The 70,240-nt window shown below is 46.6% G+C and overlaps 5 protein-coding genes and 1 long non-coding RNA gene across 8 annotated transcripts in view; 4 read left to right on the top strand and 2 right to left on the bottom strand.

Moving 5' to 3' along the window:
* Positions 1-1,659, bottom strand: part of LOC116751315 (histone H2B type 3-B) — a 2,731-nt gene extending 1,072 nt beyond the window's left edge. Inside the window, exon 1 of the mRNA XM_032627057.1 lies at positions 491-1,659. Within this exon, the coding sequence (XP_032482948.1) occupies positions 1,247-1,627 (381 nt within the window). The 5' untranslated portion in view covers positions 1,628-1,659 and the 3' untranslated portion in view covers positions 491-1,246. The remainder of the gene's footprint in view (positions 1-490) is intronic.
* A 233-nt stretch (positions 1,660-1,892) lies between these two features.
* On the top strand, positions 1,893-5,627 carry LOC116750423 (histone H2A type 3). Its single transcript, XM_032625067.1, has one exon. The coding sequence runs from the start codon at positions 1,941-1,943 to the stop codon at positions 2,331-2,333; it is 393 nt and encodes a 130-aa protein (XP_032480958.1). The 5' UTR covers positions 1,893-1,940; the 3' UTR covers positions 2,334-5,627.
* Positions 5,628-24,623: 18,996 nt separating this feature from the next.
* LOC116752127 (histone H3.1) lies at positions 24,624-25,034 on the top strand. The gene has a single exon (XM_032628807.1). The coding sequence runs from the start codon at positions 24,624-24,626 to the stop codon at positions 25,032-25,034; it is 411 nt and encodes a 136-aa protein (XP_032484698.1).
* Positions 25,035-40,745: 15,711 nt separating this feature from the next.
* On the top strand, positions 40,746-45,925 carry TRIM17 (tripartite motif containing 17). The gene is given in 7 exon segments (XM_032627637.1): positions 40,746-41,174; positions 42,359-42,454; positions 42,967-43,170; positions 44,758-44,780; positions 44,872-44,936; positions 44,939-44,971; positions 45,299-45,925. Coding segments are annotated over 7 exon segments (1,395 nt in total). The 3' UTR covers positions 45,844-45,925.
* An 85-nt stretch (positions 45,926-46,010) lies between these two features.
* Positions 46,011-46,777, bottom strand: LOC116751569. Its single transcript, XR_004349296.1, has 2 exons — positions 46,563-46,777; positions 46,011-46,249 (listed from the first exon to the last, which is right to left on the bottom strand). It is a non-coding gene; the product is annotated as an uncharacterized LOC116751569 (long non-coding RNA).
* Positions 46,778-46,946: 169 nt separating this feature from the next.
* TRIM11 (tripartite motif containing 11) lies at positions 46,947-56,145 on the top strand. 3 transcript variants are annotated; one of them, XM_032627634.1, is made up of 6 exons: positions 46,947-47,624; positions 50,128-50,223; positions 50,479-50,706; positions 51,430-51,452; positions 51,539-51,639; positions 52,211-56,145. In XM_032627634.1, exons 1-6 carry the CDS (start codon positions 47,217-47,219, stop codon positions 52,756-52,758), a joined length of 1,404 nt encoding a protein of 467 aa, XP_032483525.1. In that variant the 5' UTR covers positions 46,947-47,216; the 3' UTR covers positions 52,759-56,145. The 3 variants fall into 3 exon arrangements, with proteins under 3 accessions (XP_032483525.1, XP_032483527.1, XP_032483524.1); XM_032627633.1 differs by having other exon boundaries at positions 46,949-47,624; positions 50,476-50,706; XM_032627636.1 differs by lacking the exon at positions 50,128-50,223 and having other exon boundaries at positions 50,476-50,706.
* Positions 56,146-70,240: the final 14,095 nt, after the last annotated feature.

Raw genomic sequence — 70,240 nt, 5'->3', positions numbered from 1 at the left:
CAGCCGAGGCTGAAGACACTCGGTGGGGGTGGCGACGTTTCCTCCCCAGCTCCGCCCGCCCAGCCGGACCAGGCATGCAACCCGCTTCCTTTGGAGATGATTCACAAAACACATGATTATTAGCCTTTAACTGAACGTCTGTTCCTTGCCTGAGATGATGACACGACTTTTCAATCGAATTCTCAAAACGACTCAAGGAAGTGATTATTTGAAATCTCCTTCTTACAAATGAGAAAAAACAAGGCAAGAAAAAAGGTAGGCGATGTCTTCTTCAGAGTGAAGACTCTTCATGCCAAAGCGCTTTCCCTTGAACTAAGATGACACTTTCCAAATGAATGCCATGAAATCAGAGAATAGGGAAAGTTCTGCGTCACTAGTGCGTCACAGAAAATAACGTGGCTTAAGTGGGAAAACTACATTTGCTTCAAAAAACGTTATTTTTCCTCTTAAATTGCCCTCCTCCCCACTCCCCTACCCCCCTTAAAGCTACCTGCAGCAGGGGTCGGCTTTTTACATCCGGCTCCTGCGCAAGGAGCGCTGCGTTCCACCACGCTTCCGTTTTTCTTTCCGTTGTCAAACATCCTGCGGTTGAAGGATGCAGACATGCAAACATCCTCCCGGAAAGGTTCATTGCCTTAGGATAAAGGTGTCTGGTTTAGGCAGGGATGCAGCGCCAGGTGCCACCGCCAGAGCTGCGCGACAACCCCCAGGGCCTCACCAAGTGCGTCCTTCGGGTTCACCCATCGGGGACACGGAGGTGGAGAGACTGGCACGAGGTCCCACTGGGGGCAGGTGACCTGCGTTCCTCACCCACAGGCTCACACCACACAAACACAAAAAACTAGACATGGAGTCCATGCCCGCAAGCCCCGGGAATGGCACTCTCCACACACTAAGGACACTTGAGTTCAGGGCTCCTACTTTGTTTAGTGAAGCGTCAATAACCTTGAGCGAAGGCGAGGGTGGACACCCAATTTCTGAATGCCTCCCACATTGTTATTTGGGGTCGCCATTCCATACCCGATCTCCGTAAAAAGCAGATATTCTCCCATTCCGCTCCCATACACACGCGCACACACGTCTACAGGGAGCGGGGAGAACGAGAACGTCCTCCCAGTAACCAAAGAACCGCTAAGGAGCACACATCGGATGCGTTTACATAACCCTTCACGTGTTCGAAACCCTTTATCGATCTTGTGGGTGGCTCTGAAAAGAGCCTTTGGGTTCCCGGGAACCGGGGCGTGCCTCACTTGGAGCTGGTATACTTCGTGACGGCTTTGGTACCTTCGGACACGGCGTGTTTGGCTAGCTCACCGGGCAACAGCAGGCGCACGGCCGTCTGCACTTCCCGGGACGTGATGGTAGACCGCTTGTTGTAGTGCGCCAAACGAGAGGCCTCGCTAGCAATACGCTCGAAGATGTCGTTGACGAACGAGTTCATGATACCCATAGCCTTGGAAGAAATACCGGTGTCCGGGTGCACCTGCTTTAACACCTTGTACACGTAGATGGAATAACTCTCCTTCCGACTGCGCTTTCGCTTTTTGCCATCCTTTTTCTGCGCCTTCGTGACGGCCTTCTTAGAACCCTTCTTGGGTGCCGGAGCTGATTTGGACGGATCAGGCATTACGGCAGATCCTTCCAAACAGAAAAACCGATACACCTCCAGCAACTCAACTTATACGTCCTGTATTCAAATGAGGAATCAAGAGCTTCTAGTTTCTGATAGGATCAAGCTCAGCGCAACGTCATCACTGGAAAAGGCGCATGCAAATTAGGGGATGGAGGTTTCCTTTTCTGATTGGCCACTATCGCTACCCAATTGGGAGGCTCCGGCTCCACTACCTCAAGACCATATATAAGGACTCCCTGAGTATTACGGCTTCGTTGCCTGGGGTTCTGTTTCTCGGCTTTCTTCTTTCCCCGCGCCTGATTGGGAGATGTCCGGCCGAGGCAAACAGGGAGGCAAGGCGCGCGCGAAAGCGAAGTCGCGCTCGTCGCGCGCGGGCCTGCAGTTTCCTGTCGGCCGAGTGCACCGGCTGCTCCGGAAAGGTAACTACTCTGAGCGTGTGGGTGCTGGTGCGCCTGTGTATCTAGCAGCCGTGCTGGAGTACCTGACGGCTGAGATCCTGGAGCTGGCGGGTAACGCGGCGCGCGACAACAAGAAGACTCGCATTATCCCGCGCCACCTGCAGTTGGCTATCCGCAACGACGAAGAGCTCAACAAGCTGTTGGGCCGCGTGACCATCGCGCAGGGCGGCGTCCTGCCCAACATCCAGGCCGTGTTGCTGCCCAAGAAGACGGAGAGCCACCACAAGGCCAAGGGCAAGTGAGGCCGCGGAGGCGGGCCGGAAACGGCTGTGCGCCCCGGGGGCCCCGTGACACCAAAGGCTCTTTTCAGAGCCACCCATATCTTCTAGAAAAGAGCCGCACTGGTCTAGGGCTGTGTCCTTTTGAGCGCTTTCCTGTGGGAATCTGCGCAAGGCAGGGCTCGCGGGAAACCGACCCCGAGGCATGATTTGGGTGCGCCTAGGCGCACAGTGGGCTCAGTGTTAATTTTGTGCGGGGAATGCCGTCTGACACGCGGCCGTTTTGAGTTTTGCCACCATCAAGTTCATGGGGTTTCAATCCCACTGATCCTGAAGGTGTCTTTGTTATTACTGGTGACAAGCTACTTTGGTTCCGGAAAGTGTCATCACTCTGAGATTTAGACACCAAATACGTAGTTGTTTTATCCCAGGGAAAATCTGGTAGATTGATCTGGTATTGAAAGTGTTTAACCTTGAAAGAAACTTTACCATTTGAGGTTCTGATAGGTAAACATGATTTCCATTTTAAAATGTATGAGTGCATGACTTAGTTTTTTAGAGAACATGCGATCAGAATTGTATAACGTACTGGGAATTCTAAGGTCTTGGGAAGGGTTTGTCAGCATTTGAAAATGTCAAATTATATTTCGAAAGTAGGTGTAAGTTTTTAAAGGAAATCTCATGGTAAATAGAATAATCATTTAAAAGAATTTCAATTGTTAAATTTGGGTTGGTCAAACGTTAATCAGAGATCCCCTTAAACTGATCGCTAAAGTCAATGAAATAATTTGTACCTTGAGTTTGATGAGGAAAATTACGTTTGTGAATATAGTAAATTTAAAGTGAACATTGTTAGGACCAGATTAAGTAATATATATGTGGATATTTCAGAAGATGACTTCCTGAATTCCACATTCTGTTATAAATAGGGGTTGTAGTGTCCCAGAGATGCTCCTGCAAAATCAACCGAGAAATGAGAATGTTAATGGCACCTACTTCATGGGGTGAAGGGATTAAATGAGTTCATCTGTACTAATCCCCTTGTTTAAAAATCTCTAGCACAGTATAAGAGCTCAGTAAATGTCTATTCCTGCTGTCATTATCCTTAGTGATTCCATTAATTTTTTTATTATAACAATAAATACAGGCCAGTAAAATAATTTGGGAATATTATACAATAGATAGTTATCTTACTAAAATTAGATGTACTCAAACCAGGGCTCCCTAGACATTATCTGGAGCTAACCACATATCTGCTAGTCTTTAGAAAATATCCTAGCCCTATGAGACTATTCGCACCAAAACTTGATAGGAACTGTCAGTGTGGATGGAGAAAACACCAAACTCCCCTGCAGTGTAGGTAGAGATAGCAGGACCCACATTACCCAGTGGGACCCATTTCAGTGAAACAAATTGCAAGGAATTATGGAAGAGATCATAGAGCCTTCTGGAGAGGTATACATTATGTTTCCAGTGACAGCCTTCAATTCTAGCTTAAGTTTGATTTTTGCGTTGATATTCATGTAGGTCATTGTGTATCTTCAACCCCTTCCGCGGTATTTAAGAAAGAAAAGTTTCTCAGGAGCAGGGAGCTTGGGTTTTCCAAGTATCATCATGGAGCTCCAGATTTTCAATTCCTAAAGCGGAGTGTTAAGATGGAGGCATGAGGACCTCCCTGGCGGCACGGTGGTTAAGAATCCGCCTGCCAAGGCAGGGAACACGGGTTCAAGCCCAGGTCCGGGAACGTCCCACGTGCCGCGGGACAACTAAGCCCGTGCGCTACAACTACTGAGCCTGCCTGCACACCGCAATGAAGAGCAGCCCCTGCTCACTGCAACTAGAAAAAGCCCGCGAGCAGCAAGGAAGACCCAATGCAGCCAATAAATAAATAAATAAAATTTTAAAAGCGTGAGGTGGGAGGTGCTCTAAGGGGTAGTCAGTCCTTCTTTTGTCACTTCTAAGGCTGAGCTAATACAGCCACAGGGCCTATTTAATTTTCAGTTAATTAAAATTAAATACAAAGGTGCAGTTTCTCAGTCACCCTAGCCACACATGGCTAGTGGCTACCACATTGGACAAAACAGATATAGAAGGTCTCCATCATTACAGAAAGTTCTGTTGGGTAGCTCTGGTCTAAAATCTGATCATCTCTCAGGGTTATCAGGTTCCGAAACATAAAGTATGCAGAGCTGCCTGCCTTGGTAGAGAAAGCTCATCAGACTCATGCTTAAAGAAGAAAGCACCACATGGCCCAGCAATTCCACCCCCAGATACACACAAGGACTCAGATACCCATGCACCCACGTCACATCCAGAGCAGCATTATTTGTAACATCGCAAAGGTGGAAATAGCCCAAATTTCCATAACAGATGAATGCATAAACAAAAATGTGGTCTATCCATACAGTGGAATACTGTTCAGCCATAAAAAATGAATGGCACGTACAACATGGATGAGCCTCAAAAAACACTGTGCTAAGTTAAAGAAGCCAGACACCAAAAGTCACATATTGCGTGATCCCATTTATATGAAACATCCGTAACAGGCAAATCCATAGAGACAGAAAGTAGATAGTGGTTGCCAGTGGCTAGGGGGTAGAGGGAGGAATACAGAGTGTTCACTTTTGGGGTGATGAAAATGTTTCAGAGCTAGAAAGAGGTGATTGTGAATGTACTAAATGTCACTGAATTGCTCACTTTAGAATGGTTTATGTTTGTGTGAATTTCACCTTGATTTAAAAAGAAATGTGAAACTAATACATGGATATGCACTAAAAAGAAGAGGAGGAGACTGGGTGTCTCCATCAATTCTATCCAGTAGGTGGGGTGTGGGATGGACAGGGGCTGGCCTGGCTGCACGGCAGCATCCCTTAGAGACCATGTGGGAAGAGGGGCATGGTGTCCCTTTGGGTGGCCACAGCCTTTCCGTCTGCCTGCCTCGATGGAACTTCAAGCCCTTTCTCCAGCCCACTGCCACATGTCACACATTCCCTTCACCAGAATTATCTTGGTCATTCTCCCCATGTCCCTATGAAGGTTGAAGAAAGGAGGTGGGAGATCCCAGAGGAAGAATGCAGGCTGGGAAGCCTCAGAAACATCCATGCCCACTGCAGATAAAGTGTCCTCAGTTTCGGGAATTCTCAGCTTAGCCTGGCCCAAGTCAAATAGCCCACGGCACCTCTCTCCTGGGCGTGGCCTGCAACCAGCCCCTACTGCACATCTAGTCTCTCCTCCCTACTGTCTCAGTTCCCATATGTTCACCAACATATTCAAGAATCTCCCAAGTGAAAAAGCAAATGGACTCCTGCCCCCTCTCTGAGTTTCTGTGCTCCCCCAGACCCTGGATTAGAACTTGGAGAACTGGGTCACCCGGCTCCCAGTGCCATTGGATCTGGGCTGAACTGAGTGAGCTCTTCTCCCGCTGTGTCACCCTGTTACAAGACTGCCCCAGCCCTGGTCATCAGAATCTGCCTAGTGCCCCCCCACTCCCCTACCCCCAGCCAGGGTCTTGTTTCCATGCATTGCTCACAAAACTTCCTGAAGGCTTTGATTTTCTCCAACGCATGCCCAGCAAAAGCTCTAAAACTTCATCCGTTTCTCTGTCCATTCCCCTCCCTCCCACCTCCTGGTCAGCTCAGTGCTACTGCCTCCTGCACAGGTCTCTGGGGACACCAGGTCCCAGTGCTTCTCACCTCCCTCTCAACTTTGGACACAGCAGCCCCTCCTGTGAGCACTGCCGGTGGGCCTCCAGGCCACCTCTATCTCCCGCTGCCTTGTCTTCAGCTCACTCCCAGTCACCTGCAGCCCTCTTTGGGTCATGTCCTTCCTGTTCTCTCCTACAGGATGGCAGATCAACCCCAAATGTCCTAGAGGGCCTGTAGGTCAGCAGTTTGAGCTGGACCCCCAAGAAAGCTGGTAGGTAGTGAACATGCTGAAGGCTGGCTCATAGGCATTTGGGGCTAGCTGGGGGGTCAGTTGGTCGATCAGTCATGGGTCATTGAAGGGGGGGGTCGTTGGGAAGGTGCTGGTCTGGCAGCCTCTCTCGCATATCTGAACACTTTGGTTCTTCTCACCATCTCTCCCCATGGCTAATTCAAGCTTCCTTACACAGTCCCAAGAAGACAGAAAGTGCTCAGGACCCCTGAGGCTTGGCCTGCACACTGCACTCAGGCCCCAAACTGGGATTCAGCGAATCACAAGGCCCACTGGACCCTATGTGTGGACCGGTAGCCTCCACTCTCAATGCTAGGAGTGGCAATTGGCCATGTTGCCATCCACCACAGGTTCTGTGGTTTGACCAGAGCCTTCCTCTTTCTCACAGTCTCATCCAGGTCATGGATGAGATGGGCTTCAGTGATGCCCAAACATCATCGATGGCAGATGTCTTCCCAGAGTGCCAGGTTTAATGCTCCTGCTGGGGATTTCCACCCACTCGTTATGGCTGGACTGCACTCTGAGCCTGACACCCGCCCCACACTACCACCTCCCCATCATTCCCCAGTTAGGTAGATGGTCCTGCCATTCTCCAGCGACTCAGGTAAACTAAATACACTAACAGATCTGCCTTTCATTTGTTCTTTTCCATGGTTGCTCACATGGAGACCAAGTTGGTCAACATCAGGAAGACAGATCTGTCTATGTCAGCTGCTACCACCCTAGTCCTGGATCCCACCTGTAGTGGGCTGAAGGTTGTTTCCCCCCCTCCCCCCCAAAAAATAGATATGTCCACATCCTAAGGCCTGGAGCTGGCAACTGTGACCTTATTTGGAAAAAGTCTTTGCAGGTGTAATTAAATCAAGGCTCTTGAGATGAGAAGGTCATCCTGGATTAGGATGAGCCCTAAATTCAACGACAACTATTCTTACAAGGGACAGAAGAGGAAAAGACACAGAGATACAAGGAGATGGCCATATGACTACAGAGGAAGAGATTGGGGTGAAGTGGCCACAAGCCAAGGGGCACCTGGAGTGCCAGGAGCTGGAAGAAGCAGGAAGGATCCTCCCCTTTCTGCCTCTTCCAGAGGGAGCACAGCCCTGCCCACACCTTGACCTCTGGCCTGCAGAACTGGGAGGAAAAATATTTCTGTTGTTTTAGCACCCCTTCCCCACCTCAGCTTGTGGTAGTTTGTTACAGCAGCCACAGGAAACTTGTACACCATCATTTCTTACCTGAACTACTTCAGTTGCCTCTGTACTAATCTCCTGCTACCAACACTACAGCATAAGTGAGATTCTCAAAAATTCAGTTTCCCTCCTTGGGAATAAAATCTACCAAAAGTCACTCAAGGGAATCCGCCACATCAACAGGTAGGGAAAAAAGAAGAAGGAGGAGAAAAATCATGTAATCATCTCCACTGATGCAGAAAAAGCACAGAAAAAGTATTGACAGATAACAATATAGTTAATGGTGAAAGACTAGATGCTTTCCCTCTAAGATCAGGAACAAGGAAAGGATGTCCACCTAACCACTCATTCAGTATAGTGTTGGAAGTTCTAGCTGGTGCAATAAGCCAGAAAGAAAAGAAAGAGAAAAAGAGAGAGAGGAGGGAGGAAGGAAGGAAGAAAGAGAAAGAGAAAGGAGAGAAAAGACCAGAAGAGAAAAGGAAAGAAAAAGAAGAAATAGAGAAGGGGGGAGGGAGGGAGGAATGGAAGGAAGATGAGGCATACAGATTGGAACAGAAAAAATAAAACTATTTGCAGATGACATGATTGTCTACACAGAAAATCCCAAGAAATCTACGAAACCACCCCCAAAACTGACAGCTGAATTCAGTAAAGTCTCAGGATGCAAGATCAACACAAAGATCAATTTCATTTCTGTATATAAACACTGAGCATGTGTAAACCAAAATTAAAAACACATTGCCAGGGGCTTCCCTGGTGGCCCAGTGGTTGAGAGTCCACCTGCCGATGCGGGGGACGCTGGTTCGTGCCCCGGTCCGGGAAGATCCCACATGCCACGGAGCGGCTGGGCCCGTGCACCATGGCTGCTGAGCCTGGGTGTCCGGAGCCTGTGCTCCGCAACGGGAGAGGCCACAACAGTGAGAGGCCTGCATACTGCAAAAAAAAAACACATTGCCACGTAAAATCACTCCAAAAAAAATGAAACACAGGTATAAATCTAACAAAACATGTACAGGACTTGCTGCTGAAAATTACAAAATGATGATGAAAGAAATGAAAGATGATCTAAATAAATGACATACAGTGTTCGTGAATTGGAAGACTCAACATAGCAAAGATGCCAATAATCCACAAATTGATGGATGGGATGGAAACACCGAGACAAAGGTAAGTAACTGTGAGGCATCTGGTCACTAAATATTTGTGATCATTAAGTATACAAGAGGCATTAAAGATTCATGATCACTAAGTATACAATAGCTACTAAGCATTCAGAACCCCTGAGGCATTCAGTTTTCACAGATCTTAAGCAACCACTGCTGGGACTCTCCACAGGAGAGCCTGTCCCTGTGTGGCTGCACCTGTATGCATTGGCCCAGGACCCCTGGTGTCTCCTGGACCCTGTTCCTCATAACCTCACCATCAGCAGGGAGGCTAGGTGGCAGGGAGAACAGGACACACACATGTCCACGTATGCCCAGGAACAGGTGGTGCGGCTTTCCTCCTCACTGACACCTATGTTTGTCAGCTCACCCCATGTCTTCCCCCTTACTTCTTGTTGCCTGTTTTAAATTAATTTAATAAACCACGTAGTTTGAGCTTTCTAATGTGGCCTGTAAGCCCTTCTGCACCATAACCTGTAGTGACCTTGGAGGGTATGTCCTCTAATACCTCCACCTGAGAGCTGTAGGAGGCTACCCCCAGGCAGGTGAGACAGACAGGTTACCTTCCACGGAACAGCTCGGTTGCTTCCTCTCACTGCTGGGTATTGGGGGGTGACATTCAAGCTGAGCTCCTGGAGGGCAGGAAAACCGTGGCTGGCCTGATTCCCAAGGACACGTGCACACTTGGAATGGAGCAGCCTAGCCAGCGCCCATACAGGTGTGCTGGACACCAAGTCTGATGACGAATGAACGCTGTGTGTGATAACACTCACCACCCTCCTATTTGTAGAAATTACACTTTAAAACGTCACATGTATGGCCTGAGAGGCCTTAATTAAAGGGACGCAAAGCCCTTGAAGGCAGTCACTTCGAGCAGGCCCTGCAGCGGCTGCGCGGTGCCCTCCAAGTAACAGTCCCAATCTTTCAGGGCACAGCAGGAGCCGCTCTTCCATTTACCTCTGACCACGCCTCCTTCTCCGTGCCAGCTTCTCCTTCCCTCAGCTAGTCTCTGTCCCTCCAAACCCAGGCATCCCACCATCCCCAGAGCAGCGGGTTCCCACTCTGAAGGCTTCCAAGTTTCCTCTCAAAAGTCTTCACGGTCCTGGGCAACACGCCCCAAGCCAATGGTGCTCTATTTCTGTTCAGCGTGTAAACCTCTACGACACTGTCTCCCCTCTACTGGTCATCACCTCCCCAACTAGATATAACTCCAGGAAGGCACTTTACTCCCAAGTTCTCAGGGCTATGCCAGGCACATAGTAGGTGCTAAATGAATATATGATGAATGAAAGGAAAAAAGAAAGCCAAAGGAGTGCTTCTCCCTCTATCAGAGAAAGAATGAAATTGAGCTCCAAAAGCCACACAGCCAAAGAGCAGGGAGAAAGTGTGCCATCCCACCTCTGGGCTCCACCCGCTGCCGGGTGTCCTTTTCCACAACAGTCATTGAGCCGACTTCGGGTTTGGCTGGGTGGAAGTTACCAAGAAAAGAAAATTAGGAACCCAAGGATGAGGGGTCACACTCCCTCAGGGACTTTGAAGCCGCGGCTTCTTCAGAGACCATCCCGCGAGAGAGCTGTTTTTGTTGAAACGTAAAAAGGGACGTGGACTTGATGTCTTTGGGGAGCTCGGGTCGCCATTCCCGGCCAGTTCCCGGAGGATGCGGCGCGTGAGCTGTGAGTCCTTGGGCGCAAAGTGGACGCGCCGGGCAGGTTGGCGTACAAGCCAGGTTTCTGCAGAGCCTCTCCAGCGGCGCCATTGCAGCGGGGCTTGGTCTTTGGGTCCTAGGTGATGGGATGCTGCCGGCCCTGGGAGAGTAGAGCGCGAGAGGGAGATTCGGCCGACTCCGGGTGTGTGTGCGCGAGATGGGGGGCGGGGCCGGGGAGAGGATCGGTGGAGATAAAAAGGTGCGTGTGCGCACGAGTTCAGAGGTGAGGGTGCAGGGGTACAGGGATGCAAGAGTGCCGGGGATACTGGCGCGCAGAAGTGCAGAGGTACAGAGATAAAGGAGTGCGGGATACTGGAGCATGGGGGTGCAGGGATGCGGCGGTACGGGGCGGAGGGCGGGGATTACCTGGGCGCGGGGATGCAGGAGTGCAGGTTACGGGGGGCGGGGATACAGGGGTGCAAAAGTATGAGGGAGGAGGGGTGGAGATACCGCGGTGCGTTAAGTGGAGGGTGCTGGGAACAGTCGCTGGCGGCTTCCGGTGCCCGCGGTGAGGAGAATGGTGGGTTTGGAGGCTATGGCTCCTGCGTGCTGTGGTCAGGACTCGCTACATAAAACAGCAAAGCCTTTGCTGCCCTTGTTTGCACTTGGGAACGTTTTCCGGTTGGTCAGTTCAAAGACCGCCTGCCTGACGGCATTGGTCACGCATCCAACCTCTCGTCCTCCGGCTGCGGCCACTGACCTGCGCCCCGAGACCCCCGCCTCTCCAATCCTTCCCCGGGCTCAGAATCTCGGACACTCTACGGATTTTGCACACTTGATGTCACCGATTTCTCGCAGGGTCTCTCATTCCCGAGACAGAAAGGCTACGGCCTCTTCTCCCTTGTCTGGTGACGGTTTACTTGACGCCGCTGTTCCTGTGCGCGCTGGAGTGGAGCACCCCAAGTACCCCCTCAACAGCATCAGCAAAGCCTGCTCTCCTCTCGCGCTACCCCAAGGGCATTTGTCTCCGCCTCCCCGCAGTTCGGCCCCTAATCGGTCTCTGTTCTAGATCGTGTCTTCGATTTCTGTTCGCTCTTTCCTGCTTAAAGGGATACACACACGTCCACATCTAGACGTTACTAACAGAAATATGCCTAAGACCAAACACCCGTATATGTCAACGGCTTTCTTCTTTAACCAAAATCCATAAAAATTCAACACATTATTGTTTACGTCTTTTAATTTTCGTATGCTTGTAACTGCATATATTAACTTTTCTTCTTTTATAAACTAAACATAATCTAATTAACCTCTATTATCATTGTGTGATTCTCAAATTCTCAACTGTGGCCCAGGGGAGACTCTTTCAAATAAAACGGCTATTTTGTCTTTAAGGGTAGCCCCTGATATTGTTGAAAGCATCTTTGCTCTCTGACAGCAGCGAGTTATTTCAGATCCATCAAGGAATTCTGATTTGTTTTGTTTTGTGTGATATCGTGACATAAGAAATTACATATTTGGTCTTTGTCCCCTGTTCCTGGCACAGAGCTCCTAAAATACTTAGAATTTCCTGTGATGAAAACCATACAGGTGTCTTTGGTTACATTAATGTGGTGAATTTTGGAAACTCGTTGAAGATGGGGGCTGGTTGCCAGTAGAACAAAGCAAGTGATTAGAGGGTTGGAATTTTCAGTCCCCCCACCACACCCCCACCTCCAGGAGGGGAGAGGGCCTGGAGGTTGACTCAATTTCCAGTGGCCAAGGAGTTACTCAATCATGACTAGTATTGGAGCCTCCATAAAAACACAAGATGATGAGTTCAGAGAGCTTCCAGGTTGGTAAATAGACGGAGGCTTGGGGACAGTGGTGTGCCCAGAGAAGGCATGGAAGCTCAGGGCTTCTTTCCACATGCCTTGCCCTGTGCATCTCTTCCATCTGGCTGTTCTCAGTTACATCCTTTAATAATAAACCAGTAATCTAGTAAGTAAGGTGTTTCTCTGAGTTCTGTGAGCTGCTCTTGCAAATTAATCAAACCCCCAAAGAGGGATCTTGGAACCTCTGATCTATAACCAGTCAGTCAGGAGCACAGGTGACATCCTGGACTTGCGACTGGCTTCTGAAGGGAGGGCAGTGATGAAACAAAATTATTTTGAGAGAGGACAAGAAAAATTTAACATAAAAATTTCTCTGCCATTTGAGCCACTGTTCTCTCCCCTTTAGTGTGCGTTATACATCTGCATTATACATTAACTAGATCCCCTTAACACAGGAATGCTTACTCACCAAAACAAACGAACACACAACAGCAACAAAAACAATTTCCTCCTGGTGCCAGCAAGGTAACTCTTTTTTTTGGTATGCGGGCCTCTCACTGTTGTGGCCTCTCCCGTTGCGGAGCACAGACTCTGGACGCACAGGCTCAGCTGCCATGGCTCACGGGCCCAGCCGCTCCGCGGCATGTGGGATCTTCCCGGACCGGGGCACGAACCCGTGTCTCCTGCATCGGCAGGCGGACTCTCAACCACTGTGCCACCAGGGAAGCCCAGGAAGGTAATTCTTTAGGAGGTAACATTCCTTCCTTAATCCTGTAAGAGGTCACAATGACCCACCACTTGCCTTGTTGAACTGTGTAAACTGTCAATGTATTACTTTGATGCATAACTCTTTAATGTATAACACTTTGTCTCAAAAACTTATATAATTGTGCTTTGACCTCTAATGGGTGGCACAGTCCTCAGAGCTTTCTGAGAGACTGTCTTCTGGGTTATAATCCTCAGGTTGGTTCAAATAAAATTCTCTATTTCTTTCTTACATTGACTGTTGATTAATTTTTTTTTTTATCTGAGTCCTTAATCTGTGAGGTCTGACACTATCTCCAGGTAGATGATGTTAGAATTGAGTTAAATTTGTGGGACACTCAGTGTCCGCTGAGAACTGGAGAACTGCTTGGTGACCTTAGCAAACACAAATTGGATTTTGTTTTTTTTTTGACTTAAGACATGAATTCAACTATTCTGTTTTTGTTCTTTGCACTCAAGCCATAGATAATTTGTTTTGCTTTTCATGAAAATTAGTATTACGGTCAGAATTGAAGAGCTGGGCACACACATGGTGTTGGCTGTAGGGGAAGGGGAGTAAATGCTGCTTCTATTTTGTCTGGGATATCTGTCTGTGTGTGGAGAACTGGGACTCAGCCATCTTGTTTCTCTTGTTCACTGTTCTTTCTTTTAGTGGTTATGTAGGTGTCCATCCTGTGGAGATAGATTGATCTTCAGAGTCGTTGTGATCACTGGCAGTCCTCCATAATTTCCAGGCCTCTGATTGTCTCAGTGAGAACATTGTAGAAACAAAGGAGAAATATTTCTAAAAGCATGAGCTTGACTCCGCCTAGTGGTTCTGGCGACTGTTCCACACGTGAATAATAAAAGATTCAAGGGAGAGAATATATTAGCATTATTTCATGAAAACCACTGCAACTTTGGCAGTTTTTCTACCATCCATGCGGTTTTACCCAACATGAACTGACAGTGGGTTTTGGTGTCACCATTGATGATAAGAACATTCTTTTCTTCCACATAGCTCTTATTTATTTATTTATGGCTGCGTTGGGTCCTGGTTGCTGCAAGCAGGTTTTCTCAAGTTGCAGCGAGCGGGGGCTACTCTTTGTCGTGGTGCGCGGGTTTCTTATTGCGGTGGCTTCTCTTGTTGCGGAGCACCAGCTCTAGGTGTGCGGGCTTCAGTAGTTATGGCTCGCGGGCTCTAGAGCGCAGGCTCAGTAGTTGTGGCACACGGGCTCAGTTGCTCCGCGGCATGTGGGATCTTCCCGGACCAGGGCTCGAACCTGTGTGCCCTGCATTGGCAGGCGGATTCTTAACCACTGCACCACCAGAGAAGTTCCTTCCACATAACTCTTATATGGTCTTTCTCTTTGGCATAGCCAGCTGGGTTACATGCATTTTTTTTTTTTCCATCCAAAGTACTCCATTTAGCAACACAAATTTAAGAAGGGACACCAATGTACTTTTTCCTTCTTTTAGTTTCTGGTCATGATAGTAGGTGGGTTTGCTTTGCACTAAATCTGCTTGTGCTAGTTTGAGTTCAGCAAGTGTTCCCCAATCCTGTGCCCCACTCCTCACTCCCAGGGGTGAACTGCCCTGTCCCATGACCTTGGGTGCAGCCACATGTGGCTCAGAAACTGGCCACTCAATGAAATATTCTCTTTCTCATCCTAGAACCTGTAAATATGACCTTGTGTGGAAAAGATATGAGTAAATCAAGGATCTTGAGAGGAGGAGCTTATCCTGGATTATCCAAGTGGGCCCTAAATGTCTCTTTATAGGAGAGAAGCGGAGGGAGCACTGACACACACAAGGAGAAGATGGCGATGGTGGCAGAAACTTGAGTGATTCAGCCACAAGCCAAGGGATTCCTAGAGCCACCAGGAGCTGAGAGAGGCAGGAAGACCCACACTTAGAGTTTCTGGAGGGAGTGAGGCCCTGCCGAAACCTTGATCTCAGACTTCTGGCCTCCAGAACTGGGAGAGTAAATTCCTGTGGTAAGCTCCCCATTTGTGGTAGTTTGTCAGGGTAGCCTCAGGAAGTTAGCACATCATGGGCCCTCATTGGGCGATGGCAGGTTAGAAGGGATGGTGCCCACTTCCAGAGCAAGGGCCTCTGGTGCAATGAGCTGCACTTCTGTCCTGCACCCCGAGACCTGCACGTCCCAGAGAGGAGCTGCTTCCTGAGCCCAGAAAGAGAACAAGTGAGTGGAAACTGCAAGCTGGAGCCAGCAGCCACGGTGCCCAGCAGCCCTGGAGCTTGCTGCTGAAAGTCACCGAGGCTGTCTTTATGCAGCTCTATCACAGAAGAAATGGTGAGCGGGGAAAGTGGTCCCCACCTCATATGGCAGGAAACTTCACAGAGGCTGGAAACCAGCACTTCTCCTTGTGTAGTGATACCATTGCCTTTTTGATACAGAGTGTTAACAGCATGAGTGGATGTTGTTAGCTGCATTCAATAAGGTTTTACCTAAAATAAATAAATCAAAAGATAAGCTTAGAAAAGAACTTGGCTTGTTTACAACCAGGGGTGAAAGAGAAAAGAGAGAATGCTGATTCCAGGTTTTATCAATCAGGATTCTCCAGAGAAACAGAACCAACGGCATGTATAAAGAGATAGATTCATTTTAAGGAATTGGCTCACATGATCGTGGGGCTGGCAAATCTGAAATCTGCAGGGTGGGCTGGAGACCAGGGAAGAGTTGGCGTGGCAGGTCCAGTCTCAAGGAAGTCTGAGGTCATTGGGGTGGGCTAATCCTGTATGATTGGTATCCTTATAAAAAAGGGGAAATTAGGACACAGACCCCCACAAAGGGACGACCATGTGAGGACACAGGGAGAAGAAGGAGTCTACACGCCAAGAAGAGAGGCCTCAGGGCAAGCCAGCCCTGCCCACACCTTGATCTCAGGCTTCTGGCCTCCAGAACTGTGGGAATATGAATTTCTATTGTTTAAACCATCCAGTCTGTGGTACTTTATTTTGTTAGTCCTAGTAAATTAATATACCAGGACTCTGGGTAGCCGTTGGGCTGCTGGTAACAGTTTCATAAAGGTGCTTTGCTATTGCCATTTTGAAAGCACTCACACTTATAAGTTCTGTGCGGTATACTCTTGAGAAGTTTTGTGGGTGATAAACACCTAGAAGACAGGATCTGTCTTTTGTTGATGAGTGTGATTAATTATGACCCTGAAATATTAAACCAAATTCTTTCAGCTGACTGGGACGGTCTAAGAACTCAGGGAAATATTTATGCATGAAATGATACAACATCTTGGATTTTTTTTCAAAATAATCTAAGCGAAAGGAGGGCAGATGTATAAATTAGTCTTAGGCTGATAAATGCTGAAGTCCAGTTCATTTTACTATTTTTTCTACCTTGGCATATATTTGAAATTTCTCATTTTTTTTTTTAAAGAAAAGAACTCAGCTATTTAACACATTATTTTGGTTCTTCTTGAGTGTCAACCACAAAGACTTTGAGGTCACCCTACTTGGCCTGACCCTGATCATATGGTCATAACCAAAGTCATGGCTATTAGCATTCATTCTAGGAGGGTGTAATTTTATTATTGTCCTCATCTCTTTCCACTGAGAGTAGATGAGTTCTGCCTTGAACACATTTTGTATCCCTGTATAACAATAATGTTCACTCACTCCAACCTCCCACATTTTCCCGGTGATGGCCATATTCATTCATACAAACAGGCAAAAATCCCCTGCCCTCAAAAAACTCAGAGAAATAATAATACCTTCTGCTTCTTCATTAGTGTTCTCTGGCACACCCCAGTTTCAATGTGTGATTTTTTTCAAAAAGAAACATCCAGCTTTGTTATATCCCTTTTTGTCGAGCCATCTGTGAATGTCCCTGATGAGAATGTGAACCCTACCACCTGTGGAAGAATGAGCTTCATTTTTACTGCATATCCTCGGTGATTTGAATAATGGACAACTAAATAGGTCCTAAGGGAAAATTTGACTAAAGAAGTCTGTGGTAGGCAGACTGCAACCTCCCGCTTCCCAAGATCTCCACGTCCTAGTCCCAAGGACCTGTCAGTAAGTTCTGTCACACAGCCAACAGGACTTTGTAGCTGTCATTAAAGTTGCAAACCTTAAGATAAAAAGATTATCCTGGATTTTCCAGTTCAATTGCAGGAGCCCTTAAAAGCAGAGAACTATCTCTGGCTGGAGGAAAGAAAGATATAGCACAGAAGTCAGAAAGATTGGAAGCTGGAGGAGGACCTGCCCTGCTCTCGGTGGAGAGGATTACCTGGAGAGCATGAGAAGGAATGTGGGCAGGTTCTAGGGGAAAAGACAGTCCAGCACTCACGGTCAGCTGGGAAATGAACCTCATCCGGACAATCCTAGTGAGCTTGGGGGCACAATTATCCCCCAGAAAGGAACATGCAGACATCCTGAATTGAGGTAATGAGACTCAACAGAGGAGTGAGGTGTGCCTGGACTTCCAAACTGCAGAACCTCAGGATAATAAATGGGTTTTGTTTGAAGTCACTACATTGGAGGTAATTTGTTATGACAGCAACAGAAAACTAATATGAAGTCTGTTTTAAAGATAACCAAGAGAGTTTGGGTTAATAGAGAGGCTCTTGAAATCTACTTTGCTTTAGAAATAAGAGCCTACTTGCAGCTGGTCAACCTGGAGGATATCTGAGTACTTTGGGATACAAAGTCACTGGGCCTTGCTCTTTCCTTCTTCAGAACAGCAGTCACATCTCACTGGTAAGCCTTCCTAGGTGCAGAAATGTACTTCCAGTGGAGACAGCACAGGTCCTTGAAAAAGTGGGTGGCATGGAAGGTCCTATTTATATGGTTTACATTCAGATGAGGACTTGGATAAATTGAACATCTGATTGGATTTGAGAGAACATTTAAATGAGCATGAACAGTTCCACTCTTTAATTGGATAAAACAGCTAGGCATGTCAGCCAATCAGAACACAGATACATCCAGAGGCCCTTCAAATAGCGCCCCTAGCGCCCCTGTGTGGAACTGTTGCCATCAGAATGAAGCTGGGTTACTCACAGGAAGGCAGGGACTTTTCAACATGGGGAAATCTATAAATATGACTCAGTGTTGATAGATGAAAAAAGTTCATAATCATTACTGGTAAAAAAAGAAATAACAGGGCTTCCCTGGTGGCACAAGTGGTTGAGAGTCCACCTGCCGATGCAGGGGACACGGGTTGGTGCCCCAGTCCGGGAAGATCCCACATGCCGCAGAGCGGCTAGGCCCGTGGGCCATGGCCGCTGAGCCTGCGCGTCCGGAGCCTGTGCTCCGCAACGGGGAGAGGCCACAACAGTGAGAGGCCTGCGTACCACAAAAAAAAAAAAAAAAAAAAAGAAATAACAAGCCCCAAATGGAGTCGCTTGTGCTAAGTCCCATGTCAACAAACTAAGACTTACTACCTAACCTAATTGCAGTTTCAGCCTGTCCCAAGAATGTGACCTTTAACCAGTCAATGTAGAATTACCTGTTCAGCACTAGTGAGGTAATCTACCTGATAGACATCCCAGCCCCCTTCCCCAAAGGAAGATGACCTTGCCTGAAACAATCAGCTCTTTGCTAGAATAACTTCCTTGCCCTGCCCTCTTCTGCCTATAAAAGCCTTCCATTCTGTACCGCTCTTCGGAATTCCTTTCTATCTGCTACGACGGAATGCTGCCTGATGCATGAATCTCTGCTAATTAGATCTTCAAATTTACTCCGTTGAATTTTGCTTTTTAACATTACTAAAAGTATTTTTGCTAATATTAGATAGTTCTCTCTTTAAAATAAATATTTACTAATATTGGATAGTTATCTTTTTTAACAAATAGTAAGCATTTAGTAAAATAATAATAAATTCATGATTTCTTACCTGGATAAAACAAGTAGCTCTCAAACAAAGCCCCAGCATGCTGTATGATGGTGAAATAAATCATTACCTGAGTGACAAGGAAGTCCAGTATTACCTTTATTCTAGAATATTAGTGAATGTAGTAAAAAAGATTTGTTTTTTTGGTTTGTTTTTTGTTTTTTTAGGCAAATGGTATACACTTCAAAGTATTTGAAAGTATTTAAAACCTGGAAAGCCTAAAACAGTATATCCAAAGTGTGGTCTGAGGCAGCATCATCAATGTCACTTGAGAGCTTGTTACGGATGTAAACTCTTGGGTCCACCCCAGACCAGGTGAGTCAGGAACAGGATGAGGCCTAGCTATCTGCTTTGCAAAGTTCTTCAGGTGTTTGGATGAATGTTAACATTTGAGAGCCACTGTCCTAGAGAAACAACTCAAACACAAACAAAAGGGTTCACTCAGAAATTTAGACAAACACATTATCTTTTCTGTCTCCAGATGAGAGTTGGTAGAAAAACGAATGGGAAATTTTCACTCATTATACTAAATAAAATAAACAAAGATAATCTCAAAAGCTATACATTTTGTTGATAAGTTTATAGAGAAGGTTTAAATAAAACACAGAGACCTGCTTCCTTGGCTATTAAAACAAGTTTGAAGAAAAAATCCATTTTCTCCTAAACTGATCTATAAATTCAACATAATCCCATTAGGATTTTCTTTATTATGTGAAAAACAAAGTCATAAAGTTTCTCTAGAAGGAAATAGAGAGAAGGCAGGAAAATTCTTTTAAAGTATAAGAATATTCTATATACAAGATCATGTGATTTGCAAATAGAGATGGTTTTATTCCTTCCTTTTCAATCTGGATGTTTTCTTATACTTAAAATCCTAGAGACTGTATTAAACTGTTCATTTCTAATCTAGGCTAATGCTGTATTCTATCATTTTTTTCTAAGTATCTCTCTTAAAAGAATATTCTTTAACTGGATTGAGATACAGATTATAATAAAACTTTTATATGACATATATATATGTAATAAAACTTTTCATAACTAAATTGTTATTTTAAATGAGTTAGAGATTTTTAAGGCCTGAAGTATTGAAGAAACGCCAGGCCTCCAGGAAAATTACTGCTAAACTATTAAGAAATATAAAATTCTACTGATAAACAAATTCTCCCAAAATAAAGGATGAAAGAAAACCTTTTTTTTGCCTTCTGAAGAAAATACAATGTTGCTATTAAAATGAATAAAGATGACTCACCAAAGGGGAAAAAAAATTACAGACTGTAGTCACTTATAAATAAGGAAACAGAAATTATACTTTAAATATTAGCAAACTGATTCCAATGCATTAAAAAATGACAATAACAGATTGCAACTGGAAACTGCATAAATGGTGTTGGCTAGTGTGTTGGATGAGGCCATTTTACATCCCTTTGGGGATAAAACGTGAATCCACCAGGATGGCCATAGGCGATATAAAAGAAAGGAGACACGTTAAAGTAGAAATCTATCAAGGAGTGTATTAGTTTTCTAAGGTTGTATCATGAATCCCACATACTGGGTGGCTTAAGCAATAGAAACTTATTGTCCCACGGCTCTAGAGGCCAAAAGTTCAAAATCAAAGTGACTGCACGGTCAGTTTGTCCCAGGACCATAAGAAAAGTATTTGTTTCAGGCCTCTCTCCTTCATAGACAGCCATCTTCTCCCTGTCACTCCTCACATTGTCTTTCCTCTGTGCATGTCTAGCTGTCCAAATTTCTCCTTTGAATAAGGACATCAGTTATATTAAATCAGGGCCCACCTTAATGACCTCATTTTACCTTAATCACATCTGTTAAAGACCCTGTCTCCAAGTACAGTCACATTCTGAGGTACTGGCGGTTAGGTCTCTAACAGACGAATTTGGGAGGACGCAATTCAACCCATAATGGAGAAGGAATTAATAAGCAATTTAAAACTTGTTTTCTGAATCCACCTATGTTGATATGTTTCCTGCTGGAAACTGGAGCGAAAGCTGATGGGCGCCACAGCTCTTCTCCTGTTAGTGGAGGGAGCTCTGAAGAGAGCCATTGGTTCTGACGCTTGCTTGGAGCTGGTGTACTTGGTGCCCTCAGACACAGTGTACTTGGCCAGCAGGTGCATGCTGTCTGCACCTTTCTGGAAGTGATGGTCGAGCACCTATTACTAACGCACCAGGCAGGAACGTGCTCAGAAAAGAATTCGTCTCTCCTAAAAAAGACTTCCCCCTCTTCAGACACCAATCACAACCTCAGGATGTCACCTGTGCTTCTGACTGACTGCTTATAGATCAGAGGTTTCCATGACCCCCTCCTCAGGTTCAATTAATTGCTAGAGCGGCTGACAGAGCTCACAGGAACATTTTACTCAACTAGATTACCAGTTTATTATGAAAGAATATAACTCAGGGACAGCCAGATGGCAAGGCACGAGGGAAGGGGTGCAAAGTTTCCACGCCCTCTCCTAGTGCACGGCTCTCCCCAAACCTCCACATGTTCACCAGCCCTGAAGCTCTTGGAACTGTCCTTTTGGGTTTTTATGGAGGCTTCAGTACTAGGCGTGACTGATTAAACCATTGTCCACTGGCAACTGATTCAACCTCCAGCCTCTCTCCCCTCCCTGGAGGTGAGGGGAGTGGGACCCTCTAATCACATGGTTATTGCCCTGACAACCAGCCCCCATCCTTAGGGGCTTCCCAAAATCACTCATAAAGATAACAAAAGACACCTTTATTGCTCTTATCACAGGAAATTCTAGGTGTTTTAGGAGCTCTGTGCCAGAAACAGGAACAAAGACCAAATATATACTTTTTACAATAAATCATAAGATCACACACACTTTCATTGGCCTTACTTTCAGGGACCCCACCAATTTCTCTTTGTGAAAATAGGAGAAAACTCCCCTCCTGGTTCTGGCCAAGGGAGGAGCAAAGCAACCATTGTGAAATATACTCAGAATGTTCTCCACAACAGGGGAAGACTTAAGCAGAGCTTCATCCCACCAGGAAAGGGCATCTCTCTCACTCCAGCCCCTCTCACCCTCCTGTCTCACCTAAAGAAGGCAAAACAGCTAAGAAACACCTGTGAAGGTCATATCCCAAGGACACAAGATCACCAAGAGATTGAGATTTAATCACAGCATTATGGCACGCTCCCCCTGCTCACAGCCTACTACCACCCTAACAGGGCTCTAGTAAAATAAGAGCACATCAGGTTTGAGAGAGCTGTAAGAGGCAGACTGTATATGAGACAGAGTTCTTAGAGAGGCTCAAAGACAACAGGACAGACAAAAATAAGGACCTCAGGAGAATTTAAAGCTTCTGGTGCCTTGAGTTAAAATCAATACTAAACACAGCCCAACTCTAGTCCAGACCAGCTCCAATCCAGAATAACATAAATCCTCACACTCAAAGCCAATTAGCCATAGTTCCTATTACCCAGTACATCATGTCCAGATTTCAACCAAAAATACTAGCCATTTCAGAAGGCAAAAAAAGACATAGTCCAAATTCATAAAGAAGCATAGAACCAGACTCAGATATGACACAGGTGTTGGAATTATCTATCAGACCAGAATTTTAAAACTGTGATTAAGATGTTAAGGGCTCTAATCGATAAAGTGGACAGCATACAAGAACAGACAGACAATGTAGGTAGAGAGATGAAAATGCTAAGAAAGAATCAAAAGGAAAATGTTAGAAATTGAAAACACTAACAAATGAAGACTGCCTTTGATGAGCTCATCAGTCAACTGTCTATGATCTAGGAAAGAATCAGTGAGCTTGAAGAAATGCCAATAGAAACCTCCCAAACTGACATCTAAAATGAAAAAAAAATAGTAACAATAAATAGAAAACAGAATATTCAAGGACTGTGGGATAATTACAAAAGGTGTGGCATACATGTAATTAGAATAGCAGAAGGAGAAGAGAGGAGGGATAGAAGAAATATGTGAATAATGGCTGAGAATTTTCCAAAATTAATGATGGAGACTAAACCACACATCCAGGAGGTTCAAAGAACACCAAACAGGATAAATAGCAAAAAAACTATACCAAGGCACATCATATTCAACTACAGAAAATAAAATATGAAAATATCTTTAAAGAACCAGAGAGGGAGAAAACACTAACTACAGAGAAACAGGATAAGACTTCTCATCAGAAATTATGAAAGCAAAAATGTGTGGCATGAAATATGTAAAATGATGATATAAAAAATTCACCAACCTAGAATTCTGTATCCAGCAAAGTTATTCTTCAAAAGTGAAGAAGTAGACTTTCTCAGACAAACAATAATGGATGGAATTTCACCAGTAGACCTGCTTTGCAAGAAATGGTAAAAGGAGTTCTTCAAAGAGAAGGAATATGATGAAGGTCAGAAACACAGATCTACATAAAGAAAGGAAGAGTATTAGAGAAGGAATAAGTGAGGGAAAAATAAAATCCTTTATTTCTCTATTCTTAATAACTGATAACTGTTCAAATAGTAACAGCAATAATATATTGGATGATAGCGACAGCAATGTTATAAGGGATGGAAGGGAGGAAATGGTAATACTCTATTATTCCTGTTTATAAGTTACCTGCACTACCCATGAAATGAAATAATGTCATTTGAAAGTGAACTGAGATTGGTTATAAATCTATATTTCAAACTCTAGGAAATCACTTTAAAAAGCTTAAAAAGAAGTATAATTGGTATGCTAAATTGAGGATAGGGTATGGAATCATATCACAGTACAGCCATGAAAGAGATCTCTAAATATCCTTAATGCCCATAACCACTCTCAAATGACAGCAGTTACAAGTCTTCCCCAATTAGAAGTTGTTATTTAATGCATTGATAAAAGTGTACATTTATAACTATCTGACAAATTTATATATATTTTGATAACTTATTTCAATATAATTGATTCTTTGCAATTTATTTTATGCATTTAAAAATATTCTGAAGCATTTTACTTTATGCATTAAAAATATTTTTAAATATTATGAGCTTTATCAAACTACCAGAGTGGTTCATAGAACCAAAAAAAGAAAAAAAAAAAAAAGGTTAAAATTTTTGCCATCTATTAAAACTAAACAAAAGTGAAAACTCCTAAAAAAAGAAAAAGTTACAAAGGCTCATTAGGAAGGGTATTTAAGATGTGACAGAATTCTTTCTTACCATTGAGGCAGTGGGGGTTCACTACAGTGGAGATAACCTCAAGCTGAACCTCATAAAATGGATATAGACACAATGGAGACCCCATTATAAGGAACTTGGCTGGGAGAGCTTTTAAATTGGAGAATGGGTGCTTCAGAGGAACTTTCATGCTTCATGCATTCTATGGATGCTCCAAGGTAGGTGATGATGTGAGGGAGCAGGGTGGACCCCATCCGCCCATACTGAGTGTCATCTTCTCTTGGGGTCCTTGTTATCAGGCCAAATGTGGAGTGCAAGCTTCTAGAAGTTTCTTCCCTCCTTGGCCCATAGAGGAGGAGGAGAGTGCTGAGGAAAAACAAGGGAGCCGTGCACGGAGATGCAACACCCACATGACGCCAACCGGAACCCAGACCCGACGCCCACCCCAACCCAGACCAGCTCAGCCTGCAAGCTGACTGGCGTGCTCCAGGATGCCAACCTGACTGTGGGGTCTTCGGGCTTCCCTGGTGGCGCAGTGGTTGAGAGTCCGCCTGTGGATGCAGGGCACACGGGATCGTGCCCCGGTCCGGGAGGATCCCACGTGCCGCGCAGTGGCTGGGCCCGTGCGCCATGGCCACTGAGCCTGCACGTCCGGAGCCTGTGCTCCGCAATGGGAGAGGCCACAGGAGTGAGAGGCCCGCGTACCGAAAAAAAAAAAAAAAAAAAACGTTAGTCAGGCTTGCCACTTACGCTTACGCGTTCAGGGAGCAACTGAGGAGGCTGTAACAGCCCCTTGGGTTCTCGGGATAGCAGAGAAATGGCACGAACAAAGCAGACGGCGCGGAAGTCCATTGGCGGCAAAGCACCTCGCAAACAACTGGCTACCAAAGTAGCTCGGAAGAGCGCGCCAGCCACGGGGGGCGTGAAGAAGCCGCACAGGTGCTGGCCGGGCACTATAGCACTGCGCGAGATTCGTCACTACTGGAAGTCCCCAGAACTTCTGATTGGTAAGTTACCCTTCCAGCGCCTGGTCCGGGAGATTGCGCAGGACTTTAAGATGGACTTGCGTTTCCAGAGCTCGGCTGTAAGGGCACTGCAGGAAGTCTGTGAGGCATACCTGGTGGGTCTTTTTGAAGACACCAACCTATGTGCCATCCATGCCAACCGTGTCACTACTATGCCCAAGGATATTCAGCTGGCACGCCATATCCACGGAAAATGTGCCTAAACTGCGCAAGCAGCCATTGATCTCACCCCAAAAGCTATTTTAAGAGCCACTACCTGCTCACAAAGGGCACTGTGCACAAACCAAGTAGCGGGTGCCTTTTCTCTCCAATAAACCAGAGGCCTAGCTAGCTGTGTGTCAGCGTAGTCCCTTATTGGGTTTTGTTTTTGTTTTTGTTTTGCGGTACGCGGGCCTCTCACTGTTGCGGCCTCTCCAGTTGCGGATCACAGGCTCCGGACGCGCAGGCTTAGCGGCCATGGCTCACGGGCCTAGCCACTCCACAGCATGTGGGATCTTCCCAGACCGGGTCACGAACCCATGTCCCCTGCATCAGCTCTCAACCACTGCGCCACCAGGGAAGCCCCTTATTGGGGTTTATTGATATGAAATCACTGGTTAGTTCCTAGTGTTTGAAGACGAAGAGATTTTCCCTTGCAAGTTAACCTTCAGAACAATAGCTGATCATTTTGTGTGCACTTGGTAACAAGTTTTCCAACCCCATAGAACAGTCTAAACTTGCTGAGAAACCCTACAACCACAGAGGTTCACCATGCTCCCAATAGTTGAGCTGTTTGGAGACAACCTGAGCATGGGTTTGAGGAAAAGAGTGTAAAGATTGCTTTTTTCCTACATTGGTGCTGCTTGGAAGCTTTTACTGAGGCTTTATTAAGTTGATAAAAGCGAAGCACTGTCAGGTCACTAGTCATACAAAGGGGACAAAATCCATTCCCTACTGTCCCTGTTTGGTCTGCACTTTCAGGATGCTTACAGCTGAGTGAAGGAAGTCTGTATGTAGAAGCAGTTAACATGCAGTGTGCTTTAGTGATAGCTCAATGTTGTCAGTATGCAAGAGTGGGTTTCTGAAGTTTCTTTGAGCCCAGTTTGTTATCCAGTAGACTTAATATTCAAAATCTTCATCAATTAAAATAGTGCACACAAAACTTTTTATTTAAAAAAATTTTTTAATAAATTTATTTATTTTATTTATTACTTTTGGCTGTGTTGGGTCTTCGTTGCTGCACGCAGGCCTTCTGTAGTTGCAGCGAACAGGGGCTACTCTTCATTGCAGTGCACGGGCTTCTCATTTATTGTGGTGGCTTCTCTTGTTGTGGAGCATGGGCTCTAGGCACGCGGGCTCAGTAGTTGTAGTGCACGGGCTCTAGAGTGCAGGCTCAGTAGTTGTGGCACACAGGCTTAGTTGCTCCGCGGCACTGTGGAATCTTCCTGGACCAGGGCTTGCACCGGTGTCCCCTGCATTGGCAGGTGGATTCTTAACCACTGCACCACCAGGGAAGCCCAGTGCACACGAAACTTTTGAAGATTGAAACTAGTATCTTTTAAGTTTTAGAGTATATGTAAGTTAATGGGTGACAAGTCTTTGAAGGGCCATCTAAAAGCCAAGAGTGTCCAGGGACAGCTATATTCTGGTTCTGAAGTCAGTTCTAACCTTCAATACTAGACTCCTTTTAAATAAACCCAGGCCTGAACTCTGTGCCTTTTTTGTGCTTTATGAAGTCTTTATCTTGCAAGGAACGGACTCTTGAATTCATATGACACACCTAAAGAAAGCATCAAATCCTGACTGGATCTGCACATCACCTGGTGACCCGAAAGTAGATTTCCTGGAATGACATGTGGAATTGAAGCTTTTCCAGGATATCCAGACCAGGCCTGTTGGAAGTTGGTCGCCAAGCCTTTGGTGGTGACATACTGCAGATTATCTCCAATATCTATGATCTTGGTAACATATGGATTTCAGATTAAAAGTTCCTGAGAGATCTCCCTCCTACCCCTCCTTTTTACTCAAATGTGACCTTAATAGGTTTCCAATCTGTGCACTTTCTTTCCAATGTGAAAGAAAGGACCCAGGAACGGTCCTTCCTGACATTGAGACAAAAAATCACTGAAACTAAAAAACCTGACTCTTGATCAGCAGTGTTTTCAGAGAAAGATCTTGATCAAAAGGAAGTAAAAAATTAATAAACCGAAACCTCAATTAAATAGAGTTAGGAGACCAGAACAGGGAGCTGTCATGCCCTGAGATGGTAGCAGAGCCCAACAGGAAAAAGAAAGACTCCTGTTCTTTCCCTGCAAGGACTCAGGCAATGGAAAGACTTGGACTCTGTTTTCTTTCTTTTTTTTTTTTTTTACTATAACCCTTCCAACTTCCTTTTCTCTACAAAAGCATTCATTCTCTTTCCCTTACCTTGTGGGCGTCTTGCACAAGGCTCACCACAGTTGCAGACCCAGGATTGCAATTCTCTGCTGATCCAGAATAAACCCATCTTTGCTGAAGAAAACCAGCTTATGTGTTTCAGGTCAGCAAGTTAAAAGGAAGACACTAGGGTGGTCTGGGCCCTAATCTCACGTGACTGGCACGCTTAAAAGAAGAGGAGATTATGACATACAGAGGGTCGTGTGATGACACAGGGAGAAGACAGTTGTAATATTGTGATTTACAATTAGAAATATATATATTTGGTCTTCCTCCCCATTCCTAGTACAGAAATCCTAAAACCTTTGGAATTTCTTAAGTAATTAGAGTGATAATGGTGTCTCTTGTTACTCATAGCAAGCCCCTTTCAATCACAACAGAGTTTATGTTAATGAGGTGATTTTGGAAAGGATAAAGGCTGGTTCACAGGGGAACCAACCCTGTGATTAGAGGTTTGGAACTTTCATTCCCACCCTTGACCTCCAGGAAGGCAACAGCAGCTGGAGGTTGAGTTCGACCACCAATAGCCAGTGATTCAGTCAACTGTGCCTATGTAATGAAGGCTCCATGATAATCCCTGTAGTACTACTGGAGATTTTCTAGGTTGGTTAACAAGAACTCATACACGTGCCAGAAGGGTGGTGCACCACAACTCCGTGGGAACAGAAGCTCCTGCATTCAGGACCTCCCTCAATGTATCTCTTTATCTGGCTGTTGATTTGTATCCTCTAATATCTTTTATAATAAACCAGTAATCTAGTGAGTAAACGGATTTCCAGAGTTCTGTGAGCAACTCTAACAAATTAATTGAACCCCAGGAGGGGTCATGGGAATTTCCATCGGTTGGTCAGAAGTACAGGTGACAACTTGGACTTCTGATTGGCATCTGAAGGGGGAGGAGTCTTGTAGGACTAAGCCCTTAACCTATGGGGGGGGGGGGGTCTGATACTATCTCCAGGTGGATAGCATCAGAATTGAGTTGAATTGTAGGACGCTAGCTGGTGTCGAGGATTGCTTGGTGGTGTGCGGAAACACCCCCTCCAACACACACACACACACACACACACACACAAAAACATTTAGTGATCAGAAGTGTCAGAGGTGAACTAGAGAATTGTGAGTAAAGGAAACACACAGAAGTGTGTTTTTCCATAGCAACTACTGTCTACATGCCAAGGAGAGAGGAGGCCTCAGGAGAAACCAGGGCTGCTGACACTTGCATCTCAGACCTCCAGCCTCCAAGACAGGGAGACAATAAATGTCTGTTGTTTGAGCTGCCCTGTCTGGGGTATTTGTTACATAGCCTGAGCTGGCTAATAAATTATAATGATTACAATTAAAATTAGTGTTAGTATTAGTTATTTCCCTCCCTCCCACCCAGTGGTGGATTTTTGGCTTTGGGGACAAAAGAGATTTTTTTTTCACTCTTGCTCTAGTGGATAGAGCTGAAAAATCATGAGACTCTGGAGCTGTTGGTCACAGCTTTTATTGTCATGTGGAAAAAATCAGAATAAAACAGCAGGCACTGAAATAGCAGAGATGGGAGATGAAAGACAGAGAAGGCTGGTGCTAGGGACTATGATCTCATTGTTCCCGGGGGGCCTGCTTGCTGAGAGCCCTGATATCCTTTGATAAATGTACCACACTTTTAACCCAGTTCAAATTGGGGTTTGTCATTTGCAACCAAGAGTCCTAAGAAATATAACACTGTCCTTATTGTGACATACGGTGACTGGATTGGTTTACTCTAATGATTCACAGTTACATAAGATAAAGTATTTAAAATGCATTCTAACTTTAGTACAGTGAGCCCTGGTGGCCAGTGCCTAGAGGGCCCCATGGAAGGAAGGGCAGTGGTGGTGCTAGGAGTCCACTCTGACTACATGCACGCCTGCACTTGTTGGAGAAATATAATTAAAAACAAATTTAAAGTGAGAAGAGAAAGAAAATAGTTTATTCTTCAGTAAGCACAAAACCAGAACGTGATGTACATCACCAGCAACCTAAGAGACTACAAAGACAGAAAGAAGTCTCCTTCTTTTACAGAGCTGAGTACATGCAACCCATTCAATACTTTAGGCACATTTTGCAATTTGGAGCCAGGTGATAGCTGAAGTTAAGCTCATTTCCTCTGGGGAAGTTGGGAGATGTGATTATGAAGAGGATCAGAATATGCCACCCCAAAATATGCCACTTTGGCATGTGGATTATTTTGAGTTGATGACAATTGAGAATCAATAGATGCAGAAAGACACCTTCTCAGAGCTTCCCTTATCTAACTAAAAGCAGAAACTTCTGAGAAATTAGGACTGCCATAAAGCCCCTCCCTGGGGGAGTTTTATGGGCATGAAGAAGATGGAAAGTTGCAGCAAGATGAGTGCACAAACAAACCTCATTAGACAACACTTACCTGCCACACATGTCCTACTCACCTTCTCACAATTTAACACCTTTTGGTAAAATGGTATATAAGCTTCTGACTCTAACCATTTCTTGGTTTTCACTTTTCTGTGAGTGCCCCCAAGCATATAAAAATATTAACATCAGTAGAATTTGTGTGCCTTTTCCCCTGTTAATCTGTCTTTTGTCATGTTTGCAGATACTGAATCTAAGAGGGTAGAGGAAAAGTTTTTTCCTCCTCTACAGTTACATTTCAGAGATGGCTTCCAGGTGCTTGGGGAAACATTCCTGAGATGTGAGACTGACAAGGTTAGCCACTGAAAAGATTTATATATATTTGTAAAGGACAGAGGGAGAAATTAGGAAACAAAAGGGAGATGGGAGTGGGGGAAAAGCGTCCCCTTAATTTCAACAGGCAGAATTAAGCCTCTTATTTTTAATTTGTATTTTCCCTTATACATCAGTTCTCTGCCTGTTGCCCCCATACCAGCATGATGTGGGATATTCAAGAAGTATTTGTAAAAATGCTGCATCAGCCCCAGACATTCATGCTCTATTTGGACGCCCCAGGTTATTGGGATGAGAAATATATCACCTTCATGATAAACTAATTGGAAACAACCTTAATAGCTTCAAAAGGGAAAACTGTGAAGTCATTAAGAAGAATCAGGTAGTTCTTACATGTCTTGATAAACTGTCAGGTTTAACAAAAGGCAAGTTGTAGAACAGCATGCATAATATGTCATCATTCAGATAAAAACAATAATTAGATGATTGAATATGTACCTCTTGAAGAATATACAAAGAATTCAATCTTAAAAGGGAAACTAGGAACTGAGAAAACCCCCGATTGAGGGAGACTCAAATTTCACTATAAACCTGTTGGAATTCTTAAGTTTTATACCATTTCTATGGTTTCCTTTCTGAAAATAAATAAAATATTTAAGTCACATCAGCAATATAAATTCTGAAACATGTCTTATTTCTACTATTGCAAGGTAAGTATCATTCAAAATTACAGAACTCTTTACCTGAATAAAACCGATCCGGGTACATTTTTAAACAAAAGGCCAATGTCTGCTTTATCAGATGTTCCTTTTCCTGTTTTATGTCTAACAGACAACACCATGAAGTTACTTAAAATAAAAATCAGCTTTCCCCTTACTGTCACCAGTGGTTACTCAGCCTACAGGTCTTCCTGAGCTTTCACAGACCACTTCTCCTCCATGGCACCTGCAGAAGACTTGTGCCTTGAGGTCACAGAATAACAGGCATGATTTACACCATGAAGCCCTCCTTCAAACCAAGTTTGGGGCCAAAATCTGAGGTTCTCCTCCTCCTGAGTTACATGCTGCCCAGTATCAAGAACTGTTACTTCCTTTTTACTTCAGAGACTTTATAGAACCTTCTTCTAAATTTATGTTTATTGAGATATAATTGGCATATAACAGTGCATAAGTGTAAGGTGTGGATTTGATGCATTTATATATTGCAATATAATTACTGCCATAGCACTAGTTAACACCTCTATCACATCACATAATTAGCAGTTCTTATTTGTGGAAGGAACAATGAAGACCTAATCTCTTGGGACTTCCCTGGCAGTCCAGTGGTTAAGACTCCACACTTCCAATGCAGGGGGCGTGGGTTCAATCCCTGGTGGGGGAACTAAGATCACACATGCCATGCGGCGTAGCCAAAAAATAAAAACAAAAAATCTTAAAAAAAAAAAAAAGACCTAATCTCTTAGCAACTTTAAATTTATAATACAGAATTGTTGACCATAACCACTAAACAGTACATTAGATCTCTAGAACTTATTTATCTACTGGTTACAAGTTTATACCTTAAATAGCATCTCCCCCCACAGAACGTTATGGGCAACTCCCCTTCCCTCTCCACAGGAGCTGCACCCACAAGCTGGGAACTGCAATTCAGGCAGAACAGAGTTTTTCCAATGGGTCGCCCCCTGCCTGCCCCCCGCCTTATGAGGACATATGGGTTGCCTGTCTAATTGACCCCACCAGGACCTCTCTGATTGCCCACCTGCCTGGTCCTTGAGAAGGAATGCAGGTAGAAACTGGAACAAAGCAGAGGAAGGAGCCCTGGCTCACATTCATCACTTACCAGGAACAGAGAGTGCAAACTGAACAGAGGGGCACAGTGGCTCTGGCTGTGAAGAAGAGCTTCCAGAAGTGGGTAACACCAGATCCCTAAACAGGAAAATCCATTAGTTGTCTAATACAAACAACTTTGGACCATCATGGACTGAAGGTTCGTGTATCATCTTGCTGTCTTTTCCTTTCTCCCGGGAGACCCTGCACAGCTCCTCTGCTGAGAGTTCGCTGTTGCAGTGAGCCCATAAACACAACAGGGGTGTCCTCCGTGTTCTCAGGCTGCCTGGCTGGGATGTCCACTGGGTTGCCACCACTTCCTAAGGTAGCTGAGGCCCCAATAGATGCTGCCAGCCATCACTAAGGAACCCTGTGTCTCGGGTCCCAGTGGCTCAAAATAATTAAGGGCTTTGTGAAGCCAGAGGGTGACCTACTGGCATTTTCCGGAATAACTGGCTTTGAGAGCTGGTGACCCCCATCCTGGCAGCTGGCAATGTTCCAGATGGTAGAGGCCATGAACTGGCCTCCTGAGAGAGGACACATTACAGTGAAATCCCCAAGAGGCTGAAGGGGATTGGGACGTGCCACCCCAAAATATGCTTCTTTGGCATATTGATTTTGAGCTGGAGGCAACTGAGAAACAACAGATACAGGAGGAGCTCTCTGTCCTCCCTCTCTCTGCCTATAAGCAGGGCAGAAGTTTCCCATTTTTAATGAAAATTTCCATGCGTAAAGGTGCCCCCTCTCTTATACCAAAAAAAGGAGAGGGACTTATCACCTGAGATGGGACTGAGATGAGTCTGCACAAGCAACCTTTATCTGTCATTAGTGCCTCCCATACATTTCCTTAGTTACCGTCCCACAACCCCCCTCCCCCAGAATTCCTTTCTTTGGTCTAGTCGCTTCTCCACAATTTAGTGTCCTTTGTTAAAATGGTATCATGGCCCCAGGGTCTAACCACCAATTTGTGTTTTCAGTTCTTTCTAGGAAGCTCCCATACATAATTAAAAACATAAGAAAATTGGATGCTTTTTCTTCTATTAATCTGCCTGATGTCAGTTTAATTCATAGACCTCAGGAAAACATAAGAGGATGGGGGGAAAGATTTTTTCCCCTCCCCTACAAGGCCCGCGATGCACAGGCAGTGGATGTGAGAAATAACCTTTGCTGTGGTGTATCTTCAGAATATGGGGCAGTTTGTTATTATAACAAAATCCCGACAGATATGGCAGGCTCTGTGGTAACTACAGAGAAAAACAATCATGTTGGTGAGATATCCGGAAACCAGGCCAAGTTAAGAATGGTGGCAGCAGTGCGGGTATTATGGTTGAAGCATGGACAACCTGTTAGGGGCCAGTGGGGAAGGTGTGGGGTGGATAACAAAGTGGATACCTCCAGATACTTGAAGGACTGGCTACGTGAGGCAGAAGAAGGAGAGGATTACTCTGTTATTTCAAAAGGCAAAACTGGAACCAGGCCTGGAAGTTGCAGGGCTGCAGACGCTTGACCTACGCCCATTCCCACCAGATTCCCGAAGGAGGACAGGCACACATCTTTTTCACTAGGATGTGGGTACCTGTCTTGAGGATAATTGCATAAAGGATTCCGCTTTTGCAAGGCGAGTAGACCAAAATCCCACAGCTCTGTGGAAATGACACCCCAAAGCAGTATTGAATGTACTTTAAAATGTCCCCTATATTATATTCCATAAAATACCAACTTTAAGGTTTACAGGAATGCTGATGGTTCTCCCAGTCATTTTGGACATCACTGCAAAGTATGCAAATGCCCGTCAGCTCCCACAAACCAGAGGGCAGCTTGCAGTGCCCCCAAAGTCTTAAAGCAAGTTCAAGCTTTATTAATGACAAAGACTCTCCTCCTTGACCAAACTCCAGCCAGGCTCCTCTGAGCCCTCCTCTCAACAAGGCCTGGACCTTGGGCGTCTGTGTTCATTCTGGCAGTGCCCTTAGCAAGGATCATGTTAAGTCAGTTTAGTAAGATGTGCCCCCAACCCATGAGGTCTGATCTAGTTCTTCATTCCCCACCTTTGGTGTATACATACATCCTTGTCCTGCCTTGAGCAAGAATCCTGTTAGGCCAGTGATGTAGACCACTTGATGGCCTCCCAAAATTTGTATATTGAAATCTAACCCCCAAGGTGCTGGTATGAGGAGGTGGGGCCTTTGTGGGAGGTGTTTAGGCCAGGAGGGTAGAGCTCTCATGAATGGGATTACTGACCTTATAAAAGAGACCCCAGAGAGCTCCCTCATCACTACAACCATGTGGGGACACAGTGAGAAGGCCAGTCCACGAACCATGAGGTAGGTTCTCACCAGACACCAAATCTGTCAGCAACTTGATCTTGGACTTCCAGCCTCCAGAACTGTGAGAAATAAATGTCTGTTGTTTACAAGCCACCCCATCTATGGTATCCTATTACCACACACTGAACAGACTAAGACAGGCAGTTAAGCAAGAATCCCCCTGGTGGATGGAATTTTCACATACTGATGTATGGAGAAGTCATTCTGGCTTATGTATGATTTAACTTGAATTTTATGCTAACTAGAACAGCCTGTTTGCAGTCTATCAAACATACATTGTACAACTGCTTCAGTCATTAAAAAAAAAAAAGTGCATTGATCAGAAGTAAAGAATGTCCATTTAAAAGATAAAGATTATTTAATGTTTAGTCTTCCTTAGGACGCCAGTACAAGCACTCCTTTGATGATAAGACTCCCTTCCCAGGCACCAAAGCCCTACTAACTCACTGCTGATCTGGTTTTATTTTTTAAACCTTGAATGAATGTACCCCCCTATCTGTTTGATGTTCTTTGATCGGACAAGATATAAAACTATACTGAAAAACAAGCTTCTCCAGAGCAGTTCCTCAGAGCTACCTGAGAGGCTATCTCCCAGGTTATAGTCTTCAGTTTGGCTGAAATAAAGCTCTTTTCTATTCTTATTATAGATTGTTTATTGGTTATTTCTGTCAACACCCCCTTCTCACTGATGTTTCCTCTTAGTAATTTTCCATCCACTCACCGTCTACAAATCCCAGCTGTCTTTGCAGTATTCAGAGTTGAAGTCAGTTCTATACTGAGGTCCTTTCCCCTCTTACAATAGTACTGGATGAAATCTGTCTTTACCACCTTTAACTAGTGTCCGGCTTTATCTTTGACAATAACCTTTGAAATGGATTCGAATATGTCATCCAAAATATGCCTGTTTTGTGCCAGTCTCAGCCTGACAATAGTAATGCTATTGGCTAGAAATGCCAGGGGGTGGGGCAGATTATGAGCCCAAATTCTTGCATCTTATATCTAGAAAAGCACTAAAATCATTAACAGAGACATCTGTTCCTCATGACTAGCAGCAACCTTCCGCCAAAATACTTGCTTTATTGCATGTATCCCCCTTCACCAAAATCACATATATACTGACTCCCCATATCCCCGCTTCTTCGGAGCAGTTCCTCAGATCTATCTGAGACACTGTCTCCCAGGCTATAGTCCTCATTTTGCCCCAAATAAAACTTAACTCACAACTCCCACATTGTGATTTTTTTTTCAATCTAAATATAAGCCCTTGAGTCTGGTTTTTTTTTTTTATGGTGGGGGGGGGTTCAGTTCTTGTCTGTGAAGCCCCCATGCACATTAATTTTAAAACAACATCAAATAAAATGTGTATCCTTTTCTTATTATTCTTTTATCAGTTTAGTTCACATGCCCTTAAGATGGTAGAGGAAACAATTTTCCTTCCCTACATCTCAGAAGAATAAATGCTACAAACACATCAAAATCATCATTTGAAAGTTTATATTTCCTTTTATATTTAGTTTTGTGTATTTCCAAAAAAAAAAAAAAAAAAGACTGATTTAAAATTTTTGGTTTCTGTCCCTCTGGCTAAAAGTGGCAAATATGGATGGAAACAAAAACCCAAAATAAAATGATTCAAACTTTACAAAAGTAATTAAGTAGAAAAAAGAGCTAGAAGTGAAATTGTAAGTCCATGTCATCAGGCATGAAGTGATGTGAGGCTCGGAAGGCCACAGGCTCAGGCACCCAAGTGTTGCAGGAAGAGGCACCCCTTCCAGGGCCCAAGAGTGGGCTCTTGTCTAACACTCAGAAATGAATTGTCCAAGGAGACACACGTGCTGACAAAGCAAGAGACTTTATTGGCAAGGGGCATCAGGGTAAGAGAACACAAGAGAACTGCTCTGCCACAAGGCTCGCAGGCTCAGGTTTTATGGTAATGGAGTTAGCTTTCCGGGTTGTCTCTGGCCAATCATCTTGCTTGTGCCCATATTTGGTCTGACTCAGGGTCCTTCCTGGTGGTGCACACATCTCTCAGCCAAGATGGATTCCAACATGATTTCTGGGAGGTTGGCAGGACATGTTATGGGCTGGTGTCTCCTCCCTTCTTCTGTCCTCTCCCGAATCCTTCTGGCTGGCAGTAGCTTATTAGTTCCGTGTTCCTTTTGGGGACCTTCTGTTGTGAGATAGCTCATGCAAGCAGTTATTATGCTGCCTGGCCAGGGCAGGTGGTTTCAGTTAATGGTTCCCTAACACAAGTACTCCTTGGTCTTACCCACTGGTTCTTCATCCAACTTCTGCTCGGATCCATGGCCTTCCTCTACTGTCTCCAGGCACCACAGCCTGAGCTGATTCTCTGCAGCTAGCTCTCCTGCCAGGCCGAGCTCTCCACACAGGAAGGGTGAGGGGACCACCAAGGACAGCTTCGGGGTGGGCAGGAAACCACTGCCCCACGTGTGGTCTCAAAATGTTCCTCTGGAAACCACTGGGCTGAGAAGATGGTCTCTGTCCCGGTCAGACAAGCCCTGATCTAACAGCAGCTTCATACCAGTTGGAGACTGAACATACAAACATTGGTCAGATCATATATAAAAACAGAACTCTGACCCACGACGTGCAGCAGTCTTGTCTTAATCTGCTCTGACTGCTGTAACAAAATACCATGACAGGGTGTCTAATAAGCCATAGAACTTTATTTCTCACAGTTCTGGAAGATGGAATCCAAGATCAAGGCACCAACAGATTCGGTGTCTAGTGAGGGCCTGCTTCCTGGTTTACAGACAACCATCTTCTTGCTGTGTCCTTACCTGATAGAAGGGGCAAAGGAGCTCTCTGGGGTCTCTCTTATAAAGGCACTAATCCCATTGATGAGGGCTCCACCCTCCTGACCTAATCAACCTCCCAAAGGCCCCACCTCCCAGGGGCTAGGTTTCAACATACGAATTTTAGGGGCACACATTCAGTCTATAGTAAACCTGTCCAGGAAACCAAAATACGCTCTACATTAACCAGCCCAGGAAGCCAGCCTGCTGCCAGTCAGACTTGTGGGACATCAGACTGCTATCTCTAGCGACAGTCCAGGACACTCCACTTCTAGTCAGCTGCTCCAGTTCCCCAGACCCACAACCTCCATCAGGGCACAGATGAAACCTTCTCTTTTTCCACAAGGAAGTTCTCGCACCCCACGGATTGTCTCTGAATTGCTGCCAAGAGACGGTGGCCATCTCCCTTGCTGCAGAGAGCTATGAATAAACACCCTCTGCTCGCTCTCATTTGGGTTGTTTCCACTGACTTCCACGTTGGAAAGAGAATAGGGGGTGTTGTGGGGAAGAAGCTGCCTCTGGGAGGATGCATGCTCTGTGCTATTACCTGGACCATTTGGGTCCATGTGTCCTTCTGAGCAAGTGGCATGGTGTCACAGCCAGTAGTAGAAGCTCATAAGGGACCAGCAGCCTCCCCACTGGGCCTCCAACAAGCTGCACAGATGATGCTGGGCCCTAATCCGCACTCTCCCTGCCTCAAATTCTCAACAGTGACCAAAGGCTCTCCAGCCCTGTTGCAGGTTTAACAGTCTTTCCAGTTCTTCAAAACTTTGCTTCTGCAGTACCTGCAGCCACACCCACAGCTGTACACGATATTCTGGGCAAAGACGTGAGTCTGAATCTGATCACCGTTAGTTCTCTACTTCTGCTGCACATTGATATTGGGGAAATATAATACACAACAAAATCTGCTCCCAACCCAGAAAACCTCTCCATAAAGAGAGAAGAGAAAAAACAATTTTTTTTTGTTATTGAATGAGCATTCGATCAGAACATGACGCTGATCGGGACTTCAGAGCTGGAAGGGAACCTCATCCTTTTCTATGGCTGAGTGGATACAACCTATTACTTTCATATCTTCTCAGTAATGTTGCTAATTATCTCCTACAATTATGATCAAAGGTGATTTGAAGTCAGATGGCAAGTGAGGCCTCTGGGAAATGATTACATTTCAGACATGCTCCTGGGTCCTTGAATCATTCCTGATATGTGAGATGGGCCAAGAGGCTTATTTAGCCCGTAAAAAGATTTACACACATTTGAAAAGGACAGAGAAAGAAATGTTTTAAAAATTCTGTGATTCTAGTTTCTAAATTGAAAGAAATCGTCAGCCCAGAATCACCTTACATGCAGAGGAGGTTCAGGAACTTCCAGGGAATTCGAATTGGCAACCAGTATTCCTTCATTCAACAAGCTGCCTGGCCCGCACCCCCATTCACTGCCCTGGCACACACAGGGCAGAACCTTGAACCACCAGACTCCATCCTAGAGACGTCAAAGAAACAAGAAACACACCTCAGCCAGCCACGCCTGAGCGGGGAGAGCGTAGCTGCGGGAGCTGCAGGAGACCTGGGGCCTCCTACTGACCAGCGACCCCCTTCATCTTCCCCAAAGGGGTGCCTGACCCCTGCTGCCTCTTCCGTCCTCACGTCCCTGCCAACACGGGATCCGCCCCCTGCCTCCCCACCGGTCTTCGCCCCCACCAAGGACAAGGCTCCCATCCCCATCTACCTCTTCCCCTCCCCTCTTGGCTACCAAGCCCCCTGCCCTGCTCCCTCTCCTCCCCACCCCCACCTCTGTGCCGGCTCCTAGCGCATCAGGAGGACCCTGCCTCCATCCCCAGACTGCTGACAACCTCTCGCCAAGGTAAACCTCCCCGCCCCGCACCCTGATAACGGGCCCCGCCCCTCGGCCCCCGGCTCCTGCTGCCGCCACAAAGCCCCACAGCCCTGGCGCCCTTGCATCCCGCCCCCCCACCCCGCCCCCCGATGGTCTCCATCGCGCAAACGCAGGCTTTCCTGGGCCGCGTTTGCAGGCGTGGCTGGGGGCTCCAGGCGAGGTGCAGCGTGCACCCCTTTCCCCCGTGAGTACCAGCCCCTTGAGGGAGCAGGCAGGTGGTCACCCTGTGGGCGCTGAGGCTCAGGTTGGGACCCCGTGCACCCCCTGCCCTTAGCAGACTGGCCGTCCCAGCTTTGAAGGTGGTTGTAACTTGGGAGGAGCCAACTATTTTAGCCCTACATTTACAGAGGTACATTCTGGGGTCAAAGGAGGCCCGTCCACCGTCACTGACCCAGAGCCCTTGGATAGCTTCCCCCAAAACCTGAGCGGGAGCTTGAGCCCCAGCCCACCAGACTGCCCTACTCTCACCCAGCTTCTGTTGGGTGGGCAGCGGTTGGGCCTAAGGGCAGCTGAAAGCAGAGAGACTGACCCCAAAGGCTCTTCACAGAGACAGCTCCAGGCAAAGTGAACCAATGTCAGGGACTCACGAATCTGCGGAATCCAGCCGCCATCGTTTCAGATTGTACAAAAGGGAACCTGGATGGTGCTTGTAATTCAGAAATGATGTTTTTCAAATCCAGTCTCTAACTCAGCCCTAACAACTACCCAGTGAAGGGCACAGGGGAAGATTTGGATCTCCACTGGATAAGGTCATGGGTATTCCAACCCCAGAGTGTGTGTGTGTATGTGTGTCTGTGTGTTCAAGTGTGTACACGTGTGTAGGTGCCTCTGCATGTGCTTTTGTGTATGTGTGCCTGTGTGTGAACATGCGTGCATACATGTGTACGTGTGTTTGTGTGCATGTGTGCATGCAGTAGCCTTCCTTTGTCTTTTCTGCACAGCACCTTGTCAAGGAAAACCAGAGCTGGATGGTATTTAGAGGGGTAAAAACAGATTTTATTCAGGACTATTGAAATAGGAAGAAAGAGATCAGCATAGAACCTGGGGTTCTATATAGAACCCCATGTGAAGCTCAGTTCTGAATACAGCATGGGCCAGTGGGGATGTACAGCCAAGGAGTAGGGTGGGGGTAAGTTACGGGAAATTATTAAGAGGACACGTCTTAGTAGCAGGGGTGGGGGGGGTGTGTCTGGTTAAACCCACCTAGTGGGATTCTTGCTAAACTCGAACAATGCAGAGACAAACATGGAAGCCCAAGGCCTGGCTGGAAAGTTCAGGGAGGCTGAGCTAGAGTTTGGTTAAAGAGAGAACCTTCGTCAACCCCGCTCCCTAATGGAAGAGAGAGTGTTGTTCCTCTAAAACTCCCTTTTTCCTTAGTTCTGCGGGTGTTCTGTTAAAGAGAAACACGGTGCTTGTTAAAACCGTACGCAAGACGTTCTTTAAGACTATTGCAATTGCAGAGGGAGATGGGGGGTCATCTCTGATTGTAGCCAAGACAGCTGGACATCTGTAGCCAAGGAGCAGGGTGATGGGGTTCAGTGATGGAAAATCACTAAGAGGCGCCATGAGGAGGGGGCTTCTTGCTAAACTGGCCTAACAGGATTCTTGCCCAAGGAGGGTCAGGGACATGTGTTCATTAAAGGTGGGAATGAGGAACTAGATCAGATATTATGGTGGGAGTACTGTGAAATTCTCGCCGAAACTGGGTGGGGCCGGCTAAAGACAGGCCTACAGCTCAGCGGAAGCTGACTGGGGTTTGGTGAAGGAGAGGGTCTTTGTCAGCTTCCAGGGAGGCATTTGTGCCTCTTATTGAAGATAAGTCAGGGTACCCTAACAACCCCGTGTTCAGACTCCATCTGCAAAAGGATGCTGAGAGAGTACTATGGAGCGCCCAGACAGAGCTCCAGACAGAGGATGTGGCAGGACACTCCATTCCTTCCCCAGGAGCCATGGATGCTGTGGAACTTGCCAGAAAATTGCAGGAGGAGGCCACTTGCTCCACCTGTCTCGACTACCTCACAGACCCCGCGATGACCACCTGCAGTCACAATTTCTGCCGAGAGTGCATCCGGCTGACCTGGGAGAAGGCCAAAGGCCAGAAAACGAGGGAAAAGTGTAAGGGCTCCTTTCCCTGCCCCGAGTGCCACAAGCTATCCCCCCAGAGGAACCTGCGGCCCAACAGTCTGCTGACCAAGGTGGCCGAGATGGCACGGCAGCACCCCAGCCTACAGAGCAGGGACCTGTGCCAGGTGCACCAGGAGCTGCTCGAACTCTTTTGTGAGGACGACCAGAGTCCCATCTGCGTCATCTGCAGGGAGTCCCGGGAACACCGGCCCCACAGGGTGGTCCCTATTGAGGAGGCTGTGCAGGAATACAAGGTGGGCCTGGGCTGGGGGCCACGGCAGGGAGGTCCAAGTGTCCCCGCACTTCCACGACAAAACAGGCTGGTGGCCAGGCCATCGTGGTGTCACCTCTGATTATGCAGGAGTCCAGACTGACAAAGTCCCCACATGGGCCTGTCCACATTCCCTGGTCTTTGTGCAGCCATCTGTGTGGGGAGGCCAGGCAACCCTCTGTTAGGTAAGAGGAGGGGAGCCTTTCTCCTCCACCTACTTGAGGCTCTTTGGCTGGGGGCCCATAAATTAGATTGAACAAAGACAAATCAAAGAGAAAGGCAAACCGTTTACTAACACATGCGTGTGATGCGAGTCACTTGGGAGACACTGCAGCAACAGTAAAAAAGGGTCAGTTACAACTTGGGCTTATCTAGAATCTTAACAAAGAATAATACATTTGGAGAAAAGCAACAAGACAAAGGCAAAGGTTTCAGCCTCCCAAGGGTGGCAGACTATGGGGAAAGTGTCTCAGTCTTCTTGGGCCGCTGTAACAGAATACCACAGACTGGGTGGCTTATAAGCAGAAATGTATTGCTCACAGTTGGAGGCTGGAAGTCCAAGATCAGGGCACCAGCACAGTCAGGTGAGAGCCCCTTCCTGGTTCATACATGGCCAACTTCTCACTGTGTCCTCACATGGAAGAAGGGGCAAGGGAGCTCTCTGGGGTCACTTTTATAATGGCACTAATCTCATTCATGTGGGCTCCACCCTCATGACCTCATCACCTCCCAAAGGCCCCACCTCTACCATCACATCGTGGGTTAAGGCTTCAATATATGAATTTGGCGGGGAGGGACACAAACATTCAGAGCATAGCAGAAAGTAAATATATAGGGGGAAATCAAAGGACGATAAGGGTTATTAGTGCAGGTCCATCTTAACACCAACCTTCCATCTTCTTCATGGGCATAAAACATTCCCAGCAAGGTGCTTTTGCTCAGGTAATGGGAGCCCCTGGAAGGCATCTTTCTGCATCTGTTCTCAGTTGCCTTCTGCTCAAAATAGTCCTCATGCCAAAGGGGCAGATTTTGAGGTGGCATATTTCCATCCCCTTCACCCCATTAGGATGGTCTTTGGGGTGGATGCAGCTTCAGAGGGCACCATCTAGATGTGGGGCATGCAGGGGGCCCACTGATCCCAAATCCCATGGTTTGGGTGCCCCACAGTTGAAGTTGGAGGAGAACATGGGATAGCTGCGAGAGGAAATGATGAAGACCGGGAAGTTGCAAGCCAAGGAGGAACAGACCTTGGCCGAATGGCAGGTAGGTGCTGGGGACCACGCGCAGCAGCTGAGCAGGGTGGGGAAGGCCCAGCCAGGCCCCAAAGCATCCACAGGGTCTCCTGAACCTGTGGAACCCCTTGAGGTAGGAATCACTGTCCCGTGTGGATGTGAACGTGGGACCCCAGAAAGGCAATGATTTCCCAGGTCACAGAATTCCTGCCAAACCAGGGCTGAGAACAGTGCCCTCAGCACAGACTGGCCATTTCAGAGATGCAGGGAACACGGGGGCACACGGATGCTTGGAAGTTGCCATTTGGGGCTCAGAGTAAAATTATGCTACAGTGACAGTGCAGGGGGCCTCTGTGTGGCCCCTGGCCTGCCAGGTTTGCTGGTTTTCTGTGGGTCACTGGGATTCAGAGATGTGCCATTGTCCCCAGAGCAGCCCTTCCAAGCTGGTGGGTTTGGTTGGTGGGTGGGGTCTGAAAGCAGGCACTTGGGGTGGTGGGGCCCTGAGCGGTACCTCACCTAGGACCCCCACCACTACCACCACAGAAGAAGGTGAAGGAGTGGAGGGAGCGCATCGTGGTTGAGTTTGAGAAGATGGGCCTCCTCCAGGCTCTGAAGGAGGAGGAGGAGGAGACAGTGGCAAAGCTGCATAAGAGCATGGCCTCACTGGACCAGCAGAGTCACTCCTTGAAGATGCTGCTACTGCAGCTGGAGGACAGGAATGAGTGCACACCGCTCCAGAAGCTGCAGGTGAGGTGGGCACACCTGTTCACCTGGCTGGGGGCATGAGCTCTGGCTCAGGTGTGGTTAGGGTGGGCTGACCTGTGGCAACAGATTCAGGCCAACGGGAAAGGCTCCGTCTCAGCTCAGGCTGCATAACAAATACCACAGACTGGGTGGTTTAAACAACAGACATTTATTGTTCACATTCCCAGAGGCTGGAAGTCTGAGCTCAAGTGGGCAGAGCTGGTTTCTCCTGAGGCTTCTCTCCTTGGCTTTTAGACAGCCATCTTCTCCCTGTGTCCTCACATGGTCGTCCCTCTGTGTCTGTGCCCTGATAGCTTCTTCTTATAAGGACATCATCAGATTGGATTACAGCCCACCTTAATGACCTGATATTATCTTAATCACATCTTTAAGACCCTATCTCCAAATACAGTCACATGCTGGGGTGCTGGGGGTTAGGGCTCCACAACAGATGAATTTCGGGAGGGGCCAATTCAGTCTATGACAGGCTCCAATCCTAGAGACCTGTGTTCATTCCCTTCATAGCCTAGGGATGTGGCCTGAGGGCAGCTGTTGTCCACAGTGATGCAGGGCACAGACACACTGGCCCAGACAGGTGCCCGTGACTTCTCAGGCAAGAGCAAGTCACATGATCACACCTGCCAGCTATGGAAATGGGGAGAAGGTGCAGCTGGCCTGCCAGGGATAGGCCTGCACACAGAGGCCCTGGAAGGGGCAATTATGTTGGCCAAAAAGTGGGTAACTGGCTCATCAAGTGTGCAGAGTGATGGAATCCATAGCAAAAAAATACATTTCACACTGTGAGCCATTATATACACATTCACAGGAATGTGTTTACACAAGTGAAGCAAATGCCACATGCAGGGCATCTATATCTCCCAGTGTGCCTGGGTCAATCCAGTTTTATGCCTGTTATCCTGGCATCCTGTGGGTTTTGTCCCCAGTAAGTGTCCTGGTGTAGACAATACTATATACTCGCTCTACCTTTGGGGGAATACTTTGTCTTCTATCAAAGAGCAAGCTGTGGGCTTCCCTGGTGGCGCAGTGGTTGAGAGTCCGCCTGCCGATGCAGGGGACACGGGTTCATGCCTTGGTCTGGGAAGATCCCACATGCCACAGAGGGGCTGGGCCCGTGAGCCATGGCCGCTGAGCCTGCGCGTCCGGAGCCTGTGCTCCGCAACAGGAGAGGCCACAACAATGAGAAGCCCACGTACCGCCAAAAAAAAAAAAAAAAAAAGAGCAAGCTGTTTGCAACCCACTAAACTGACTCCTGACCCACTCAAGGCCCAAGGCCCACAGGGTGAAAACACCATTTGGTCTCCCATGCCTTCATGGTCCATCATGAGCAGGACAGCTTCCCTGTGTCCTCATTCATTGTGATGGGTAGCAGGAGGCTTGGGTAAGTCAGATACCTTACCGTGTACAGCCAAAAGACAGGGTTACACTCTGGGAACTGCAAACAGGGCCGGGGGAAAACATCATAAAGCCCTTCTAGCCCATACTGGCCAAATGTCGACACAGGGTGCTCAACTCCACAGATCCCTCATGAGACCTTGCCAATCTCTCTTCCTCCTTCCGCGCCTTTTGAAGGATGTGAAGGACCTCCTGGGCAGGTACGTAGCCACCTGCGGTGGAGGAGGTGATGGGTGCAAGGAGGACTGCAAGTGGGGCCAGAGGGGACAGTGAGACCTGTGTCCACTGGAGGAAGAACAGCCTGAGCGTGCAGTACCCAGAGACCAGCCCCACCATGCTGAAGACCGTCTGTAGGGTGCTGGGCAGATAGAGGTGCTCAAGAGTTTCCAAGGTAAGTAGTGGGGGCCCAGGTGCTCTTGGCAGTGCCCCACTCTGCTCCTAGCCACTCAAGGCAAGGGCCACCAATGGGGAGCGGGTCTCAACCACACTACCTAATGCTCAGATGGTTCCCCAGCCCCATCTCCTTGGCACCACCAATATCCACAGTTGGGGTATGGGATTGTGCAGAACTCCAGGTTCACAGCTGAACTCAGCCAAAGCAAGGCCTGGGTGGGGGTTAGGATGAATGGGGGATTATTTGGCCCCTGCTAGGGCCTCACCCTCCCCACCCTGACCGTGAAAGGTCCCTCTCTCCCCTCCACTCCGGGTCTGTCTCCAGAGGATATGGTGCCCGACCCCTCCACGGCATACCCCTACCTCCTCTTATATGAGAGCCGCCAGAGGCGCTACCTGAGCACCCCGATGGATGGCACACCCCGTGGCAAGGACAGGTTCCTAGCCTACCCCTGCGCAGTGGGCCAAGAGACCTTCTCCTCAGGGAGGCACTACTGGGAGGTGGGCATGAACCTCACTGGTGATGCACTGTGGGTCCTGGGCATGTGCAGGGACAACGTGAGCCGGAGGGGCAGGGTCCCCAAGTGCCCAGAAAATGGGTTCTGGGTGGTGCAGCTATGTAAGGGAAAGAGGTATGTACCTGCCATGTCTGCCCTGACACCCGTCACACTGACTGAGCCCCCCAGCCACATGGGCATCTTCCTGGATTTCGAGGCCGGAGAGGTGTCCTTCTACAATGTGAACAATGGGTCCCACCCGCATACCTACTCCCAGCCCGCCTTCTCTGGCCTCCTGCAACCCTTCTTCAGCCTTGGGGCCCCCAAATCGGGCCAGATGGTCATCTCTACAGTGACCCTATGGGTGAAGTGACAGCGGCGCAAGGAGGGGGAGCCTGGGCAGCCCTGGTTTCTCCAGAAGGTGATGTGGTCCAGCTCAGCAAGGCCCACCAGCCCAGCTTATCTGGCATGAGGCAGCTGAGAGCCATCGGCTGTGCAGGGTGGTTTCACAAAGCGGAAATATAATCATGATTAAAGCAGTTAAATATTAAGAGGCTATATTTACAGATGCTTCATAGAAAAGAAAACTTCCATAGTGGGTCCGTTTCTAAAAACATATGTACCAGGCACAGCGTGGCGCAGTGTTCTTTAGCCATGTCCCTCACTCTCCACTTGAGATGTTACATTCATTGGCTCCTCCATGGTTCAGGTTTTTATATGTAGAGCCAAGTCCTCAAATATCTACCTTCTTTGTCCTCCACAAATTCCATATTTGGGTCCTTCACAGGGGGAAAATGAAAAAGTGAAGAGATTTTTCAAGCTGAAATCCTAAAAGCCTCAGAGCTCCCCACCTCCATCCCTTCTACCCAGGGAAGTTGCAGGGGCAAAATTCAGAGTGAGGATCAGAGAGGGTCCTTTCTTTTCACTCCCTCTCCACGACCCACCCCACCACCTTCCCCTGAGCCCCACCGTTGCAGACGCATTAACAGCCAGGTAACAGTTGCCAGAAACCTTGAATTCTGGTCAATGTACTCGTACCCCAACAAGGCCAAAGTCCCTGCGGGCCAAGCCCGTCACCCAATAAGTTCTGACCGTTCCCAGCCCGGGGACGCGCAAAGACACCCAGGAGCGCACGGGAAACGATTTGGGGCCCACGACACAGCCACAGCTTGCCCTTGTCCTCGCGATCTCTGCGCTTCGCGGACAGCCCAGTGACCGTGCGGGGCACGCCGCTGGCCCCGGCCCCTGCACCCCACCTTTCCCCAGGCCCGACGGAGAGGCCAGACCGTGCAACACCGCAACAGCCCAGAGGCAGCAGCGCAGGCGGCGGCGGCGACGCAAGGTCAGCGGGTGAGCAACCTCCAATTCTGTCCGGCCCGCGGGCCGCGTGACAGGCCACGGCCAATCCGGAGCTAAAGTGGGTTGCTCCAAAGGAAAAAACAAAAAAAACCCAGCTGCTTCCTACTTCCGTCCCCGCTTCGACTCCTCTTCCTCCCTGCGTACGGTATTCCTAGGCCCTACGTTCCCGGAGCCTCTGCAGTCCCGGAGCCGTATATTCCGCATCCCAGGAGTCGCGCAGCCTTGGACCCCGGAGCCCTTGCGCTCCGAAGCTCCCGAGTTCCCTGGTGCCCTGCACCTCGCGTCCCCGGAGACCCCGCGTCCTTGCGCGCTCCCCATAGTCCGGGCAGCGGCCGGCCACCGCCCGACCCGGCGGACCACACTGCCCTCCTCCGTTCCACCGGTGCCATGGCCGCCCCGGACCTGTCCACCAACCTCCAAGAGGAGGCCACCTGCGCCATCTGCCTCGACTACTTTACGGATCCGGTGATGACCGACTGCGGCCACAACTTCTGCCGCGAGTGCATCCGGCGCTGCTGGGGCCAGCCCGAGGGCCCGTACGCGTGCCCCGAGTGCCGCGAGCTGTCCCCGCAGAGGAACCTGCGACCCAACCGACCGCTCGCCAAGATGGCCGAGATGGCGCGGCGCCTGCACCCTCCGTCGCCCGTCCCACAGGGCGTGTGCGCCGCGCACCGCGAGCCACTGGCCGCCTTCTGCAGCGACGAGCTGCGCCTGCTGTGCGCGGCCTGCGAGCGCTCAGGGGAGCACTGGGCGCACCGGGTGCGTCCGCTGCAGGACGCGGCCGACGATCTCAAGGTGTGGGCAGGTCCAGGCGGAGCACGGCCTAGCAGGGCGTCGCTGCGGGTTGGGGGGACGTGGCTTGGGCCTGGGGGGTTGGGGGCCCCATCCTGGCCCAGGTTGTGGGCTCGGATCCCAACCTGGTCCGGGTCTCGGGGGTGTGTAGGGGGGTGTAGCCTGTCCCAAACGGCACCCTAGAGGGACTGGGGCACCGCCCACCAGTGAGGCGCTGGCCTGGGGACCTGGTCGTGGGGAGGGGGAGTGCATTCTGAAGTCTAGGTCCCACAGAACCGGTGGGAGGGCTGCCTGGGGCGGGGACTGGGCAGGTTTGACAGACCTTTGGCAGGGATGGAGCCGGGAGAGGAGAAAGTGGGAAGGGAACCTCAGAGGTGGCTGGTCCCAGGTGGACGTGCACGGATGAGGACTCTGAGCCTTCAGGGGGTTGTGGGCAGGGCAGGCCAGGGCCGTGGGGCCGACGTCAGTCCTGAAGTTCTGGTGAGAAGAGATGGGAAGGCAGCCAGGAAGCCGCTGCAGAGCCCCAGGCAGGGATCAATGCAGGGACAGAGCCATTGCCCCAGGAGGCGGACGCCAGGGCCCACCAGGCTTTCCCAGTAGGATACTCTGCCAGCTGACAAGCCAGGGCTCAGCCCTGCTTTGAGCCCAGGCTGAGGTGCCTTGTTTCTCTGCATTTCCTTAAAATCCAAATGAACACCAGCACTCCTTTCTCTGCTAAGAGCCTCCAGGCAAACACTTACCTGGCTCACCTGGCCAGCTGCCTACTACATTCCTGCAGGTGGGTTTGCTTCTGAAACCGAAGGTATTGGGTGGCATCTTTCAAACTTTTTGACTGTGGTTTGCATTCTGCTTTATGGCCAGTAGTGTCTTTCTGCTGAGGTGCATCAAGTACATGCTTTAGTCAACGTTAGAATCAGTACTCTGTCACTATCATAGAGCAAGCCTCTGGGACAACAGAATAAACCTATACCTGATCCACATCACTGGGCTTGTCCTGACACAATTCTTGTGGTTTTCTTCTCACTTTGAGGTATAACATGCATACAGGAACACCCCCTCCATTACATCAGTCTAGCAGATTTGCACTTCTGTCACTGAGTACCCCAGTCAGGGTGTGGAAAGTGACCAAAAGAGCAGAGAATGACCAGCAGCTCTCTAGAGGCCTCTCCCAGCTGACCTGATAAAGTCTCATGTGGTAGCACTTAATCCTGTCTATCATAGGGGAGGAAAAGTGTTTTCTTCTACAGTGTCATGTTCTATGACTGAGGCTTGCAAATTAAAGTGACAAAAGAGATCAACAGGTGAAGGGACATATACTTTTAATAGTCTTTTAAATTGTACATGGCACAAGGGTTTCACAGAAAAGTGAGAAACTCAAGTGGTTAGACTCGGGCTTATAGTCCATTTTAACAAAGGATGATAAATTGTGGAAAAGCAACTAGACAAGCAACTAGAAAGGGGATTTGGGCTTCTAGGGCCAATAAATTGTGGGAAAGGAACAAGGAAGTATATTGAGGGGAAGTAATGGAACATCAGGGTTATATGACTAAGGTTTGTTTAGGTAGACTCATCTCAGTGCCAACAGCTTGTCTCTGGGTGGTGACTGTTCCCCTTCCTGGTACTGGGTAGGAATCATTCTCATGGAAAACTTATGCCCTGCGTTTCGGCAAAAGGGAGGAGAGCAGAGAGCTCTTCCTGCATCTGCTGTTTCTCAGTCACCTCAGCTCTAAATAATCTTGATGCCATAGTGGCGTGTGTTGGGATGGCGTGACCCTTCACTGTATTGGTGCTTACTTTGTCTTAATGCTGGAGAAGATGCCCCAGCAAACTGCTCTTACCTGCCATCAGTGGGCTGTGGCTGGTATCTGCACAGCCTGGGAGTGCTGGCTCTATATAGCGCAACCTCCCGGGGCCCTGGTGCATCTAGAACATGGATGGAGGGAATAGTGGAATCCCCACCAGCGCTGCTGTCACTCTTGTGATGGTCCTTCAGATCCTCCTGCATCTCGGGTCTCCTGGCTTTCCCAGGTGCCGAGTGTGTCGTAAACAGGGTTGAAGTGTGGGTTGAAGTAAATGTTAGGCATAGGCCTGAAATCAGGACCAAGGAGCCGGATACAAATGTGCCCATCCTGTGGCTCGTTGCAGTTAGCTGAAACCCAGCAAGCCCAGTTCAGGCAGAGAGACACGAAGGGGTTTGGAAGAAAGACGGTGGTGATGCAGTGGGAAGCTGGGTTGTGGGAAGGTTGCCCTGAGATTAGGGAGGGGTGGGAACAACAGAAGAAAGGATATTCAGGCAAGGGGAAGTAGCTGGTTAGGGCAGTGGTGGGAGGGATCTCCTGGCAAATTTGAGTTTGCTCCACCTGTCATGTCCCAGGCCCAGTTTCCCACAACTACTCCCTGCCAGCTGAGTTCAGGCTTAGCTGGGGTTGGGCAGGTGGGAGCAGGTATAAGGCCCAGCCTGGAGGCCTGGCCTGGCCGGGGTCACTCTGGGCTCACCTCCCTGTAGGGCAAGTTGGAGAAGTCCCTGGAGCATCTGCGGAAGCAAATGGAGGATGCACTGCTGTTCCAGGCCCAGGCGGAGGAGACCTGCTCCTTGTGGCAGGCAGGTGGCCAGGCACCCAATGTGGGTGGGGGCAGGGGGCATGAGGGCCCCCACCGCAGGACGCCATTGTTCACATTCAGCCTCGTGCTTCTGGGCAGCACCCCTGCCCCAGACCCCATGTATAACCCACCTCAGGGTGGGTTTGGGGGTTGGGAGTGGGGGTCAGGGAGGGATGGACGTGGGGGAGCCGGGGTTGGGGGTTAAGGTGGCTGCAGGCCCTCGGCCCTCAGCTGTCCTCCCTGCCCCCCACAGAAGATGGTGGAGACCCAGCGGCAGAATGTGCTGACGGAGTTTGAGAGGCTGCGCCGTCTGCTGGTGGAGGAGGAGCAGCGGCTGCTGCAGAGGCTGGAGGAGGAAGAGCTGGAGGTGCTGCCCCCCTTGCGGGAGAGCGCGGCCCGGCTCGGACAGCAGAGCGCCCAGCTGGCCGAGCTCATCACTGAGCTGGAGGGGCGCTGCCAGCTACCAGCACTGGGGCTGTTGCAGGTGAGCTGGCACCCATTCCTGGGGGTGGGCATGTGGGGGGTGTCAAGGGAAGGCCAGGCATGGGAATGGAGAGCAGGAAAGTGGGGGAAGCATTGTGCAAAGCAGGCTGACTGACTGGTGCTTGATTGGACCTCTCAGGTCCTCACCAGCTGGTCTCCTTCCTGTGAAACACAGGGAGTGGACACCGCTGCTGAACTGCACGAACTGCTGTTAGCGCTTGTCTGGGAGCCCTAATGGGGACAGGCCAGTGGGTCACCACCCAGCTCTCTGAAGGTTTGGGCCCACTGTGCTGAGAGAAAAAGCCAACAGGTCTCCCATAGGGATTCCTGCGTGGGCCCAGTGCTACCCCTGAGAATCTGCTCAGCTCCTGGCCCCTGCAATTTGTGCCCGCAGGTGGGAGCCAAGGATCCAGCCCAGGGGGCTTCCTGTGGGAAAGTGGGCTATGGCCGGTAAAGTGGGAGGGCTAGGCAGGCAGCTAGGAGGTGAGAGGGAGCAGCCCTCAAGGATGAGTGAATGCTGCTGGAGAAGCTGCAGGAAGCAGAGGTTCTGAAAGGAGGACGGGTTGGCCCAGGAAGTGAGATAAGGACCACAGGTTTATGTGAAATGCAGTTTGGCGTCTCAGCTGAGATGTCCCAGTGTGGGAGTGGTGTCAGCCGGCCTGGCTGCATTTCATGCCCTTCACCTGGGGGATGGGTGCTGACGCAGTGTGTGTCTCTCCCACAGGATATCAGGGACACCCTGCGCAGGTAGGAGCTTCGGACTCTCCCCAGGGAAGGTGGGCAGGGTTCAAGGTGGGCCCACTGCAGGGGTGACACCTCCACTGCCCCTCCAGAGTCCAGGACGTGAAGCTGCAGCCTCCTGAGGTGGTGCCCATGGAGATGAGGACGGTGTGCAGGGTCCCAGGGCTGGTGGAGGCCTTGCGGAGGTTCCGAGGTGAGTGTTGTGCAGAGACCGAGGGGATCCCATGCGCTGTCTCCAGACCAGAGGAAGTGCCAGTCCTGAGCTTTTGCTGGTGGGCTGGGGGTCTGTGGTAGGAACAACACGCAGGCTCCCAGTTCAGGGATGAGAAACTAGGAGGGATCAGGGCTATTGGGCAGAAGATAGCGGCTAAGGGAAGGCCAGGTCCAGGCTTTTCACTGATGCATTTAGGAAAAACAGAGGTGGGAAACACCTTCCTAGGGTCATCCAGGTGCCAGAGCACCCGTGTGGACCCCAGGTTTGTGGAGTCTGGGATGAAAGCTGCCCTAGAACACACACACACTTCTCTCTGGGGACTAAAAGAATGGACACGGAAAGCACTCAGGGTTTTCTTCTGTGCTCTAAGGGGCATGAATCACAAGGAAGCATGGACTGCTTTCTAGAACGTCCAAGATACAACTAGAAGTGGTTAGGGAATCTTTTCAAGTGAGAAGGCGTTTGGTCAGTTTGTGGGCAGTCACAAACTGCAAGGTTGTATGGGTCTGGGGCAGACAGCTTCGAGGGTTGACCACTGTTCTGTCTGCAGGGGACATGACCCTGGATCCTGACACCGCCAACCCTGAGCTGGTACTGTCAGAGGACAGGAGGAGCGTGCGGCGGGGGGACCTGCGGCAGGCCCTGCCTGACAGCCCTGAGCGGTTCGACCCCGGGCCTTGTGTGCTGGGCCGGGAGTCCTTGACCTCGGGCCGCCACTACTGGGAGGTGGAGGTCGGGGAGCGGGCCAGCTGGGCCCTGGGCGTCTGCAGAGAGAATGCCAACCGCAAGGAGAAGGGCGAGCTGTTCGCCGGTAACGGGTTCTGGATCCTGGTGTTCCTGGGGAGCTACTACAACTCCTCCGAGCGGGCTTTTGCCCCTCTCCGAGACCCACCCCGGCGCGTGGGCATCTTTCTGGACTACGAGGCTGGACATCTGTCCTTCTACAGTGCCAACGATGGGTCGCTCTTGTATACCTTTCCTGAGACGCCCTTCTCGGGGACCCTGCGGGCCCTCTTCTCACCTCTGTCCAGCAGCCCAACCCCTATGACCATCTGCAGGCCAAAAGGTGGGCCTGGGGACATGCTGGCTCCCCAGTGAGCAGGCCTCTCATAGCTCCTTGTCCTGCCTTCCGAGTCTGCGAGACACTTGAAAAACCTGAGAAGAGGGCGCTTGTCCTCTGAGCTATGGAAAACACTCATAATGCCACTCGGATACGTGTAGCAAACTGAACTCTGTCACTGCCACTCCCAGGAAGCCATGTGAGTGTGTGCGGGCTGGGCTGTCCTCCCTCGGGGGACTCTCCAAGGTCATCAGGTGCTGAGACCCCATTCACCAGTGCATCACACACAGTCCTTTGCAGAGCCCTGAGCCTAGGGCCCTGGTAGCTCTGGTTCCAGGAGCCTCACCAACCTGCCCCACCCAGCCTCAGTCTGGGGTGAGACACCAGGGCCTGCAGAACTCTCAGGCTGCAGTCTGAGCACCCCCTCAAACCCCGGGGCCACACCTCGAGAAAGCTGCTGTCTTGTGAGACTGCTGGCCAAGAGGTGGCTCCAAGCCCACCAGCCTGTCTTGGGGTCTGGTCTAAACTGGTGGGGGGGGGGGGTGTCTGGATGTAGTTGCCTCAGATTAACTGGGGTGCAGCAGAGTCCTCAGGTGACAGGTGATGTGGGAAAGGCCACAGGGAGGGAACTGGGAGCAAGTCACTGAATAAAGTGGTTGACTAACTAGGACACACAGATGCCCTCAAATCCCCCTGAACGTGGCCCACTCAGGGCTTCTGGAAAAAGCTTCTTCCCTGGTTCCCAGAGCAGAGGTTCAGTTCTGGGAGGTCTGAGGGCCTGGAGGTGAGTGTGAGGCTCAGAAATGACACCTCACTGTTTCCATTTGAGCGGCACTGAGAAGAGCAAGCTGGCGTTGCCCTCTCAAGTGCCTCTTCAGTGGCCCGTGGCGTGGTCCCTGAACTCAGAACCCAGAGTCTCCTGCCTGGGGGAACGGGGGAGGCCACAGAGAGCCCTGGCTTACAAAGTCCAGGGTTCGTTTTTGCTTTAAGTTTTGACGCTTCTTCACCTTTCTCAAGAAGGTGTGATGCGGCGTCTCTGCACCCCTAGATTTTTATTAATTGTAAGGACCATTCTCACAGTAAATAAATAAACAGTTGTCTGTAGTCCCCTTAACTTTAAGGTTGGGGGGGTGGGGAAGTCCTCCAGGGGGCCCACCCTCTGGGAGGGGGTACAGAAACAAGATGCTCACTGGTAAAGTCGGGGATGCAGCTGCTGCCCACACAAGCGCAGCAACTCCCAGGTATGGTCTCGATCACGTGTGTTCACGTCATGCAGGGACTGTGGGCATTTTTTTCCTTTTTTTCAGATAACCTGATAAACATTTCCCATGTTCCTCTGTGTTCAATAGCCAGTACTTTTTCATTTACTTGATTATTTACTCATTCTCCCATTCTTGGGCTTTTTTGTTATTGTTACTATGTATACACCACTTTTGAATATCTTGAGCAACAGTTCCTTCAAATTATGTACACAGGGGGAAGTATTTTCTCAGTTGAGTCAGGAGTCTGGCCATGTTTTTGGCTGGGGAATTATTACCATATGATTTCCCAAGGAACGGGGCCCACTGCTTCGCTTCCTGTTGAGAATCTGAGCATAGTGTTTGGTTGGCAAGATTTGGACTTTAAGGTTTGGGACTTCCACAATGGCCACTGGAAACCTAGCCTGTGGGGCAGCCTCGTGAGTTTAATAAATGAGCACACAACTGCCCCGAGGACACCAAGACGCCTCTGGCTGTGGCCTTAGAACAAAGCTGGACCCAAGTGTAAGGGAGGAAAAATCATTTGCCCTCAACCCTTCTGAATTCTTGGCTGAGACCCTGTAATAAAGCTAAACAAGAGAAAAACAAAGACGTTTATTGACACGTATACCTCAGGCATGCATAGGAGAAACCCCAGGAAAATGAGTAACTTAGAGCAGCAGCTTAGATCTCTGCCTTAGATAGCATCTTCAACAAAGAACAATGTTTATGCAGAAATGACAGGGAAAGCAGTTTTAGGCTTCCAAGGTCGTAAAACAGCAGGTAGACTAATGGTACCTAATGCTAGTTAGTAAGGTTTGTTATATGTAGATCCTACCCCACCGCCGCCCCCCCCCCACCCCAGCCCCGTGCCGTCTCCAAACTGATGAGATTAGAATTGTCTCCAAATCTTTCCTGTGGAGAGGGGACAGGAATACCTCTGTAAATGTGTTTCCTGCTTTTAGGTAGATGGGGAAAGGCAGGGAGCTTGTATTTGCTTCTCAACACCTCCAGCTCAAAATAATTGTTACCAAACCAAACTCGGGTCTGCTCGACCATGTGCAGTAAATCCAATCCACTAACACCGGGTTGTGATGAAGGAAAATGCAGCATTTATTGTAAAGGTGCCAATACAAGGAGGATGGGTGGCTCTAAAACCCAGAACTCCCCCTGAAGGGTTTCAGCAAGGCATTTGTAAAGGCCAGGTGAGGGAGGGGGGCATCTCAGGGTACATGATCAGCTCCTGCACAATTCTCTGATTGGTTGATGGTGAGGTAACAGGTGGTTAACAGTATCAACCTAAGGCTCCAGTAGGTCTGGGGGATCGTGATCATCAAGTAGCTAATTTCTTCCATTTAGTGGTGGTTTTAGCATTTGTAAAAACTCAGGAAATGTGCATCAGATATCAGAGGATATGGGGGAAGGGTCTGTCCCAGGAAAGCCTCGTAGGGTCCTGCTTGGTTACATAACCTTTATGCCAAATGAGATGTTTGGGGGTGACATGCTGCTACCGTCCACCAGTCGAGAGAAAAAAAAAATGAGCTTCAGTGATACCTGTTGGCAAACAGACTGATTTTCAGCTTTACAAAGGTTACTCCTGCTGACTTGTGCATCCCCAGGGTACCACCCAGTGTTCTAGGTCCAGAGAGACCACAATGAACATGCAAGCTCCTGCAGGTGCCCTGATATGTTTGTGAGTGACGGGTAACAATCTATGACATATCTATCCTACAGTGGGTGAGCCCCTACACTAGTAGTAGATGATCTCCTACACTACCAGCAGCTGAGCTCATACGCTATTATTAGTTGGTGAACTCCTACTTGGGTAGTTGATAAGCATTCTGGAGGAAAATAAAGCTGGATTGATGTAGAGTAAGCCAGGGCAGTGCAGAATGTGGTCAGCCATTCCTGGGGCTTCCAAAACAACCATAAGTATTGCCTACCAAGTTTTTAAATACCCAGAACCTCTCCCCCCTAGGTGACTCAGCCAGCAGACCAACGGGGAGACAGGAAAGAAGCTGTGAAGATAAAAGTCATTCTGGGTTGATCAGTGCTTAAAAAACAATTACTCAGGATGGCACGACAGAGACCTCAGAAGGAGGAGGGAGTGGCTACTACAATACTTAAGGCATTAGTAACTGTGATCAATAGAATGTTTGAAAAATAAAAACAGCAGTCCTGGGTCTATGTCTGTGGTCAGTCTCTGTCAGTCTCTTTTGCTTCCCCATCTGTACCTCTCCTGGGCATGTAATGTATCCACAAGATTGGGTTAAAAGACAAAGGGTCCTTTTTCACTTGTTTCCTCCACATTAACGCATCACATCTAATAGCAAGTCTGTGTGGTAACATCCCATTTCACACCTGAGACAACAGGAGAGGAGGGCTAAGTCTTCTGGAACAGAACAGATTTTAAGAAACTTTACTGCCTAATTTTCATACCCCCAACCTCACTGGTTTGCAAATGTAGAATTCAGTGATTTTCATTAACTTCCTGGTCGAGCAATGTGCGCTGTGCGCCCTGTCACTCTTGGCGCACGCTGGAATCATTCCCAGAGTGGAGCCTGGCCAGCGGCCTGCAGGGCGAGACTTTGTGCCCTGCACCCTTAGTTTTCAGCCGCGCGTGCCCTACCGCAGCAGTGACCCCAGTATCCGAACGTCCTGAGAACTACATGCCAGGTGGTGGTTCTGAGGGCGCCTCACGTAGTATCCGCACCACCTGCACCCGGGCGCCTGGAGCTGCGAGGGTCTAGGACTACCCAGTCCTATCTGCGCTGCGTGCGACTGCTGGCTGCTTTCTGACGCCCCGCACCCCATGCACACCCCCGGAACCCCTTGAGTGCCCAAGCTCCTGTGCTCCCCCATGGAGCTCCGTGCCCTCCTCGACCCCTGCCCCCTCAGTGTGCCCTTCCTGCCCGCAACCCCACCCCCACTCCCGGTACCGTTCGCGTCTAGCACTCCTCCATGTCCATCGCATGTCCCTCCACGCTCGCCCATTGCACCCCACACATCCTTCACGTCCCCTGCGCCTTCTGCCTGTCCATGCCCTGCAGGACCTTCCTTCGTCCTCACATCCCCGCTGCGGCCCTGTCCCCCACGTCCCGCATGCCGCACCTCCACACCCCTCTGTGTACCGAAATCTGTGTGCTCCTCCCCACGCTCCCCTTGCGGTTCCCCGCATCCTCCCACCTCCCCTGTCTCGCACCCCACGCCTCCTGACGGAGGTGGCACAGAGCCACCTGTGAGCCCGCCTGACCGTCTGCGCCTGACCCTCTGCCCCGTCCCTGCCAAGGACGCCTGCACTGAACCCTGCACAGCCCAGACCTTTCTCTTCCTATCACTCATGTTTTGTAACAACCTTATTGTGATGTAATTTTCATACCATAAAATTAAGCTGCTTCAAATGTGCAATTTCTACTAAATCCATCACCACAATCGATTATTAGAGCATTTGCATTACCTCAGAAATACCCCTCCTGTCTATTTCTATTCTATGTACTACATAACTGATTTTCAGATGTCAAACCAACCTTATATTCCTGGGATAAATCCCATCTGATTCTTTTTAATATGCTGCTGGATTCCATTTGCTAATGTTTTGTTCAGGACTTTTACATCCATACTTAGGAGGGATATTGGTCTGCAGTTTTCTTGTGGTGTCTTTGTTTCCTCTATTGTTTTCTGAAAGAGTTTGTGAAGGATTGCTGTTGTTTCCTTGTTCAATGTTTTGTGGAATTCTCCAGGGAAGCCATCTGATTCTAGGCTTCTCTTTCTGGGAACATTTTTAATTACTATTTTGATTTCTTTATTTGTTAGGGCCTGTTCAGATTTTTCATACCTTGAGTGATGTTTGTCTTTCTAGGAATTTGCCCATTTCATCTAAGTTGTCTAATTTTCTGACATAAAGCTGTTCAAGGTATTCCCTTATTATCCTTTTAATTATTAAAAAATTGGTCATAATGTTTCCTTTTTCATTTTGGCAATTTGTGCTTTTTTATTTCTTGGTCAGTAAAACTAACATTTTGTCAAAATTATTTTTATCTTTTCAAAGAACAACTTGATTTCATTCGATATTCTCTATTTTTTCTGTTTTTTTAAAATTTCAGTGATTTCCACCATCATCTTTATTATTTCCTTCTTTTCACTTCTTTGGGCTCAGGTTGCTCTTCTTTTTCTAAAGTTGACGCTTAAATTACTGATTTCAGATCGTTCTAACATAGGCATTTGCGGCTATAAATTTCCCTTTACACACTGCTGTAGCTGCGTTCCATTACTTTTGTTATTCTGTTTTCATTTTCATCCAGCTCAAAACTCTTTCCAATTATGTTTGTGATTTCTTCTTTGACACATGGATTATTTGTAATTGTGTTGTTTAATTTCCAAATATTTGTGAGTTTCTCAAATTTCCTTCTATTGTTGACTTCTGATTAAACTCTGTTGTGGTCAGAACACATACTTACTATGATGTTAGTTGTTTTATAGCCCTGTCCTGGAGAGTGTTCCAGGTCCACTTGAGAAGAATGTGCTTTCTGCATCTGTTTAGTGGAGTGTTCTATTGTATCAATAATTGTACCCGTGGGATTTTTCTTTTTTCTTTTTTGGCTGCGTTGTGTCTTCGTTGCTGTGCGTGGGCTTTCTCTAGTTGCGGTGAGTGGGGGCTACTCTTTGTTGCGGTGCGTGGGCTTCTCATTTCGGTGGCTTCTCTTGTTGCGGAGCATGGGCTCTAGGTGCGTGGGCTTCAGTAGTTGCAGCACGTGGGCTCAGTAGTTGCGGTGCACGGGCTTAGTTGCTCCGTGGCATGTGGGATCTTCCCGGACCAGGGCTCGAACCCATGTCCCCTGCATTGGCGGGCAAATTCTTAACCACTGCACCACCAGGGAAGTCCCCCCATGGGATTTTAATTTATGGAGGTGACTGAGTAACAACACCCTTGAAAGAAGAATTTACTAAATTTATATTTCTCAAGAGAATGGGGCATGACATGCCACACAGGGCCATGCCATGCCACACAGGGCCACATGGGGAAGGACCAGTTTTAGTCAGGAGGCAGAAAGGAGTGAGAGGAGAGAGCCAGAGCTTTTATTTGGGTTTCCATGGGAAAGATGAAGCAAAACAGAATAAACAGTTTAGGATTGACTAGTTTGAATAATTCTGGTGGGCTTTGGGGCACAGAAGCTGTCCCTCATTGTCTGGTACCTGGCCCTGGGTTGATCTGGGCAAGGGAATATTGGCTTAGTATGTGAGCGTTAGATATAGGAGGTGTTTGGTGATGTGGGCTCTGGATTGGTTAGTTTGCATATGAAAGGTGTGCTTCCAGTTGAGCCCTAGCTATCTCTAAAACTTGACTAGCCCTTGAAGGGGCAGCTTTACCCCAGTCAGTCAGGATACTAATGCCAGAGCATTAAAAATACAGAAAATAAGAAATATAGTCTGTACAATTGGCACTGTGATGAATGGATGCCGTGAGCTAATGGAAAACATATATGTTGGTCTCCACCCCCAGTTTCTACACAGAGCTCCTAAAAACCCTTGTAAGTTCCTAAGTGATAAGAGCTCTATGAGCATCTTTTGTTCTAATGTTTGGTCTTTGACCCTGGCTCCTGACACCATGTTCCTAAATTCCTTGGAATGTCCTGAGTGATAGCAGCATTTTTTTTTTTCTAGTGAAGTGACTCTTGGTGGGCTCCATGATGGCTCCTGGATGGGGGCTGGTCACCAGAAAGACCAAACCATGATTAGAAGCAGAGAATTTTCAGCTCCACTCCCAATTTCAGAGAGGAGAGAGGGGCTGGAAATGGATTTAATAATTGATCATGCCTACGTGATGAAGTCTCCATAAAAATCCCCATAGAATGGAGTTTGGGGAGCTTCTGGGTTAGTAAACACATGGAGGTGATGGGAGAGTGTTGGACCAAGAGAGGGCATGGTACCTCTGTGCCTCTTCCCACATACCTTGCCTTACACATTTCTTCCATCTGGATGTTCATCTATATCCTTTATTATATCCTTTTATAATAAACTGGTAAACAGTAAGTAAATAGTTTCCCTGAGTTCTGTGAGCTATTCTAGCAAATAATGGAATCCATGGGGGAGGAAGTCATGGGAACCTCCAATTTGTAGTTGATAAATGAAATATTTATAAATGGAATGGAATATTTATAAATGGAATATTTCCTGCCATATCGATAAACAAAGGATGTCACAGTCACCAATAATTGCAGCCCTCCAACGTGAGCTGGTGAGCCGTGAGGAAACTCAGGGCTGAAAAGAATACCTGCCATCTAGCAGCCATCAGACTGCAGCCACTCCCTGCTGTGAGCGCTGAGGAAACTCAGGATGTGAAAATACTGGCCCCAGATAGCTGAGGTGCATATCAAAGGAATGACTTCAGTGAGCCCAGACTCTTGCATCTTCCCATACACAGAAGCACTAAATTCCTTAACTTGAGATATCTGGTTCTCTTTATTTAACAACTTTGACGTCCCCAATTGTCTGCTCTTTGTTTCAAAACTCCTCTATATCATAGTTCCTCCCCTCGCCTCCTTGGAGCAGTTTCTCAGAGTTATCTGAAACACTGTCCCCCGGGCTGCAGTCCTCATTTTGCCCCAAATAAAACTTAACTTGCCACTCTCACGTTGTGCATATATTCTTTTAAATCAACATAGTCAAATTGGAGAGAAGCCTGGGCACCCACCACTTTTGATTGGCATTTGAGGTGGGGCTGAGCTCCTGTGGAATCCGATACTATCTCCAGGTAGATAGTAGCAGAACTGAGTTAAGTTGTAGGACACCCAGCTGATGTCACAATTACTTGATGGGGGAAAACACACATCTAGTGTGAAGAGTGCTGTGAGTGTGGTAGTAGTGTTAAAGGAGAAGCACAGGAGGGAGAGTGAGGTTTTTCCCACTCAGAGGCCAAATAGACAAATCTGGAACTTAAGGACACTAATAAAAACTATGGATGTCAGCTTTCTCAAGTTGGTTGATGGTGTCTTATAAGTCTTTTATATTCTTGCTGATTTTTTCTAATTATTCTATCATTGAGAGGGAGCTATTGAAATCTCAAGCTATTTTTGTTGAAGTGTCTATTTCTTCCTTTAATTCTGACAATTTTTACTTCATGGGTTTTGAGGCTCTGATTTCAGGTGCATATATGTTTATAATTGTTATATCTTTCTGATGAATTAATTGCCCTTTAATCATAAAATGTCCCTCTTTGTTTATAATATTTTTTATTTTATTGTTTATTTTCTATTATATTAGTATAGTGACTTTAAAAGATATATCATTTCTTGTCCTTTTAACTTCAACCTATGTGTGTCTTTTAATCTAAAGTGTGTCTCTTGTAAACACCACTTATTTATTTATTTATTTTTGCTTTTTTCCCCCAGTGATGATCTCTGCCTTTTGATTGGAGTATTTGATGTACTCTAGTATTATTTTATATGGTTTGCTGTAGGTCTATCACTTTGCTATTTATTTTCTATCACATGTCTTTTGTGTTGTTGTGTAGCTCTTTACCACTTTTTTTTATATTAAATATTTTCCAGTGGTCCACTTTAATCCTTTTATTAATTAATTTATTTTTGGCTGTGTTGTGTCTTTGTTGCTGCACCTGGGCTTTCTCTAGTTGCAGAGAGCGGGGGCTACTCTTCATTGTGGTGTACAGGCTTCTCATTACAGTGGCTTCTCTTGTTGTGGAGCTCAGGCTCTAGGTGCATGGGCTTCAGTAGTTGTGTCATGTGGACTTCAGTAGTTGTGGAATGCTGGCTTCAGTAGCTGTGGCTCACAGGCTCTAGAGCATAGGCTCAGTAGTTGTGGTGCATGGGCTTAGTTGCTCCATGGCATGTGGGATCTTCCCGGACCACGGATCAAACCTGTGTCCCCGGCATTGGCAGGCGGATTCTTAACCACTGTGCCACCAGGGAATCCCCTAATCCTTTTTTTTAAAATTAGGGAGTTCTTAGTGGTTACTTTTGGGATTGCAATATGCATCTTAATTTATCACAATTTACTTCAGATCATACTTACTTAATTCCAGTAAAAAATGGAAACATTTATTTATTATAGCTCCATTTACTCATTTAGTCTCCCCTCCCGTGTGTGTGTGTGTGTGTGTGTGTGTGTGTACATATTACCACTTTTTTTTTTGTCCATTCATCTGTCAAAAAAACTTAAGTTGTTTCCATGTCTTGGCTGTTGTAAAAAATGCAATGAACATGGGGGTGCAGATATTGTTTTCTTTGGATACACGCCAAAGTTGAACTACCAGATCATATGGTAGTTCTATTTTTAATTCTTTGAGGAAACTTCATGCTGTTTCCGTAGTGGCTATATCAATTTACATTCCCCCCAACAGTGCATAAGGATTCCTTTTTCTACACATCCTCATCAGCATTTGTTATCTCATCTTTTTGATAATAGGCATTTTAACAAATATGAAGTTATATCTCATTGTAACTTTGACTTGCATTTTACTAATGATTAGTGATGTTGAGCACCTTTTCAAGTACCTGTTCACCATTTGAATATCTTGTTTGGAAAAATATCTATTTAGGTCTTTGCCCATTTCTAAATTGGATTATTTATTTGCTATTGAGTTTTGTAAGAGTTCTTTATATGTTTTGGATATTAATCCTTTATCAGATATATGGTTTTGCAAATATGTTTTCTCATTCCATAAGTTGTGTTTTCACATCGTTATTTCTTTTGCTGTGCAGAAGTTTTTTAGCTTGATGTAGTATCACTTGTTTTTTATTTGTTTCTTGTGCTTTAGGTGTCATGTTCATTAAAAAATCATTACCAAGACTTCTGCCAAGAAGCTTTTCTCTTATTTTTTCTTTTAGAACTTTTATGATTTCAGGTCTTACATTTAACTCTAATCAATTTTGAGTTAATTTTTGTGAGTGGTATAACATAGGGGTCTGGTTTCATTCTTTTATATATGCATATCCACTTTTCCCAGCACCATTTATTGAAGAGACTGTCTTTTCTCCACTTAGTTTTCTTGACTCCCTTGTCAAATATTAGTTAACCATATTTGCATGGATTTATTTCTGAAGCCTTGATTATGTTCCATTGCTGTTTTTAATTCAGTACCATACTGTTTTGTTACTATAACTTTGTAATATAGTTAGAAGCCAGGACATGTGATGTGTCCGGCTTTGTTTTTTCTTTCTCAGAATTTCTTTGGCTCTTTGGAGTCTTTTGTGGTTCTATATAAATTTTAGGATTTTTTTTCCCTTTCTGTAAAAACAAATGCCATTGATATTTTGATAGAGATGGCTTTGGGTAGTATGGACATTTTAACAATATTAATTTTTTCAGTCCATGAACACAGGATACTGCTCCATGTCTTTCAGTGTAGAGATCTTTCAACTTCTCGGTTAAATTTTTCCTAAATACTTTATTGTTTTTGATGCTATTGCAAATAGGATCATTTCCTTTATGTCTTTCTCAGATAATTTGTTGTTAGTGAGTTTTGTAGTACAAGACTTGTAGTTTTAGTGTACAAGACTTTCACCTCTTTGGATAAGTTTATTCCTAAGTATTTTGTTCTTTTTAATGCTCTTTTAATGGGATTGTTTTCTTAATTTTCTTTACAGATTCTCCATTGTTAGCGTATAGAAATGCAACTGGTTTTCATGTGTTGATTTTGTTTTCTGCAACTTTGCTGAATTCATTTATTAGTTTTAAGTGTGTGTGTGTGTGCACGCACACGTGCAATCTTCAGGGATTTCTTCATATAAGATTATATTGTCTGTGGAATGAGATAATTGTCCTTTTCTGTTTCCAGTTTGAATACATTTTATTTATTTTTTTGCTGAATTGCTCTGACTAGGACTTGCAGTACTATACTGAACACAGGTGGTGAAATTTAGCACCTTTGCCTTGTTTCTGATCTTAGGAGGAAACCTTTCAGTCCTTGTTGATTTGTAGCTATGGGCTTCCTATATGGCCTTTATTATGTTGAAGTACTTTCTTTCTCCTCCTAGTTTATTGAGAGGTTTTTTTCTTAAGAGTTTGAATTTTGTCAAAAGACTTTTCTGCATTCCTTGAGATGATTCTATGGGTTTTTTCCTCATTCTGTTATGTTGTGTATTACATTAGTTGATTTTTTTTTTTTTTATAAATTTATTTATTCATTTATTTATTTTTGGCTGTGTTGGGTCTTCGTTTCTGTGTGAGGGCTTTCTCTAGTTGTGGCAAGCGGGGGTCACTCTTCATCGCGGTGCGCGGGCCTCTCACTGTCGCGGCCTCTCTTGCTGCGGAGCACAGGCTCCAGACGCGCAGAGCTCAGTATTTGTAGCTCACGGGCCCAGCTGCTCCGTGGCACGTGGGATCTTCCCAGACCAGGGCTTGAACCCGTGTCCCCTGCATTGGCAGGCAGACTCTCAACCACTGCGCCACCAGGGAAGCCCACATTAGTTGATTTTTGTATGTTGAGCTATCCTTGCATCCCAGGAATAAATCCAATTTGTTCATGATGTGTAATCCTTTTAATGTGCTGTTAAACTCTCTTTGTAGTATTTGTTGCAAACTTTTACATGGATATTCACTAGGAATTTTAGTCTGTGTTTTTTTTCTTGTAGTCTTTGTTTCCTTTGGTATCGGGGTAATGCTGGCTCATAAAATCAGTCTGGGAGTGTTCTCTCCTCTTCAATTTCTTGAAGTCTGAGGAGGATTGGTGTTAATTCCTCTTTTTAAAAAAAAAATTGTTTTTGGCTGCATCGGGTCTTCAATGCTGCACGCAGGCTTTCTCTAGTTGTAGCAAGTAGGGCTACTGTTCGTTGTGGTGCATGGGCTTCTCATTGTGGTGACTTTTCTTGTTGCAAAGCACAGGTGTGCAGGCTTCAGTAGTTGCAGCACGAGGGCTCTATGGCATGCAGGCTTCAGTAATTGTGGCATGTGGGTTCAGTAGTTGTGGCTTGCAGGCTCTAGAGTGCAGGCTCAGTAGTTGTGGTGCACTGGCTTAGTTGCTCCACGGCATGTAAAACCTTCCTGGACCAGGGATTGAACTCATGTTCCCTGCATTGGCAGGTGGATTCTTAACCACTGCGCCACCAGGGAAGTCCCACGACCTAATGCTTCTTTAAATGTTGATAGAACTTACCAATGAAGCTATCTGTCCTGGGATTTTCTTTGTTCAGAAGTTTTTGATTAATGATTAAATCTCCTTACTAATTATAGGTCTGTTCAGATGTTTTTATTTCTTCATGATTTAGTCTTCATAGATTCTGCGTTTCTAGGAATTTATTCATTTATTCTACATTATCCAGTTTTTTTGCATACAGTTGTTGATAGTATTCTCTCATAATACTTTTTATTTCTGTAGAATCAGTTGTAATGTCTCCTGTTTCATTTCTGATTTTAATTATCTGAGTATTCTCCCTTTTATCATGGTTAGTTAAGTAATCAATTTCATTGTTCTTTGCAAAGAACAAACTCTTTTGTTGTTTTTCTGTATTGCTTTTCTGTTTTTATTTCATTTATCACTGCTCTAATTTCATTATTTCCTTCCTTCTGCTATATCCAGGTTTAGTTTGTCTTACTTTTCTCATTCCTTGAAGTGTAATGTTAAGTGGTAGATATGAGATATCTTTCTTTTTTTAATGTAAAATTTACAGATATAAATTTCTTTCTTAACACTGCTTTTGCTGTATCTTATAAGTTTTGGTACTTTGTGTCTTCATTTTCATTTATATCCAGGTACTTACTAATTTTCCTTGGCATTTGTTCTTTGCTCCATTGGCTGTTTAAGAGTGTGTTGTTTAATTTCCACCTATATGAGGTTTTTTTCAGTTTTTCTCTTGCCTGTTGAGTTTTAGTTTCATTCCATTGTGATCAGAAATGATAGTTTGTATGATTTTCAGTCTTTTAAAATTGCTAAGACTTGTTTTGTGACCTAACATATGGTCTATCCTTGAGACTATTCCATGTGCACTTCAGAAAAATGTGTATTCTTCCATTGTTAGATCAGTGTTCTGTACATCTGTTAAGTTCAGTTAGTCTGTAATGTTGTTCAAGATTTCTATCTCCTTATTGATTTGTTCTATTCTATTATTTATGGTTGTTCTATCCATGGTTGAAAGTGGGATATTGAATATTCCTACTATTATTGTGGAGCTGTCTATTTCTCACTCGAATTTCCTCATGTTTGCTTCATATATTTGGGACCTCTGACCATATATATGTATATATATATATTTGTTGTGTCTTCCTGATGAATGGAAGATATCTTTCATTATCTTTCTATAATGTCCTCCTTTGTCTCTTATGATGAATTTTTACTTAAAGGCCATTTTGTCTGATTTAAGTAGCTACCCCTGCTCTCTTTTGGTTAACCTTTGTGTAGAATACCTTTTTCCACCCTTTTACTTTCAGCCTATGTATGTCATTAGATCTAAAGAGAGTCTCTTGCAGATAGCTTACAGATGAATCTTGTCTTTTTACCCATTCAACCAATCTATGTATTTTTTTTTTTTTTTTATGCAGGCTTCTCACTGTTGTGGCCTCTCCTGTTGTGGAGCACAGGTTCCAGACGCGCAGGCTCAGTGGCCATGGCTCACGGGCCTAGCCAGTCCGCAGCATGTAGGATCTTCCCAGACCGGGTCTCGAACCCGTGTCCCCTGCATCGGCAGGTGGACTCTCAACCACTGCGCCACCAGGGAAGCCCTATAAAACTCTTAGAGGAAAACATAGGCAGACCACTCTTTGACATAAATCACAGTAATATCTTTTTTTGATTCACCTCCTAGAGTAATGAAATTAAAAACAAAAATAAACAAATGGGACCTAATTAAACTTAAAAGCTTTTGCACAGCAAAGGAAACCATAAACAAAACAAAAAGAAAACCCACAGAATGGAGAAAATATTTGCAAGCGAAGTGACCAACAAAGGATTAATCCCCCAAATTTACAAACAGCTCATGCAGCTCTATGTCAAGAAAACCACCCAATCAAAACATAGGCAGATCTAACTAGACATTTCTCCAAAGAAGATATACAGATGGCCAAAAAGCAGATGAAAAAATGCTCAGCATCACTAATTATTAAAGAAATGCAAATCAAAACTACAATGAGGTACCATCTCACACTGGTCAGAATGGACATCAGCAAAAAGTCTACAAACAATAAATTCTGGAGTGGGTGTTGAGGAAAGGGAACTCTTCCGCACTGTTGGTGGGAATGTAAATTAGTACAACCACTATAGAGAATAGTATGGAGGTTCCTTAAAAAACTAAAAATAGAACTACCATATGATCCAGCAGTCCCACTCCTGGGCATATACCTGGGGAAAACCATAATTTGAAAGGATACATGCACCCCAATGTTCACTGCAGCACTATTTAAAATAGCCAAGACATGGAAGCAACCTAAATGTCCATCAACAGAAAATGGTTAAAGAAGATGTGGTACATATATAAATACAATGGAATATTACTTAGCCATAAAAAGAATGAAATAATGCCATTCACAGTAACATGGACCAACCTATAGATTATCATACTAAGTGAAGTAAGTCAGAGAAAGACAAACATCATATGATATCACTCATATGTGGAATCTAATTTAAAAAAGAAAGGAAACAAATGAATTGATTTACAAAATAGAAAAAGACTTACAGATATTAAAAACAAACATATGGTTACCAAAGGGGAAACATGATGTGGGGGAGGGATAAATCAGAAGCTTGGGATGAATACACACACACTACTATATATATTGAATAAGATAGATAACCAACAGGGACCAACTCTATAGCAGAGGGAAATCTACTCAATATTCTGTGATAACCTGTATGAGAAAAGAATCTGAAAAAGAATGAATATATGTACTTGTATAACTGAACCACTTTGCTGTACACCTGAAACTAACCTAACATTGTAAACAACTTATACTCCAATAAAATTTTAAAAAAAGGAAATTACAGCGTATGTCGAGAAAAACACTTATGAAAGAATGTTTTTAGAAGGCTAAAATGGCACACAGACCAGGTGTCTATAATCAGGAGAATAAGTGAGTGTCTTGTCACTTGTTTTTACCACAGAATATTTGTCAGCAAGAACAAAAACAAAATACTTATATACATAATAATAACATAGATTGATCTGAAAAACACTGTTGACTGAAAGAAGTCAGATACAAAGGAAAACATAATGTATGGTTTCATGTATATGAATTTCAAGAAATGGCAAAACTAAACTTGGTGGCAGAAATCAAAACAGTGTTTGTCCATGGGGTGTAAGGATTCAAGGGGCATGAGGGAAAATTTGGGGTGATGGAAATGTTCTTTATTTTGAGTGGGGTAATGGGTGTATGTGTGTATACATGTGAGTGGGGTTTATCCCAGGAATAGAAGATTGTTTTAACATCCCCAAACCAATTGATATAACACACAATATAAGTAAAATAAAAGAAAAAAGAAAATAAATGCATCAAGATACCAAGAAAAATATTTCTCATAATCCAACATCATCCATGATAAAACCTCTTTGTGACCACCTAAAGTGGTGGGATAGGGAGGGTGGGAGGGAGATGCAAGAGGGAGGGAATATAGGGATATATGTATACATATAGCTGATTCATTTTCTTATACAGCAGAAACTAACACAATATTGTAAAGCAATTATACTCGAATAAAGATGTTAAAAAAAAAAAAGGAAAGAAGGAGAGAGAAAGGCCAGAAGAGAGGAAAAAAGAAATAAATAGGAGAATATTCAGAGAAAAGAACCCACTGAAATATGTAGACTGACTTGCAATAGTAATTGAGTTCATAACATCTCAAAAGATTTATACTGTTTTCATACCTTGCTCAACTGTTTTTCTGCATGCGTCTATTTCTATGCCTTGTTCTAAGTCATGATTAAAAAAACACCAGTTTTGAATAGCTAAAACTGAACTCTACAGAAATGTATGTGCTGTAAGAGACAGTCTTTTCAAAGTACTCAAGGTAGAGCCAGCACAATCTTTTGTTTTTTGATCGATTGATGCCAGGTAGGAAGATTTTTCAATCAAGGTTGGCATTCAGGAGATATAGTCCCTTCTTATCTAATCAGAATTAAGTATTCTAGGAGTCCTAATTTGAATACAGGTTATATAAATAGGCTGCTCATGTCACACTTGCAATTTCCTTTTTTCCTAAATCAGGCTTGTTTTCTCTTCCTTTCAATTTATGCTATTTCCCGAATGTTGACCAGAAAATTTGCCTAAAATTCTCTAAGAAGGAGATGCAAAGCAAAGAAATAACTGCAGGAAACAGTGTCACATTTGGGATGTTTTCAGCCATTGTTAGTTGAAATATATATATATATTTTTTTTTTAGCAAAGCACAATCTCCTCTCCTTCTGGGACTTCTATGACACAAAGCAACCTCTATGGCTGGATCAGCACAAGGGGAATAGCAGTCCTGTCCTGTGACTTCTCAGAGGAACTGAGTGAGGCTAAGTTTAGCCACAAAACAAAGTATGTGCAGTGTAATGTTATCTTCGGGGAGACACAGTGCAGTAACCAGGGCAAAGTAAGCCATCTTTTTGTCTCCTGAGTGAATGGGCATTTTTTTCCTCCAGTCTATAATTTTAATGATTGTATGGCCCCTTGAAGTTTCTAGCTGTATCCAAGAATCTCAGTTCCAACATCCTGCCTTGCTCCATCCAGCCCAATGCCTTCTCTACTTTCCCAGAAACCGTAAAACAGCACATCTTTCCTCCCGGATATTTCCTCCCAGACCCTTTGCCTTCCTCTTAAGGCTGAATTGGTGTCAGATATAAAAGTGTATAAATCAACAAGGACTGTAAAATAAAAACAGACACAAGTCATCTCAGCTGATAACATATGGGGAGGACAGATACAGATACATCTAGCTGCAAAGTTAATGAGTAACACTGTTTAGCCCAAGGCCATGCAGCAGCTGTGAAATGCCCAAGTATCCCCCACCCTGCCTTTTTTTTTGGTTGCCTTGGGTCTTCGTTGCTGCGTGTGGGCTTTCTCTAGTTGCGGTGAGAGGGTGCTACTCTTCGTTGTGGTGCGCGGGCTGCTCATTGCAGCATCTTCTCTTGTTGCAGAGCATGGGCTTTAGGGTGCGCAGGATTCAGTAGTTGTGGCGTGCGGGCTCAGTAGTCGGGCCCACGGGCTTAGGTGCTCCGTGGCATGTGAGATCTTCCCAGACCAGGGACTGAACCCATGTCCCCTGCATTGGCAGGTGGTTTCTTAACCACTGTGCCTCCAGGGAAGCCCCCCACCCCACGTTTTAATGACTCCTGTTTTATATCAGTGATGTTTCAGA

The sequence above is a fragment of the Phocoena sinus genome, chromosome 3 (assembly GCF_008692025.1).
Source record: "Phocoena sinus isolate mPhoSin1 chromosome 3, mPhoSin1.pri, whole genome shotgun sequence".
NCBI lineage: Eukaryota > Metazoa > Chordata > Mammalia > Artiodactyla > Phocoenidae > Phocoena > Phocoena sinus.
The sequence above is the reverse complement of the archived record's forward strand: the minus strand, read 5'-3'. Positions and strand labels throughout refer to the sequence as shown.

Bases quoted from the DNA above. Each gene is read 5' to 3' on its own strand.
- LOC116750423 (XM_032625067.1), top strand. From the start codon at position 1,941: ATGTCCGGCCGAGGCAAACAGGGAGGCAAGGCGCGCGCGAAAGCGAAG.
- LOC116752127 (XM_032628807.1), top strand. From the start codon at position 24,624: ATGGCACGAACAAAGCAGACGGCGCGGAAGTCCATTGGCGGCAAAGCA.
- TRIM11 (XM_032627633.1), top strand. From the start codon at position 47,217: ATGGCCGCCCCGGACCTGTCCACCAACCTCCAAGAGGAGGCCACCTGC. The intron at 51,453-51,538 runs GTAGGAGCTTCG...CTGCCCCTCCAG, and splicing joins ATCAGGGACACCCTGCGCAG to AGTCCAGGACGTGAAGCTGC. The intron at 51,640-52,210 runs GTGAGTGTTGTG...TTCTGTCTGCAG, and splicing joins GGCCTTGCGGAGGTTCCGAG to GGGACATGACCCTGGATCCT.